This window comes from Salvia hispanica, chromosome 4 (genome assembly GCF_029641045.1).
Source record: "Salvia hispanica isolate PSC_SH4W2 chromosome 4, Shi_PSC_v1, whole genome shotgun sequence".
Classification (NCBI taxonomy): Eukaryota; Viridiplantae; Streptophyta; class Magnoliopsida; order Lamiales; family Lamiaceae; genus Salvia; species Salvia hispanica.
Genome location: NC_142695.1, coordinates 37,936,417 through 38,006,735, shown reverse-complemented (window position 1 = coordinate 38,006,735; position 70,319 = coordinate 37,936,417). Strand labels below are relative to the sequence as shown.

At 36.8% G+C, this 70,319-nt stretch overlaps 8 protein-coding genes and 1 long non-coding RNA gene across 11 annotated transcripts in view; 8 read left to right on the top strand and 1 right to left on the bottom strand.

Annotated features, from left to right (window-relative positions):
* Positions 1-8,293, top strand: part of ABCG32 (pleiotropic drug resistance 4) — a 10,535-nt gene extending 2,242 nt beyond the window's left edge. The window contains exons 2-24 of the mRNA XM_048095895.2: positions 647-767; positions 850-938; positions 1,016-1,100; positions 1,199-1,358; positions 1,427-1,503; positions 2,184-2,237; positions 2,741-2,831; positions 2,913-3,214; positions 3,302-3,583; positions 3,748-4,064; positions 4,154-4,314; positions 4,404-4,507; positions 4,705-4,858; positions 4,975-5,097; positions 5,220-5,311; positions 5,395-5,727; positions 5,799-6,089; positions 6,218-6,301; positions 6,388-6,521; positions 6,604-6,831; positions 7,050-7,221; positions 7,306-7,560; positions 7,690-8,293. Coding sequence (XP_047951852.1) covers positions 647-767; positions 850-938; positions 1,016-1,100; positions 1,199-1,358; positions 1,427-1,503; positions 2,184-2,237; positions 2,741-2,831; positions 2,913-3,214; positions 3,302-3,583; positions 3,748-4,064; positions 4,154-4,314; positions 4,404-4,507; positions 4,705-4,858; positions 4,975-5,097; positions 5,220-5,311; positions 5,395-5,727; positions 5,799-6,089; positions 6,218-6,301; positions 6,388-6,521; positions 6,604-6,831; positions 7,050-7,221; positions 7,306-7,560; positions 7,690-7,962 — 3,982 coding nt within the window. The 3' untranslated portion in view covers positions 7,963-8,293. The remainder of the gene's footprint in view (positions 1-646; positions 768-849; positions 939-1,015; positions 1,101-1,198; positions 1,359-1,426; positions 1,504-2,183; positions 2,238-2,740; positions 2,832-2,912; positions 3,215-3,301; positions 3,584-3,747; positions 4,065-4,153; positions 4,315-4,403; positions 4,508-4,704; positions 4,859-4,974; positions 5,098-5,219; positions 5,312-5,394; positions 5,728-5,798; positions 6,090-6,217; positions 6,302-6,387; positions 6,522-6,603; positions 6,832-7,049; positions 7,222-7,305; positions 7,561-7,689) is intronic.
* A 222-nt stretch (positions 8,294-8,515) lies between these two features.
* Positions 8,516-12,165, top strand: LOC125197187 (ATP-dependent caseinolytic (Clp) protease/crotonase family protein). Its single transcript, XM_048095897.2, is given in 12 exon segments — positions 8,516-8,609; positions 8,762-8,863; positions 8,947-9,011; positions 9,790-9,912; positions 10,002-10,095; positions 10,295-10,424; positions 10,740-10,906; positions 11,029-11,042; positions 11,044-11,157; positions 11,303-11,404; positions 11,911-11,956; positions 11,959-12,165. Coding segments are annotated over 12 exon segments (1,092 nt in total). The 3' UTR covers positions 12,000-12,165.
* A 9,662-nt stretch (positions 12,166-21,827) lies between these two features.
* On the bottom strand, positions 21,828-22,280 carry LOC148928589 (uncharacterized). Its single transcript, XR_016128689.1, has 2 exons — positions 22,142-22,280; positions 21,828-21,991 (listed from the first exon to the last, which is right to left on the bottom strand). It is a non-coding gene; the product is annotated as an uncharacterized LOC148928589 (long non-coding RNA).
* On the top strand, positions 22,016-23,848 carry LOC125191606 (glucan endo-1,3-beta-glucosidase 8-like). The gene is made up of 2 exons (XM_048088999.1): positions 22,016-22,374; positions 22,661-23,848. Exons 1-2 carry the CDS (start codon positions 22,016-22,018, stop codon positions 23,787-23,789), a joined length of 1,488 nt encoding a protein of 495 aa, XP_047944956.1. The 3' UTR covers positions 23,790-23,848.
* Positions 23,849-27,339: 3,491 nt separating this feature from the next.
* Positions 27,340-28,291, top strand: LOC125191625 (RNA-binding protein csdA-like). The gene is made up of 3 exons (XM_048089020.2): positions 27,340-27,719; positions 27,948-28,018; positions 28,114-28,291. The coding sequence occupies exons 1-2, from the start codon at positions 27,424-27,426 to the stop codon at positions 28,015-28,017; spliced, it is 366 nt and encodes a 121-aa protein (XP_047944977.1). The 5' UTR covers positions 27,340-27,423; the 3' UTR covers position 28,018; positions 28,114-28,291.
* Positions 28,292-40,678: 12,387 nt separating this feature from the next.
* Positions 40,679-47,517, top strand: LOC125196428 (uncharacterized). 3 transcript variants are annotated; one of them, XM_048094941.2, is made up of 13 exons: positions 40,679-40,901; positions 41,138-41,281; positions 43,336-43,397; positions 43,523-43,610; positions 43,704-43,765; positions 43,860-43,956; positions 44,122-44,535; positions 44,864-45,355; positions 45,440-45,697; positions 46,295-46,375; positions 46,617-46,761; positions 46,856-46,901; positions 47,005-47,517. In XM_048094941.2, the coding sequence occupies exons 2-13, from the start codon at positions 41,186-41,188 to the stop codon at positions 47,129-47,131; spliced, it is 1,968 nt and encodes a 655-aa protein (XP_047950898.1). In that variant the 5' UTR covers positions 40,679-40,901; positions 41,138-41,185; the 3' UTR covers positions 47,132-47,517. The 3 variants fall into 3 exon arrangements, with proteins under 3 accessions (XP_047950898.1, XP_088913649.1, XP_047950899.1); XM_089057523.1 differs by lacking the exons at positions 40,679-40,901; positions 41,138-41,281 and adding an exon at positions 42,041-42,226; XM_048094942.1 differs by lacking the exons at positions 40,679-40,901; positions 41,138-41,281; positions 43,336-43,397 and having other exon boundaries at positions 43,532-43,610; positions 44,151-44,535.
* Positions 47,518-49,823: 2,306 nt separating this feature from the next.
* Positions 49,824-54,005, top strand: SULTR3;5 (sulfate transporter 3;5). The gene is made up of 12 exons (XM_048096072.2): positions 49,824-50,963; positions 51,258-51,459; positions 51,553-51,724; positions 51,922-51,987; positions 52,079-52,189; positions 52,299-52,415; positions 52,490-52,616; positions 52,696-52,982; positions 53,069-53,259; positions 53,339-53,418; positions 53,501-53,577; positions 53,655-54,005. The coding sequence occupies exons 1-12, from the start codon at positions 50,648-50,650 to the stop codon at positions 53,817-53,819; spliced, it is 1,911 nt and encodes a 636-aa protein (XP_047952029.1). The 5' UTR covers positions 49,824-50,647; the 3' UTR covers positions 53,820-54,005.
* Positions 54,006-60,474: 6,469 nt separating this feature from the next.
* On the top strand, positions 60,475-65,583 carry HCF101 (ATP binding protein). Its single transcript, XM_048094512.2, has 15 exons — positions 60,475-60,621; positions 60,690-60,797; positions 61,201-61,343; positions 61,430-61,480; positions 61,673-61,828; positions 62,206-62,349; positions 62,426-62,568; positions 63,066-63,135; positions 63,241-63,336; positions 63,506-63,595; positions 63,801-63,854; positions 64,361-64,484; positions 64,628-64,752; positions 64,972-65,094; positions 65,274-65,583. The coding sequence occupies exons 1-15, from the start codon at positions 60,564-60,566 to the stop codon at positions 65,337-65,339; spliced, it is 1,551 nt and encodes a 516-aa protein (XP_047950469.1). The 5' UTR covers positions 60,475-60,563; the 3' UTR covers positions 65,340-65,583.
* A 1,630-nt stretch (positions 65,584-67,213) lies between these two features.
* LOC125196503 (Alcohol dehydrogenase transcription factor Myb/SANT-like family protein) overlaps positions 67,214-70,319 on the top strand; it is a 3,700-nt gene continuing 594 nt past the window's right edge. Inside the window, exon 1 of the mRNA XM_048095036.2 lies at positions 67,214-68,252. Within this exon, the coding sequence (XP_047950993.1) occupies positions 67,331-68,248 (918 nt within the window). The 5' untranslated portion in view covers positions 67,214-67,330 and the 3' untranslated portion in view covers positions 68,249-68,252. The remainder of the gene's footprint in view (positions 68,253-70,319) is intronic.

Here is a 70,319-nt window from a genome sequence, read left to right as displayed (position 1 = left end):
TCTTCTGTGATGGAACTAGAAATAGTCTTGGGTTTTCTAAACTGCAAGGAGAAACTAGGAGGGGAGCTGATGGTGAGTGAGACAGAGAGAATAAATTGATAAAGCCTACTCGATCACATTCTTTTGTTTTGGTTAAGTCATACCCCTGCCTTTCACTTTAGGTTTTAAATTTTGTTTGCCAATTTGACTGTATGCATTTCATGTATTCTATAACAGTTTATATTGTTAACATGTCATGGAAGATGTATCTGATAGCCTTAAGTATGAAACCAATCTATACATGAAAGAAAGGTTAGGGGTGTGACCGGTAGAAATAAAATAATATGGTATTAGATGCCTAATTGCTGCCACACATGTACTTACGCACAAGTCGTTTAATCTCTATATTTGTTTCATTATTTACCCTTCTTCTTTCTTTATTCGGTTTGTATCTGGAAGCAACCACTATAAATTTCTAAGAATTGGCTTTCTTCAAATCTGTAGGAGAAGTATATCTGAAAAACATCTGAGGCTACAGTTATGCTAGTTCTTGTATAACTAAAGTTCAATGACTCCATATCCTCAACCTTATAACCTGTTTTGTCCAAACATAAGCATGCAATTATTGAGTTTATGTATGTCTAATTCCCATTGCATGTTATTGCAGAGTTGACCTGGACTTCCCAAAGGTTGAAGTTAGATTTCACCATTTGACAGTTGAATCATCTGTTCACATTGGTAGTAGAGCTTTGCCTACAATTTCAAATTTTGTCATCAACATGGCTGAGGTACAGACTGTCTTGACTTACTAAGCCTGATTGATTCCGTGATAGTATCTGACTTTTGTTTTTATATTCTCAAATATCTCAGGCTTTACTAAGGCAGCTAAAAATATATTCCGGTGCCAGAATGAAGCTGACAATTTTAGATGACATTAGTGGAATAATTCGACCAGGAAGGCTAGTATTTAGTTTCTCCACATTACTCTACACAGTGCTGTTTGTTCCTATATCTTATTCTGTGCTTGTTCGTGTAGATTAACGTTATTATTAGGTCCACCAAGCTCTGGAAAGAGTACTCTGCTCTTAGCATTAGCTGGACAACTCAAATCTGATCTCAAGGTACTAAAGTTTCTTAAGAATGTACTTAAAAAATGGAAATACATGCATTTGACCGAATGCTACTAAAAAGGTTTAACATGCTGAAGCTTTCATATTAGGTGTCAGGTAAAGTAACCTATAACGGGCATGGCCTTAATGAGTTTGTGCCTCAAAGGACATCTGCTTATGTCAGTCAGCAAGATTGGCATGCTGCAGAGATGACAGTAAGAGAAACACTTGACTTTTCAGCACGTTGTCAGGGTGTTGGTTCTAAATATGGTAAGAGTGATATTGGTCCTTTAACATAGTACATACGTTTCCTGGACTGACCCGTCAACTTGTACCAGATATGCTTATGGAACTTACAAGAAGGGAGAAGCTCTCTGGAACTAAACCCGATGAAGATCTTGACATTTTCATGAAGGTGCATGAATCTTGAGAGACTTTTAAGTCTACGTAATGTAAATTCTTGATTCTTTCAGGTTTCCTAAATCTAAAAAAGTATTGCTCCAAAAATTACTCAAAAATCTGTCTTTTCAAGGTGAATAAACCTGATTGGATGTCAGCCTTCTTGATCTAGATAGACACATTAATTACGTCATATAATATCAAAACAGTCTGTAAGCTCACTGCTGTCCCGCACACAAAGATGTAATATTATCATGTAACAGATTTCAGTTTTCATTTATTATCCCTCCATACCACTGGGACCTATCGATAGTATCAGTTGATTTCATTTGCTCTTCTGAAATTAAAAACCCAATGCATGTACACTTGCAGTTCTTGAACATAGCTCCATTATGTTCTCAGGTCAGAACCACATTTGATGTATTCAGGAATTCGAAAGACAGATAATACATAATATTCCTCTTCACATCACACGCCCTGCAATAGGTCTGAGCATAAAATAAGAATGATTTTTCATCTTGTTTCTAACTCTCAACATGGTTAGAAATATAGATTCTGTAATCTGATTTTTCTTAAAAATATACTCTTTATTTGGAAGACACCTTGATATATAAGAATTACACTGAAACAGCGCAATATATTCCCGACTTTTCTGGATATCTAACTGTCTTTACTGTTTATGGTTTTGTTCAACAGGCATTATCTTTGGTGGGGAAGGATACAAACATTTCAGTGGAGTATATTTTGAAGGTATTTTCTGATACTATATTTCTACGACATGATCTTGCTGGATCTAGGACAATCTCATAATATTATTTTGAAACAATCTTATGATAGTAGTATTATTTGCCTATGAAGCTACCTGCATTGGCTGTATGATGATCTTGGAAGCAGTATGTTAAAAAATTCTGATTACATTTGAGAATTATCCGGACGCTGTACACCTAACAATGACTCAACTGAACAAGGATCACTAATAGTACTACTTAAAATTCTATCAAGGCGAAGCTGTCAAGCTTTGATCTTACATATGTATTGAAATTGTAGTTTAAATTATTGTGTGCAATATTCTAACATACAGTAAATGAATCTCATACTGAATCGTAATTCCGAGAGTTTAACTGTCTCTTGAGAATGTTTGATTCAATCTAAGAGTTTGTGTACTACTATAACTTTTCATGCGATAAGCAATAATAGCTGATTAGTTTGACACCAGAGTCTTTTTGACCAGTTGAGCCATTGTATTCTTAAAGATTTTAGGATTGGACATTTGTGCTGATACCCTTGTTGGAGATGAAATGATTAAAGGGATCTCTGGTGGTCAGAAAAAGCGCCTGACAACAGGTACATGTGCTAAAATTGTGATTTTGGTTCAAAGCACGTAAATTATGTACTTGTAAGTTCACTTAGCTGATATATTGCCAGGGGAAATATTAGTGGGTCCATCAAGAGTGCTATTCATGGATGAAATATCAAATGGTCTTGATAGTTCAACAACTTACCAAATCATCAAGTATCTTAGGCATTCAACTCATGCACTTGAAGGAACTACTATGATTTCTCTGCTTCAACCAGCTCCTGAGACATATGAGTTATTTGATGATGTTATTCTCTTGTCCGAGGGGAAAATAGTATACCAAGGACCTCGTACAGCCGTTCTTCAATTCTTTGCATACATGGGTTTCCATTGTCCGGAGCGGAAAAATGTGGCAGACTTCCTTCAAGAAGTATGATGAAGACATCATTTGAATTGTTCTCTATAATTTCAAAATTGTGTATTTTGCTCAAGTTGTTTTTAATTTATGCTTTTATAGGTTGTTTCGAGGAAGGATCAAGAGCAGTATTGGGCTTTACCTGATCAGCCTTACAGATATATATCTGTTGTGAAATTTTCTGAAGCTTTTAACTCATATAACCTTGGGAAGAATTTATCTGATGAGATGGATATCCCATATGATAAGCGGTACAGCCACCCTGCAGCCTTATCAACTTCGAGATATGGGATAAAAAAGATGGATCTTCTGAGAACCAACTTTCACTGGCAGTTGCTGCTTATGAAACGCAATATGTTCATCTATGTTTTCAAATTTATACAGGTAATATCATCATGAAACACCAACCTTATGAATTATGAACTAAGATGATTAACAAGGTTATTGAATTCATCAAAAATTATAATGTACTTTGCTAGCTACACCAACATAACTAAAGTTATTTAAGACTTACACACTGATGAGAACATGGAACGGCTTCTTTACAGCTTCTTTTGGTTGCTCTGATTACCATGAGCGTCTTTTGCCGGACTACAATGAGCCATGATACAATAGATGATGGAGGACTTTATTTGGGAGAATTGTATTTTTCAATGGTGATAATTCTTTTCAATGGCTTCACTGAGGTTTCCATGTTGGTAGCCAAGCTTCCGATTATTTACAAGCACAGGGACTTGCACTTATACCCTTGTTGGGCGTATACAATGCCTGCATGGCTCCTGAGCATTCCAACATCACTCATAGAATCTGGTTTCTGGGTGGCAGTAACATACTTTGTGGTTGGTTTTGATCCAAACATTACCAGGTGAATCCATTTTTAAAGATTTTTTCCAGATAAAGATGATTGATGTCTGAAGACTTTGAACTTTGAAGTAAGTAATATTGACATTGCAGATTCCTGCGCCAATTTCTACTTTACTTCTTTCTCCATCAAATGTCTCTGTCTCTTTTCCGTTTGATGGGTTCCTTGGGCCGTAGCATGATTGTGGCAAATACTTTTGGATCCTTTGCTATGTTGATAGTGATGGCTCTTGGGGGCTACATCATATCAAGAGGTAAATTGATCTCCTATGGCTTAGTGGATAATGTTGCTTAGTATTCATTTGAAAATTAATAGATTCAGTCTCAATTGTGTCTTTGACAGATAGGATCCCTAAATGGTGGATCTGGGGATATTGGGTTTCTCCATTGATGTATGCTCAAGAGGCTGCTAGTGTGAATGAATTCCTAGGTCATTCCTGGGATAAGGTACATATTATATAAATGTACCTTGAGCTTTCTGATAATTCTGGTGATGCTTATTAACCCATAAAAATGTATAGACCCTTATGTTAGACTTATCTTTGGTTCGTTACTGTCAGAAATCAACCGTACTTTGTAGCACTTATAAGGAAGTCAGCTATGCATCAAACAAAATACTGAGCTTGAACTTCTTGTCTTTGTAGAGAACTGGGGATAATTCAACAATAGGCCTTGCACTGCTAAAATCCCGCAGTTTGTTCCCAGAAAGTTACTGGTATTGGATTGGGATAGGCGCTTTGACAGGCTACACCATCTTATTCAATTCCCTTTTCACCTTTTTTCTCTCAAAGCTAAATCGTAAGTCTAACATCCTTACAAAATTTCCCATTTCTGCTGTTAAGAAATATTTTACTGTATCACAGGCTACTAACTTAATCCCTTTCTATTCTGTCAAAACTTCAAATATCCTTAAGCTCTGGGGAAACGTCAAGCTGTTGTATCTAAGGAAGAGCTTGATGACAGGGAGAAGATGCGGAAAGGAGAACCTGTTGTTATCCAGCTCAGAGACTTCTTACAGTACTCAGGGTCTTTTGCCAGTAAGAAAACATGGTTTTTGCCTTAGTATGATGGATGCAGACGCAATTTTGTTCATGTTCTCCTGCATGTAGTAGACTCAGTTATTCTGGTTGTACTAACGTTCACTTAACTGTATCCTCAGAGAAGAGCTTTAAATCGAAAGGCATGGTGCTCCCGTTTGAGCCACTTTCAATGGCGTTCAGCAATATTAGTTACTATGTGGATGTACCCATAGTGAGTCCACCCTTCATTGATTTTTAATTACCATTTTTTGAATGAGTGTTTCATCATTTAACATTATGTACTGATGATTTCAGGAACTGAAACAGGAGGGCATATCAGAAGAAAAGTTGCAATTATTGAATAACATTACAGGTGCATTCAGGCCGGGTGTGCTAACTGCACTGGTTGGGGTTAGTGGTGCTGGAAAAACCACCCTTATGGATGTATTAGCAGGTAGGAAGACAGGTGGAATTATAGAAGGAAACATCAGTATATCCGGGTATCCAAAGAAGCAAGATACATTTGCTAGAATATCAGGGTACTGTGAGCAAAATGATATTCATTCTCCCTGCTTAACCATTCATGAATCACTTTTGTTCTCTGCTTGGCTGCGGTTGCCATCTGATATTGACTTGGAAACCCAAAAGGTATAGTACCTTGGTTACTGCTAATCATATATTCTCAACATCAGACAACTCATGGATATGCACATTCCCAGGCATTTGTTGATGAGGTTATGCAGCTTGTGGAGCTCATTCCTCTGAAAGGAGCCTTGGTAGGTCTACCAGGGGTTGATGGATTATCAACTGAGCAACGAAAACGCCTTACTATTGCCATTGAACTTGTAGCCAACCCATCTATAGTGTTTATGGATGAACCCACATCTGGGTTAGATGCACGAGCTGCAGCAATTGTCATGAGGACTGTCAGGAATATCGTTAATACGGGAAGAACAATAGTTTGTACGATTCATCAACCCAGCATCGACATATTTGAATCCTTTGATGAGGTTCTTCCTATCTTAAATCTTTCGATATCCACACCAGTATTAGAGCATATATATTTGGTTTTAATTGGTCATCTTTCTCTAAGATGTTGATTGTTGCTAATAATCTAGTGACTCACTTTATGCTGCAGCTTTTGTTAATGAAGCGAGGAGGAGAGCTCATTTATGCTGGTCCACTTGGTTCGAAGTCTGCCAAACTGATTGAGTATTTTGAGGTTTGACTTTTGCGATTTGCTATTTGTATCTGGCAATGCTGTCATCGACTTAATCTTTGTGGATTTCCTGTACATATGTTGTATAGGCAATTGATGGAGTCCCGAAGATCAAGCCTGGATATAATCCATCTACATGGATGTTAGAGGTTACATCAACAGTAGAGGAAACCCGGCTGGGAGTTGATTTTGCTGAACTTTATAGAAAATCGGACCTATATCAGTATGTATCTGGGATACAGTTTTGCCAAGAGTGCTTCATGTTTGTGGCAATCATATAACTGTGTACCTCTTGCTTGTTTCAGGTTTAATAAACGTTTGGTTGAGAGATTAAGCAAGCCAACAGTTGACTCGAAAGATCTTGATTTTCCAACAAAGTATTGCCGGTCACATTTTGATCAATTTGCGGCTTGCCTCTGGAAGCAACACCTCTCTTACTGGCGAAACCCACAATACACTGCAGTTCGGTTCTTCTACACAGTCATAATATCACTGATGCTGGGAACTATTTGTTGGGACTTCGGTTCTAAAAGGTTTACCTTTGACACTTAGTAATTATTATAATTATTTAGAAGGTGACACTAGCTAGGTACCTCTAAAATTTGAATGCCATTCTCAGAAATTGATGAACTGTTATTTATCCAGGATTCTTAATTGGTTTATGTTGAAAATGAGTGTAATCTAGCTTTCTAGTTTCTTTCTTATACATCCACCATATTCTAACAGATTCATTCTTTATAATGCATTATAGGGAAACACAGCAGGACATTTTCAATGCTATGGGGTCGATGTATGCTGCAGTGCTGTTCATTGGAATTACAAACGCCACTGCTGTCCAACCAGTTGTTTCTGTTGAAAGATTTGTTTCATATAGAGAGAGAGCAGCAGGAACATATTCAGCTTTGCCATTTGCATTCGCTCAGGTATTTTGCTTCTGTTACTTCTCCGAAACATCTCACTTTCCTTGATTTTAAGCCAGTCCATAAATGCCGGCTTCTCCTCTGCAGGTTGCCATCGAGTTTCCCTATGTACTGTCTCAGGCACTAATTTACAGCACCATTTTTTACTCAATGGCCTCATTCGAGTGGACAACCACAAAGTTTGTGTGGTACATCTTTTTTATGTACTTCACCATGTTGTATTTCACCTTCTACGGCATGATGACTACTGCGGTGACACCCAACCACAATGTGGCCGCCATCATCGCTGCCCCTTTCTACATGCTGTGGAATCTCTTCAGCGGATTCATGATTCCTCACAAGGTAACAGAGCCAAATTCTTTTGCTCTTTCTGCCCTGATTATTTGCAGCTCGGTTATCATTACTTACATGAACGATGATCCCACACGATAAATATGAAATTCACAACTCTGGTACATGACACTACTGCAGAGAATTCCAGTGTGGTGGAGATGGTATTATTGGGCAAACCCTGTGGCTTGGAGTCTATACGGGCTCGTTGCTTCCCAGTTCTCTGATATTGAAGCACCAGTGAAACTCTCTGATGGAGTCGGAACGATGCCAACAAGGGCATTGCTCAAGCATGTATTCGGGTTCAGACATGATTACATCGGCATTGCAGGAACCATGGTGGCCGGTTTCTGCCTGCTATTTGGCGTTATTTTCGCCTTTGCCATCAAATCCTTCAACTTCCAGAGGAGGTGATTTGCAGGAGGAGGAGTTGGTTGATCATGTCATTACATATTAAAGAAATGTAAATTTTGTTACAAGATGGTGCTGTATCATTGATTTGCATGCATCTCCAATAAAGTTTTACATCAAACAATAGATTTGTTAAAGGTTGAGGATATACTTAGTGTGTGTTGGAGTAGCATCTAATAAACATAGTAGAATAGAGAGGTGCTAGACTCATAATTCGAGTGCAGACTTTTTTGTATAATCAACATCGCTTAGTTGTTACTATTATTGTATTTTTGTATTAATTAACTATATATATTTTGGTCCTAGATAAGAGGCTTAATTTCAGCCTTGGAAATATTGTTTTTGAGTTTAGTTGGAATATATATCTTGGAAGAGCCCTAAATAATCCTAAGCAAGTCTGATTTATTCATATCCCTCCAAATTGTAACTTACTTTATTTAAATAAAAGAGAGAAGGAATAAAATGGCAAAGTATCCTGCCATCCATGCCTCATTGATTGATATCTTCTGCAAAATCCTACAATTTCCACGATTCAACCGTGCGAACCTTTGCAGTTATGGCCGATGAGTTTGTCAGGGGAAATGTGCTCCAAAACGGCGTCACACTCATCACTCTCGATCGCCCCAAAGCTCTTAATGCCATGAACTTAGGTTTCACCTCATTATTAAACTTGTATTTTCTGATTTTAGAGTAGCATTATTTTTGTCTACTGATTTAATTTGTTAAACTCGACTGCACTTCATTTGTGAGATGTTAATGGTTGCTAAATGCTATTTGTGGTGTTAATTTGAATTCTATGCAGATATGGACGTCAAATATAAGAGTTACCTTGATGAATGGGAATCGGATCCGAGAGTGAAGTGTGTCTTGGTTGAAAGCAGTTCATCTCGCGCTTTCTCAGCAGGTCATAGTCATAGAGCTGTTGCTCATCAATATTTACATCCGTATTGGAATGTTTTTGAGGGTAAACATTCATGATCAATGCAGGAATGGATATTAAGGGTGTTGCTGCTGAAATTCAAAAGGACAAATCAACTCCTCTTGTCCAAAAGGTTTCTCTATTGTCATGAACTGCCTGTCGCGAGAGTGAATTTTATGGTTTTGTTGTGTGCAATCCACATGGAAATTAGCTTTCTTGGAACCTCTCCTTTCCCCTGTTGGCTGGAATCTGGATTTGGCAGCTGAGACTTATAGTTAACTACTTCGTTTGCAGGTGGTGTTGTGAAGGAGATTACAACGAAAATCAAGGTCTTGTAGCATCCAAAAGTGGAAAATTGATAAATAATAACCATAGGAACATGTGTATCAAATTATTTTGCATGTTATGAAGGCATATTCTGATTCTTGATAAGTGCTCCATCTGAGTGACTTGCAATGGATTGCGTGCTACTTGTAATACTTATCAAGCACTATGAAATTAGATGTGGTGTTTCAGTGAGGTGATAATTTATCGTCAACTTAGTTGTTTGTATGCAGGTTTCACGTGTATGCCACACATGCAGACACTTACAACTTTGTATTCGAAAGTATTTATTTATCAAGCAGTTGATTTTGTTAATGAATTTATGAAAATGAGATGAAGTTTCCATTTAGAGTCAATGAACTTTTATGATCTGGAATAAGTTCCGTGCCCTGTCTTAAATTTCTTTGATTGGTGTGCACTTACTAATGCACATAATGCAAAGATTGTATTCAGTCCAATATGGATAAACTCTTGCGTCTAGGGATGTGTTTTGGTAGAAGCATTTTGTTGAGTTTCATAAATCTATTAAATTATTTTCCTTGTAATGTCCTCAAAAAAGTCACTCATCATTTTGAACTGGTTGTTAGGTCTTTACTGCGGAATATTCCCTGATATGCAAAATATTTGAGTACAAAAAGCCTTATGATGGTATTACAATGGGATTTGGCATTGGACTATCTGGTCATGGTCGATACAGGTTCGTAACTGAGGTAATTGATTTTCTAGCACATCCTAGCTGATGCCACTGCATATTAGATGAAGATCTAAAGTATCTATTGTTGTGTATCATTTGTTTCAGAAAACAGTCCTTGCTATGCCAGAAAATGGTATTGGCCTATTTCCAGATGTTGGTTTCGCGTATATAGCAGCAAAAAGTCCTGGAAGAGCAGTAGGTCAGTCCTTTGGTTACTTATGGGAATCCCACCCTAAACTCCTTTCTGTTATACTTAATGATAAAACTTTTATTTTTAGGGAACACAGATTCATATATAAATTTCCTAAGACAATCCATATTGAATTTGAATTGGGGATTGTTCATTTCATGATCTATCCTTTTAACCATTATGTTTCTTATCCCTTTCCGATTTTCAGGGGCCTATCTTGGATTGACTGGAAATAGAGTATCAACGCCAGCTGATGCTCTATATGTTGGTCTCGGAACTCATTATGTGCCTTCTGGGAGCTTGGCTGCACTAAAGGACGATCTCCTGGCAACCACTTTGTATGTTTGTCTCAATAAGATAAACACTGTTACACTGAAAGTTGCTTATAATATTAACTTCTAAACATGTGATTAGAATTTATACTAAAGTGTTCCTGCCTTCAGGGTCTAGTCAAATTTAGGAACCTTCTAGATCATTTAACACTATTGAGATGCAAAGGTTTGAAAATATTGCCATGTTTCTTAGTATTTGATATCTATGTGGTTTTGCATCTTTTTTTTCCTTTTGTTTTTTCATCTAGAGGACAGATTGACTACTTTGTTTTAGTGCCCTTCATTAAATAAGTTCTCTAATTCGTCTATTACACAATGTAGTTCTGAGGACCCTGATCAGGACATCAGGATACTGTTGGGAAAATATAGCCAAAACCCGGAGTCGGAACCTCGTCTGAAGTTGCTTTTACCCTGGATAATTTCAACCTTATCTGTGAAGGAGGTTATCAAGGAGCTGGAAAATCACCAGCTAAGTGGTGATTCACTGGGTAACCTCCAATCCCTATGTTCTTTTCTCATCTTTGAATGCATTTTATTTTTCCCCTCAAATATTTTATTTTCTTTTTGGGAAATAGTTTAATGTGCATTTTCATTCTTCTTTTTGCTACAGTGTCAGAGTGGGCAAAAGGATGCCTTGCAAGGGCTCAAGAAAGGAGGCCCCTTTTCTGTTTGCCTTACAGATGAGCATTTTTCAAGAGTTTCGTCTGCTCAAGGCAACACTAATGACGAGTTATCTAAGGTAGTGGCCTTACTTTTCTTATCCCCCCGTCAGCCCTCTTTTGTAGGGAGAAAAGAAATGCTTTGTTTGCTTACTCAGACATTGATCTACATATTTATTTAACATATTTCCTCATTGCTTTTGTCTTGCAACTGTCTCTTTCCAGCTGACTGGTGTTATGAAAACTGAATATGGAATTGCAATAAGGTCGTCTCTTCGAAATGATTTCTCAGAAGGCGTGCGCGCTATCCTAGTGGACAAAGATCAGGTGAATGATGCATGTTTTCTTTAATATCCTTTGCACCTGGTTAATAAGTAGAAACTCTCTTCTGATTGGTGTAATCGCTACAAACTCCCGGGGATTTCAATTATACCTATCTTCAGTAGTCAGCATACAAGTCATCTTACATATCCAACTATCTGCCTCCTTTGCCTAATCCTATGCTTGGATATTGACACGCCTCTATATCTGAATGATTGTCCTTAATCTGTAACCAGAACTGACCTCATTCCCATCTCAAGAGAATATCTACACAGATTAGCATAAGAATCATGGGACATTGAGAATATCTACTTAATGTGCAGTGATTTATTGTTCAGTTACTTGCAAACTTCACTTCCTTGTATCATTGATCAATTAAAAGTTGTAGTAAGCACACTAGTTCAACATATCTGGCATTATGTTTATTATTGCGAACCAAAATGAAGCGTTTAACTATCGAGTGAGTCTTGTTCCAACGTTTAAGTCCATCTCTGATGTCTGTCTTTTATCAGAATCCCAAGTGGAATCCGCCAAGCCTAGACGAAGTGAATCCTGCTGAAGTGAAAGCTTGGGGCCAGAAATCGAGGAATTGAATGTGTGAGTGGTGACTGCAATATTTTCCCAGGTGTGCTACTACAGATGCTCTGCAATTGTGTAATCATGGAACAAGATGAGAGTTTGATTTATCAGTTATCAGTGGATAAACAGTGCTTAGGTAAATGTTTTTTAAGTAATTCTTACACTCTATGCTGTTTAGCTCTATATGTAACTGAAATAAGCTCTCGGAATGTTTGAATAAAAAAATTGTGTTATGATCTAGATACCTTTAGATGGAGTTATTAACCATTATCTCATTTGCTTAAAACTTGATCAGTGTTATGATTTGATCAAACATTTGTTTGTACAAAAAAAGTAGCATGATCACCAATTAATTTTATCCACCTAAAAATTTTAAACATACAAAAACAATCTATATATGCTTAATAGAGGGTAAATGCACTTAACATTTATTTTAAAAATGGTAAAATTGATATATTTATTTTTTAAAGCTTCGAAACTTAATAGAACCCTTGGTGTTTGTCTTCACTTATAAATAAGATGTGATACACTGTATCAGATAGAAATATAATTGCATCCATAAATTTTGAGTGTCACCAAACCTGAATTTGAAAGACTTTTTTTCAGTAGGAGTTACTAAGAAGAAAAATTAATTATGAAATAGAAAGTAGAGAATTGACCGAATTAAGGTTAACTTTTCACTCTGATTTAATCGAGCTAATTTATTAGGCGGAATTCCAATTTGTTGAGAGAATTTTAACCTAATTAAGCTAATATTCACATGCCACAAGTCACAACACAACTTGAATACTACGACTCCCTATATTCATTTTAAGTTAATTTTAATAAAAAAAAAAGTTAATGAATTTTAACCGGATATTGGCGTGTTCTGATTGAAATATATGGATACACTTTACATAAAAATTTGGGATCACTCTTTTATGGAGATAACAAAATCAAGTTTTAAGTAGGGAAAATATATTTTCACATAATCAGAGAAAATATATTCCATTTGTAGATAATGATTTTGAGGCACTAAATCAAGGAAACCTAATGTGATATGAGAAGATTTCTTTCAGTTATGCTAGTAACTAATAATTAAGAATATATATCGAGATAGCCTATTCATGGTAGATCGTATATTTCAGTTTCAATTGATTATTGATTATTAGTTTAGCGAAGAAATTATTTCTTAATAATTTATTCACTTCCACCAAATTAGGACTAGTGCAAAAAGATATTAATAAAATTCATTCTAGAACAATTATCTCAAGTTGAAAGAGACGAATCGGACTTGTATACTTGTACCGGTCAAATTTTGTTGAATTATACTTTCACAATTTTTAATAATTAATTTGGGTCAAGTTTTCCAAGACTCGTTATATTAATTTATTTCTTTAGGGAAAAGCTTATTTTCGTTTTATTTTATTGTGATATCCTATTCATTAAAATCTTGGTAACATAATTATAAAATATAAAAAAATAAAATGGGTTTTAAGAGAAAAATCATAAATATAGTAGGCCTGGATTGACTATCCCGCCGCCATGTATAGAAGACGTGCTTTCCTCCCGACTTAGTTTAAATAATTTTATTCAACTCAAACGCGGCATCCAATTTAGAATCTTCCACTAACGTTCCATATATATACCCCTTTCCCACTCCTATTTTCTAATTAAACAATTTCTCCGAAAATTATATTCTCTCTCCCTTGTCGTCAGATCCCCAAATCTCTTCTCGATTTTTTGCTCGTAATCCGACTTCGATCGCCATGAGGAATTTCGTCGGCCTTCCGATCATTGCCTTTATACTGTTGGCGATTTTCCAATTCGCCGCCGGACAGGGGGGCGCTCCTTCACCTGCGCCGGCGCCTTCCAGCGACGGTGAGTTGTGTGTTTGTTTTGATTTCTATTTGTTGAGGTTTTTAAATGGAAGATTTGCTGATATTTTTGAATTTGGTAATGCAGGCACTGCGATTGATCAAGGAATTGCTTACATCCTCATGCTTGTTGCGCTCGCGATTACTTATTTAATCCACTGAGTCGAATTATTTTTTTCTATTCTTTTTTTTAGCAGTAGTATTTTTTTAGAGATTTATTTTTGTGGTTTAGTGATATTTAATATTTATTCAATTCTTCCTGCGTTTTCGCCAATTATTACAGCCATTAAATTGCTGGAGTTCCATATCTGTAGCTTACTTGTAGAGAATTTGAATGCGAATGGTATTCTCTTTTAGAATTTATGATTTGAATTATTTTATTTGATATTTATGAATGACTGAAAAAAATTCCATTTAACTTTTCTAAAAGAGAAAAGGAAAGAAAAAAGAATGATCGGTAATAACAGTAAATGTCATAATTGTCTCATTATTAATTTTTGAATAAAAGCCAAAATTGGTATAAAAATATATACTCATTTATGATTTTGATTATAATTTTTATCATTTGAATTTTTTCATCCGAAACATTTTGAATTGGATCACAATTGGTCCTGGACTAACTGTTTGTTAGTTTTTAATAGTCAACGTGTTTAATCCCATTTTGATCAAATTAGACTGTTAATTAAGATTTTTTACACTCTAATTATTTTCTTAATTATTTTAATAAATATTCATTTAAAATATGAAATAAATAATTATTTATTAATAATTATTTATTTCATATTTTAAATGAATATTTATTAAAATAATTAAGAAAATAATTAGGGAGTAAAAATCTATTTATTTTTCATAATTGTTTATTATTCAATCATCAATACTAGTGTTTATTTTACTACTTAGTTAATATACTTTTTACATAAATGGTGATTTTAGTAATTTAAATAGAACGTAATTAGAGCGAAAATGTGCTATTATTTTCATGCATATAATTTTAGTTAGTAAATGTGTTCAAAAGAATAAAAAAAATGTTCAAACAAATGAATGTAAAAATAAAAGTTAAGAAAAAATCCAAATCCGTAAATGTCAGCACTTGTATACAAATCGAGTACGAATCAAATAATTACCAAAAGGTTAGAAACAGAAACGCTCACCACTTTTTCACCCTTTACTTGCATGCAGTTCTTCTTGGTTTTGATTTCAATAAAATGAGTGAGGAAATTGGGTTTGAGAAATTTATAGACTGAGAAAATAGCGTTTCACTTTCACACATTCAAAGTTTCAAGCTAATCTTCAAATCTGTTTCTGCTTTTGATTTTCTGTGTTTTGTGGTGAAGGGCGGTATGCGTGTTATAAACTGTTTAAATGATTTCGCGTTAGCTTGAGTTGAGTCAGAATTGTGCGAGTTTGGGTTGAATCGTTGCTAGTTAGTGCGAGTTTTTTGGTGTACCAACTCAATTTAATTAATGTATCGAGCAAGTCCAGGTAATTATATTTGATGAATTGATGATATGTTATATTTTTAACATAAATATACACTAAATTAGGGATATAATAATCAAAACAAAATCTCTAAAACAAGCTTCTTTAATAGATGTAGATTTTACAATTTTATACTATCGTCCACTCTTATAATATATGCACTTGATTTTGATAGCCATAGTGCTAACAAGTAGTATGACATAGTATTATCCATAAACACTCTTATAATATATGCACTTGATTTTAATACCCATAGTGCTAACAAGTCCAGTAGTGTGACATAGTATTATTCAATCATTAATACTAGTGTTTATTTTACTTAGTTAATACTTTTTACATAAATGGTGATTTTAGTAATTTAAATAGAGCGTAAATAGAGCGTAATTAGAGCGAAAATATGCAATTACTTTCATGCATATAATTTTAGTTAGTAAATGTGTTCAAAAGAATAAAAAAATGTTCAAACAAATGAATGTAAAAACAAAAGTAAAGAAAAAATCCAAATTCGTAAATGTCAGCACTTATATACAAATCAGGTACGAATCTAATAGTTACCAAAATGTTTTGTATTTGGGTATTCACTTTTTCGCATTTTCAGATTGAGTTTGACTTCTTTGTTTGGAATTTCGGGTGAAGGACAGTATAGTGTATTAAATTGGGTAAATGATTCGAGTTGGTATGGATTGAGTCATGATTGTGTGAATTTTTCTTAATATGTTTCTGCTTTTGATTTTATGTGTTCTAGGGTGAAAGGAGGTATGTGTGTTATAACTTGTTGAAATGATCTGCGTCAACTTTAGTTGAGTATGAATCGTGCGAGTTTTAGTTGAATCGTTGCGAGGTCGTGCGAGTTATTTGGGGTGTCGACTCAACTTATTTACACTCATTGATTCTAGTAAGAGCCAATGATTAATAATGAGCGAAAAGAGGCTTGTAAAATCCCAACTCAATTTGTATACAAGTTCATACTTCAGAGCATGCATCAATCTGTTTCTTGTGTTGTTTGATTTTCTATTTAATGTATTTTCTATATTGGGATATGGGTGATGGAGAGTATTATTGCAATAAGTGGAGTAGTATTAATGATTTGATTCGAGTCGAGCTGAGTTGAGTTTGACTTAAGCGAGGTTGAGTTTGAATCAGACCATTAAATAGAGTAAATATTTGATTCGAGTAGTGCTGAGTTGAGTTTGACTTAAGCGAGGTTGAGTTTGAGTAAATGATTCGAGTTGAGTTTAACTCGTGCGAGGTTGAGTTTGAACTGTGTTGTTAAATAGTGTAAATGATTCGAGTTGAGTTGAGCTGTGTTAAAATAGTGCGAGTTTGTGCGCGTGGTTTTGATAGAGTCAACTCAGATTATTTAGTAGGCAATAATTAATGCGGGCCAATGCATAGGTGAAAAAGATTCGAATACAAACTCGTCGAGTCACGCATGAGTTGTAATCAACGAGTTTTATGATGTGGCTCACAAAATCCGGCTAGATCCATAAATTATGAAATCCTAGATATAATCGTGAAATGTTTCATGTATACATTTCATAATTTTCTTATAAATATGAAATCAAAATAGACAATAAAGTAATCGGAAGACCTGAAAATAAAGGTATCGTTTCACAAAAAATTCCCCAAACAAGATACTCTGCAAGATGAATTGTTGCTTTGGTCTTCAATCCACTAAAACTGAATTTATGAAAAGTTAAAAAAATCTAATTCAATACAAAAAATAAATACTCAAGCAAATTTATAACAATCATATATAAAAATAGTGTTTTATTTAAGATATGAAATCACAAAAAGAAAAAAAAAATACAAATCTTTCACAACTCATTCTACCACAAAGAAACGCCAAAAAAATCAGAAAGACTCAAAACTCCATGAATAAACAATAGGTCCACAATAAATTGAAGAAAAACTACTCAAAACTGCATGAATCAAATGTAAAAAGGAAACATCAAAGAAAAAAAAAGGTTAGAAACAGAAACGCTCACCACTTTTTCACCCTTTACTTGCATGCAGTTCTTCTTGGTTTTGATTTTAATGAAATGAGTGAGGAAATTGGGTTTGAGAAATTTATAGACTGAGAAAATAGCAATTCACTTTCACACCTTCAAAGTTTCAAGCTAATCTTCAAATCTGTTTCTGCTTTTGATTTTCTGTGTTTTGTGGTGAAGGGCAGTATGTGTGTTATAAACTGTTTAAATGATTCGCGTTGGCTTGAGCTGAGTCAGAATCATGCGAGTTTGGGTTGAATCGTTGCGAGTTAGTGCGAGTTTTTTGGTGTACCAACTCAATTTAATTAATTTATCGAGCAAGTCCAGGTAATTATATTTGATGAATTGATGAGATGTTATATTTTTAACATAAATATACACTAAATTAGGGATATAATAATATAAAAAAAAATCTCTAAAACAAGCTTCTTTAATAGATGTATCTATGATTTTACAATTTTATACTATCGTCCACTCTTATAATATATGCACCTGATTTTGATACACATAGTGCTAACAAGTAGTATGACATAGTATTATCCATAAAACGCAAAAGTGTATAATGGAAAGTTAAGACACTTAGGTGTTAGACATAGCATGATTCGTGAACTTATTATGGATGATGTGATATCTGTGGAGTTTGTGAGAACTCATGATAACTTAGCCGATCATTTAACCAAAGGGTTAAGTAGAGATCTTGTGCACAAATTGGCTATAGGGATGAGATTAAAGTCCACTACAAATCTCTGATATTAAAATACTCAATTCCCATTTAGTATGACACTAGATGCAGAATTCAATGTGGAAGACTTAATATTTGGAGATTGGAACACATTTGAAAATCGTCCCAAGGTATGTGTTCGGACCTACAAGTTAAGGAGGTTGAATGTATATATTCTTAATAGTTCTTTTGAAAAATTGCAAATGTAGGTGCAAGAATAAAGAAGCTACCTATATAAGCATGAAGTTTAGCCGCTTCAAGAAGCTGAGACTTGGTTTCGATATGTTTATGAAGGATAAGGACATAGGCTAGTAAAATATAGTGTCAAGATAGAACATATTCGTATGTAAACTTTTGTGTACATTATCTTCATGTATTCAATGTGAGTTCCCAGGGTTCAATCCTTAGAGACACCCGGGTTATTCGAATATTTGGAATGTGTAATGTACTAAGGTGGAATTCAATCGTTACGATATTTCATTTATGCAAAAGTTTGAATGTTAGAGATGACTTGTTATAGTTAATCAAGGATTGCACTAAAATAGGGGAGGATTGTTGGATATTTTAGTGTAATTGGATTAACTTGATTGATCAGTATTATTATAATGTTACATCATTCAAGTATGGAGGTGCGGAGTGAACGCTGATTTGAATTCATTATGATGTCAGGGGCGAAGCCCCTTAACAGATGAACGGGGTCCGGGGGCAGCGCCCCCGGGTGGCGGGGTCCAACGAAATTGCTTTATAAGAAATTCATCCGAAAATGTAATTTGTGAAAATCAAAGGAATAATTTGCAATTTCGAAAACTTTGAAAATCAGTTAAATTCGGTTAAGAACTTAACAGATGCAACTTTTCAAAATTAACAGATGCAACCCTTCAGCTTGATTAAGAATTGATCAATTCTTTGGTTCGAATTTATCTCGAAAATACATATGATATTTCTGATTTCTCTGAATTTTATCCGATCAAATAGTTTGGTTGAACCACCGAAATTGATTTGATCTGAAAGTGATTTATCACGACTTTCAGATAGATTATCTTTTTTGTTTTCTGATCTGTATATTGAATCTCCCTAACAGGTTGGGTTTGAATCAGACCATTAAATAGAGTAAATGATTTGATTCGAGTCGTGCTGAGTTGAGTTTGACTTAAGCGAGGTTGAGTTTGAGTAAATGATTTGAGTTGAGTTTAACTCGTGCGAGGTTGAGTTTGAACTGTGTTGTTAAATAGTGTAAATGATTCGAGTTGAGTTGAGTTGTGTTAAAATAGTGCGAGCTTGTGCGCGTGGTTTTGATAGAGTCAACCCAGCTTATTTAGTAGACAATAATTAATGCGGGCCAATGCATAGGTGAAAAAGATTCGAATACAAACTCGTCGAGTCGAACTTGAGTTGTAATCAATGAGTTTTATTATGTCGCTCACAAAATCCAGCTAAATCTAGAAATTATGAAATTCTAGATATAATCATAAAATGATTCATGTATACATATTATATAAATATGAAATCAAAATAGATGATAAAGTAACCGGAAGACCTTAAAATAAAGGTATCGTTTTAAAAAAATTCCCTAAACAAGATACTATATCTTTATCTGCAAGATGGAAAACTTGTTGCTTTGGTCTTCAATCCATTAAGGGCGTGTTTGATAAGTTAGTAATACCAAGATAGAGAATTATATATGGACATTTCTAATTGTTTGATATCATATTTAAGCTTAACTCAAAGCCCAATATAAGACAAGGGCCCTAACTAATCTTACCAAAATTATCATTAACTATGTTTATGTATCCCACCAATTTGTCAAGTTAAGCCATGTTGTTTAATATACTCCCTCCGTTCCCTCATAGTTGAGGCGGAACTTTTCGGCACGGAGTTTAAGAAATGAAAGTTGAGTGTGTTAAATAAATAGATAAAAAAGTAAGAAAGAGAAAAAGGTAGAGAGAATAAAGTAAAAAGTGAATAAAGTAGAGAGAATAAAGTAAGAGAGAGTAAAGTAAGAGAGAGGAAAAAGTTAATATATATGGAAATGACTCAATTATGAGGGAACTTCCCGAAATAGAAAAATGACTCAACTATGAAGGAACGGAAGGAGTACAATTTTAGACAATTTCTTTTCTATCAAACAATAACGAAAAAAAATCATATCTTTGCATATCTTGACGTGAAGCCCGTATTTTTTTATCTTGTTTTACATATCTTCTTATATCCCATCTTTTTTATCAAACGAGTCCTAAGAGTGAATTTATGGGTTTGAGGAAATGGAGTCATTTAATTTTGCAAAAATGAAAATAAAGGCGAGAGCTATGCTAGTTCTCGTATCACTAAAGTCTAAAGATCAATGATTCAAAATAAATATTCATTTAAAATATGAAATAAATAATAGATTAAATAAATAAATATTTATTTCACATTTTAAATGAATATTTATTAAAATAATTAAGGAAATAATTAGAGAGTAAAAAATCATAATTAATAGTCTAATTTGATCAAAATTGGGATTAAACTTGTTGACCGTTAAGAACTAACGGAACAGTTAGTCCAACACCAATTGTGATGCGATTTGAAATGTTCAGGATGCAAAAATTCAAAAAATAAAGTTTATGATCGAAATCGTAAAATGAGCATATGTTCAGGACCAATTTTGGCCTTTACTCTTAATTTTTTAGATTCAAATGGCCCAAGCCTAATAGCACATAATTAGTTCCAAGCCCAACAACCAATTCATTATCTTCCTTTACAACTCCATGGCTTGGCCTTAGCTGGAGATGTCAAAGATTCTGATGTTCGTGGATTGCAGAGCACGCCACCTGGACGGGACGGAGACGAGTCGAGGCCGAGGCAGAGCATGTACATGTAGGAATAGTGTATGTTGGAGTAGTGTAGCAATAGCAGCAAGTTAAATTTAATCAAAATAAAGAAAGTAATTTCTCCATGGACCATGATTACAGACCGAGGATCCCCAACACCAAAATTAACATGTCAAATTATAACAAGTTAATGTGCGAAGATAGAGAGAGAGTGCGTAACAACTTGCTCTTCGATGTCAGCGCTCCAATAAACATGCTTTTAAGGGAGGAAAAGTAGGCACCCACAAAAAAAAACACATAAATCTGAGAAAAAAAATTTGAAAGCTGACACATTGTCACATTGATCCGAAAGGAAGATTTGGGGTGGAAAGAGCATTTTTTAAGGGCTTAACAGTTTGGATTTAAATCAATTAAAAACCTATTGCCTAATTAATTAATGCTCATCATCACCCTTTCCAAAAGTCTCTTCTTTTCGGCTGTACAAAATCATCACACCAAGCATACTTAAATGACAAATCAACACCCTTAATGTGTCAGCTTAGTACGTATCAATTGGTGCTTTCATTCTAAAACTCGCTTTCTTTCTAAACTCATGCATATCCCTCGTGCCCCTCGATTCTCCGGTGTTAGTCATAAGATGGACTATAGATATTCAACAATATCTTGATTATCTATTCGACTACTCATGGTAGGTATATTGTTTGACCCCGACATCGAATGCTTCCACGAAGTTCAAATCCAAATTGTTCATGACAAGTTAGTATAGCTTTTGTACGAATGCTCTGTTAACGGAGACCACAACTTCTAGAATAATGGATGCTATTAGCGTAACAGTATTTGATTTTTGTTAGAAGGAGACACTAGAAATGTAATGTAACGTTAAATAATCCACAGGTGATATCAAAATCTTAAATCTAGAGATGGAGAGAGAGTGACATGACTTAATCGTGGCCTAGTCAAATTGAGCATCAGAGATTATACCTTTGCATGGGATTGTCATGTTCAACTTTACACTCCATTATCATCATTATTCAATTCAATTCACACACATTTCTCTGTGGCTCTCCTTGCAATTGCATGCATAACTGAATAACAGAATTAAGAAATTCAAGAATCATTTCTCCCATTTTATTTCAACACAATCCTCTCAAAACAGCCTGCAAAGAAAAAAAGGCATCAAGATGGAGAAAATCACAGAGTTAAAACATCATCAAAATGTGGTAATTTTGTTGTGTGTGATGATGATAGCATCATCACCAAGCAGTAGCACTAGTGTAGGCGTAAATTGGGGCACAATGGCAACACACCTATTGTCTCCTCCGAGCGTCGTTGATATGCTGAAAGCCAATGGTTTCAACAAGGTGAAGCTCTTCGACGCCGACGACACCATCTTGGACGCATTATCCGGCACCCCCATCGAGGTCATGCTCGCCGTCCCCAACAACATGCTTGCCGAGATGAGCTCCGACACCACCGCCGCCGCCTCCTGGGTCGACGCCAACGTCACCGCCTACGCCCATCCCGGCGGCGTCAACATCAAGTAGATAAAAATTCAAGCATAGCATTAAATATTCCCTCAGTCCCATAGTAGATGTCAAACTTCTTTTTTTTCACACATTTTGGAAAAATGATAATAGTAGATAATTAAAGTGGAGAAAGGTTAAGTAAGAGAGAGAATAATGTTCAGAAGAGTCTTCTCAATATAATTTTCTCTTACTTTATTTTTTCTCTAACTATTTATTATTTTCCAAAACGAGTGAAAAAAAGAAGTGTGACGCGAAGAGAGTATCATTAATTAAATGAACTTAATTGATCTCGTGATCAAGGTACGTAGCTGTTGGAAACGAGCCTTTCCTGAAGACCTACAACGGGACCTACTTGCACCAGACGCTTCCGGCGTTGAAGAACATCCAGGAAGCGATCAACAACGCCGGCCTCGGATCGAACATCAAGGCCACGGTTCCCTTCAACGCCGACATCTACAACTCCCCTGACTCCAACCCGGTCCCATCCGCAGGCGACTTCCGCCCTGAGATACGCGATCTAACGGTCCAGATCATCCAGTACCTCTACTCCAACAACGCCCCGTTCGTCGTCAACATCTACCCGTTCCTCAGCCTCTACGCCAACGTCTACTTCCCCCTCGACTTCGCCTTCTTCGACGGCTCCAACAAGCCGCTCCGGGACGGAAACAGCATCTACACTAACGTGTTTGATGCGAATCTGGATACCCTGCTCTGGTCGCTGAGCAGAGCAGGGTACCCAGATATGAAAATCATGGTAGGTGAAGTGGGATGGCCCACTGATGGCGACAGGCATGCAAATGTACAGAGTGCTAAGAGGTTCAATCAGGGACTAATCGAGCACGTGATGAGTGGACAGGGCACGCCTCTGCGAAAAGGCCGAATAGATGTGTATCTATTCAGCCTGATCGACGAGGATGCCAAGAGCATCGACCCGGGAAGCTTCGAGCGACACTGGGGGATATTCGAGTTTGACGGTGAGCCTAAATACGAGCTCGATCTCTCGGGCTCGCAGCAGAACAGGGGGCTCGTGGCCGTGCAGGGGGTGGGTTATATGATGAGGCGGTGGTGCGTGTTGGACCCACGCGCCAAGGATGTGGAGTGGGATTTGGCGAAGAATGTGGACTACGCCTGCAGCCTGTCTGATTGCACGGCGTTGGGCTACGGCTCGTCGTGCAATCACTTGAGCGTACAGGGGAATGCGTCGTACGCGTTCAACATGTACTACCAGCTGAAGGATCAGAATGAGTGGGATTGTGATTTCTCGGGGCTGGCGATGATCACGGAGGAGGACCCCTCGGATAGCAGATGCAGGTTTCCTGTGATGATTGGCTATGGAAATCGTCCTGTGCTGATGCTGCGGAGGGAATTGGTTAACATTTTGCTTGTGGCTGCTGAAGGCTGTGTTGTGTTTCTGCTTCTTGTGTCTTAGCTTCTTGGACTTGGGATTGATCTTACTTAGTGAAATTAACGTTGGAAACAGAGTTTCTATCATACTACTAAGTGGGGTGTGTTTTTGTAATGAACATAGTCAGTTAATCACCATCTTTCGAGAAGAATGCACTTTGTATATAGCTTTGTGTTGTTCAAAAATCAAAGTAAATTCTGCCAGAAAAATGAAAAAGAAAACATAGGGGAGGCGAATACGAAAATAAAGAAAAATGCAATTCCAAATTTTAGTTTGATAGTTTGGTGATTGTGTTTACATCACAAAAATCTTTTTAAACTACATACTATAATAAAGTACTCCATTTATGAGCATAAATCTTTTTAATCTTCATCTTCTTGAATGCAATTTCATTTGTAATTATAAACTGAAATTTCGCTATAAATTACCGACTTCAATAACTTGCATCTCTTGCTGATTTGGAAATTGGAATGATATAAAAATTACCATCATGGCACTTACGGGCAGCTCAATATAATCTATGAGCATATATATATTACACGAATAAAAAAACTGTGGCTATTTTCCACGTCGCTCAGCCTTAGGATGTGGATTCCTTCATGTAATTATTGAGGAGAATGAAAAATATCCTCTTTTTCAGGAATAAAGGGACCGGTATATATTTAATAAATTATTTCCCTCATATTTTTATTTTGGTCATATTTATTTGTGTATGGTCTCAAAATTTGGTGATCACGATTCTATCTTATCGAATCCGAGGCAAGGCAACATGTCATTATGTGAAGTCACGCCACGTCAGGTTGCTACAAAAAAAACAAAAAAAACAAATAGGTAATGTCTCAATCGAATACATTAAATAGTTTTGAACTCTTCAAAATATTTTTAGCCAATTCACTATTTTATAAGTAAATGTTGACCATGATTCTCTGATGATTCTTATTTAGTGAATGCCACATGCCTCTAAATATATTAAGAAAAGTAGTACTGTACTATGTTATATCACTGCCAAAAAAAAACGGTTAAAGATATTTTTAATGCTATTAAGAATGGTAATTTGTGCATATAACAATTATTACTAGATTATAATGCAATACTACTACTACTACTATAACTATATATCTACAGTAATTGATTAAATTTTCACTTCAGCTAAAGAGTTACTAATATGTAGTAAAAATCTAAGGTGCTATACCTCATGGTTATTGCGTGCGTATTTTTATAAGCATAAGCTTACAAAGAATTTTGAAGCAAGAACTTCCTAATGCTAGTAGTATTTTATACATTAAAAAAAAGTTACTCGGAAATCGCCTTCCGGGAATTGTTATTTATAAAAAAGTACATTTATGTGAGGCTCAAAACAAATTAAAGTAGAGCGGCCAAACAGAATATTTGATCCAACGAGACACATTTAATCTCAAGTAGCTTTTTAATCACCAGAGTCAAATTAAGTGACCTGATTCGTCTCCAAAACAATAGATTAATCTAATAATTGAGTAATATATATTCCTCTTGATCTATTTGATTCTCTCATGTCCCATAATAATGTCAGCTTTTTGGTGTAAAAAAATAACTAGGAATCTTACATGTATGAAAATTTATAGCCCTTCACTCAATTATATCAGAGCCAAAAGTTGTGCAGAATATACCCTATCTATTTTTGAGGCAAATAGATAAACTTTGTTCATGTTTGCGTTGCACAAAAACATTTGTTTGTAATTAAATTGGAATTTGGACTCCTTATTTTAGTGACAAAATGAGTATCTACATTTTTTGCTTTTTGATTTTTTAGTTACTGATCAATGAATTCAAGACATGCATGCATTATTCAATAGTATGCAAACAAAAATGGTCAAAGAAAGGTTTTACATAATCATTAAATTGCATTATAATCTTATAATTACTCTTATTTGTATGCAAACAAAAATGCTCAAAGAAGATGGATCTACTTCTAATTAATTAATTATAATATGTTATCAAATGAGAAGTCTAATCTTTTTTTATTAAATTGATTTATTATTTAGGAACTTGAAAAAAAAATGTGTCGATTGAGATATATGTCGTTTATATCGGGGTGGCTATTGAATTATTTAGAAAAGAAGGAATATAAAACGGTGCGAGGATGAATTGGAATTTGACAATGTATGTGCATTATGAGGAATAGATTCCCATTTTTATCTGTTTTTTTTTTCTTTATACTTATTTCAAAACTAGCCTGAACCACATTAACCGGAACCATATAAAATCTATATGCATATTTCCATCTTTTGGAAAATGCTACTGAAAAAAGAATACTCACATTTTCTCGTATATACAAATGATAATTGATATATCATAATTAAGTAGTACTACTAGTATAGTTAAAATCTAGTATGTAATTTAAGATAGAAAATGGAGTATAAAATTGGTTTAATTAGGTGTCGGAACACAAGAATCAAGCTAGTATCACTAGCAAGATTGAGGATCGGCGTCGACCCCCCGCATATATATTTATACCTTTCATTTGATTGAGACTATTAATTAATTTGTATACATAAATATATATGGCGTGAAATGAAATAGATATATGGAACCAACCACCCCACAAATAACATCTACCCCTCATAATACCTAGCTACTCCCGCAAATGGGCATAGAATACAGAATAATATTTCCAGCTCTTTTTCAGTAATAATGCATATCGAATCAACCAAAAAGTTCCATTATTGGTCTGGTCATCACTTGTTTTTTTTCAACTCACCATTTTCCATAGTACTGATTTACATGCCTACATTACAAAATCAATAACATGCAACTTGGAAAAATTATTGGTGGGAGCTAATTTTCTGAATTTTGATGAACCAAACTAGGGCTTTTCCACATTAATATCGTCAAGTGTTAGAAATATTCACATATAAGTTGTTACATATTGAAAATGTATCGATTTATATACATATTGAATTATTTCTTGTATCACCAATTATGTTTAAGATAAAACTTTATTAGGGTTTAGTAGATCTCTATTTCATCATATGATTCAATGAATGAGACAAGTTTCAACGTGTTAGTATGCCTTGAATCCGTATAGTTTGCCACTAGCCGAACGGGGTCTCGTTGCCCGGTCAGCGAGTCAGGGGGTCTGGGGGCGTGGAGGGCCCTCGGCCCGACGCTATGACATGTTTTTGTTTTAGGCCTTAGTTTTCTATTGGGCCTAGCCCGTCGTCTGTGTGCCTATTTATATAGAAGTAGGGCGCATAACTCTGTAATCTGAAAACACTCTGAATAATATCCGTTCTCCGTTTCTGTCCGTGGACGTAGCCAATGCAACATTCGTGAACCACGTAAATCTGTGTCTTCTTTACGTTTCTGTTTGTCTCGATTACACAATTGCTCTATTATGTCACAACACAACTTTGAAGCCCTCGTAAAAATCTAACATGTGGACATGTAGCGCCACCTAGCCATGCCACCTTGAGAAGCACGCTTTCTCCATAGAAAAGAAAAGATAAGGAAAAATGTGTGACCAACTCTAAGTTTGGGGTCCCACATCACTAGTATATAAAGCCCAAGACATCCATTCTCCAAAATCACCAATCACCACCACCTACATTCCAGTTCCAATTAAGCCCAACAACACAACACACACTAATTATATACTCCTACTATTTTGTAGATATAGAGAATGAACGGAGGAGATTGGATGTGCAATGCGTGCCAGCACATCAACTTCAAGAAACGGGAGGCGTGCCATCGCTGCGCCTGCCCCAAGTACTCCACGCCGGCGGAGGTGGAGGCCTATGCGGCGGCGCAGAGAACCCAAGTGATGGCGGGAGACTGGTATTGCGGCGCCATGAACTGCGGCGCTCACAACTACGCCAGCCGAAGCACCTGCTACCACTGCGGTGGCGCCAAGAGCTACTGCGGCTACGCATACGACGCCGTTCCCGGCTGGAAAACCGGGGACTGGATTTGCAACCGGTATCCATCTCTTCCTTCTTTTCCTTTCATTCTTATATTTTAAAAAAATTTGAGAATTTTAATATTCTTTCAATATTAACATAATCTCAGATTTGTGGAAAATTATGGTTAGATAAAATGTTCATATATCTAAACATTGTTGTTTAATTAATACACTTAGTCAATCATATGTTTAATTTTAGCTACGTCAATAAATTCAGACAAGTAACATGTCGGAATTTTACGCAGACTAGAATGTGCCATGCACAACTACGCTAGCAGGACCGAATGCTATAAATGCAAGACACCAAGAGAGTGAGGTCGGCTCAATCTCTATCTCACTTACTCTACGCATACATTGATATAAATCAATGCGTGTGTGAACTTGATTTCTTGTGTTTTTACACTTATGCAGGAATTGAGAGATTATACTAGGAGGGAGTTCAAGTGTTTTACACGCGCTCTTATCTATTTTTTTTCCTTCTGTACTTTTTTTTTTTTTTTTTTTCTTTTAGGATTTTGTTTTACTCCTTTTTCAGATTTGATTTTATTTGAAATGAATGAGCATCCATCTCAACCGGTTTGATGACTTACTCCAAATCCATTTGCATTCTTCGCTCATTACTTTTAAAATGTGTTGAGGCAAGAAAGAAAGAGGTTTTTCCCTCAAGATCACAAGAAAAAAATACTAACAGTGATATAGTATATTAAGTGGCGTTGTGATGAGATGTTAATAATTATGGTAGCATGGATAAGAACCTGATGCTGAGGGATAGATGGATCAATTCCTACCTTTTTTGAGCAATCAATCAACAACACTACTTCATATCCAAAGAGATAAGACCATACTTGGTCAATGCCACCAAATTATTAATGCAGTTTTGTAACTTCCATTTGGTGAAATAATTAATCTGATTAATAATGAAGTACGTACATAAATAATTGCAAATATATATGTATGTGAAAGAAAGTAGTTTTGGTTAGTAAATTTGTAATCAAGTGTTTTTCTAATTTGTTTCATTTAGTACAACACAGTATATATGTTGGAGCGTTGAAAATAATAATAATAGTTCATATAATTTATTGATTGTCTAGTTTATTTTGCTTTATAGCCATTTATGTAACGATAATATGTGTAACAAAATGCACGAAACCAGATTATAATAAACTTCAATTCAGATTTTAGAATAACATGAATTAATAAATATATAAAAAAATTTATCAATGGAGCTACATGAAAAGTTTATAGAAATTTAAGTCGAATGCGAATTTGCAATGGCTGTCTTCGAGCTCTACAAAAGTTTTACTACATAGCTAGTACTCTTGGTAAATTGGATGTAACGATTATTTCAAACAGTTATAAGCCGCAAATTTCTCTATAGAGGCATATGAGATAATAAGAATGCTTCAAATGAGCATCCAAAACATGAGTTTAATAAGCATTTTACTTACTATAATTAATGTGCTTTTGAACACTATCCACAATCTTTGAGGGCTAAATACATTAAACTTGCATTATTCTCCACATGTTTTTCTCTTATCCTTCTCTAAAAATCCCTTCTTATCTATAATTTCAGGTAAATTGAGTTATGAATAAACGAAAATTTCATTAAAACAACAAAAATTTACATGATTGAAATAACACAAAAAACATAACTTAACAATAAAATAATTAAAATAGAATAATAACATAATTAAAAAAAAAAACTAGAACTAAGACTTATTGTGATAGACCTTCAATTTTATTCTTATTACAGATTATAGATGTAATAAGAATAAAAATTAAAATTTTAAAAAATGTTGTTGAAATGCTTCTTACGGGGTTGGAAGTTTTTTTTTTTTTTTTTTTTATTTTATTTTTTATAATGTGAATTTTCATATTATTGAAGTGGTTAAAATGTGACAAATTCTAATTGGGCAACGGGTCGGAATGGCGTACACTAATACACATCAACATAAGGTCACGATGTGGTCAACAATCATGAAACCGTGCTTCTACATTTGAGCTCACTGGTACGTGCTCAAATTGTTTGATTATTTTGTGTCCAGACTTACCTATTACTATACTTTTTGGATAAATGTAGTTTAAAATTGTTGGAATCTATGTCCGGTCAATGGACTTTGACCAATTATAATTTCAACGAGACATTTAAATTTGTAAAATTAAATGATATAGTGTCGATCTGCGTTCGGAGTAGATGACCGTGGTATATTTATTTTCTCAAATCCGATTCCCCGTGAGTGAGAAATAATTGTTTAAAGTTGTGCAAAAATTGCAAACTTAATGAGCTATGAGAGGAGATTAGGGAATAATTAAGAGAGTTAATTATCCCACATTGAAAGTTTCAACCTTATTAAACTAGTATATAATAAGAAGGATTATTACATGTAATAATTATAGTGGACTAAGATGGGCTGTAAGAGCCCACACGCGCGCACACGCGCGCGCCGCCCGCCCCGCCGCGTGCCTCGAGCCCGTGCCCTTGGATCTTGGATCTTGGCAATTGGTCTTTGGGCCTGGTCGTGGGCTTGGTGCTTGGGCCTAGTTGCGGGCTTGCCCGAGTCTAGTGGGTCTAGTTCTTTTTAGACCACCACCGTTTCCACGTCAGCGAGCCAAGCGGGATGCCACCTCGTCAGTATGACGCGGTAAGCCAACGTGGCTGACACGATGATGCCAACTCCCGGGCTCTGTCCATCTTCATCAACAACCCCTTGGGTGCATACTACTCAATGCCACCTTCTTCAGTGACCACTGCTCTATCCATCTTCAATGCCACCTTCGGATCCTTTAATGGATCGAGTGTTGGGGCCTTCGGGTCTCACACGAATGCGGGGACCTTCGAGTCTCACGCGACTGCTGGGGCCTTCGGGTCTCATGCGAGTGTTGGAACCTTCGGGTTCAACACGGGCTTTGGTTCCTTCGGGACCAATGCGACCATGGCGGGCTCTACGCTCAACATGAATGGTGGGGGCTCTATGCCCAACCATGTTGTTGGCTCCTTCGGGGGCAACGGAATTGGTTCCTTCCAAGGAGCAAGTGCGGCACCTTTGGCACCAAGAATGATGCCACCCGCCGAAAAACCACCTAAGTTTGGAGGAGCTGACTTCAAGAGGTGGTACCAAAAGATGTTGTTCTACTTGACAACATTGGGCATCGCCAACTTCCTCACGGAGAACGAGCCGCCCGCGCCAAGTGATCAAGAGACAAGTGTTGAGGTCATGGCGGACTATGAAGCATGGCGCAAAGGAGATTATCTTTGTAAAAATTTTATTCTAAGTGCATTAGATGATAGTTTGTACAATGTATACTCCCTTGTAACCACATCAAAAGAGATGTGGGAAAGCCTAGAAAAGAAGTATAGTGTAGACAATGCTGCCGGTACGGAACATGTTGTAGTATCCAAGTTCATGGACTACAAAATGGTCGACTCTAGACCGGTCATGGAACAAGTTCAAGAGTTCCAAATGATCATCCACGGACTCGTGGCTGAAGGGATGAATTTGCCCGACAACTTTGTGCGGTGCATACTCATTGAGAAGCTTCCTCCTAATTGGAAGGACTTCAAGCACTATCTCAAGCACAAGCGAAAAAAGATGAGTCTTGAAGACTTGATCGTGAAGCTGCGCATTGAAGCGGATGTGCGCAAGATCGACCAAAAGGCTAAGGGCTTTAGCCCACTTGACGCCAAAGCCAACTTGTTGGAGTGGGGCAGAACCTCCAACAAACGCCCCCGCCCAAATCAGAAAGACAAAGGGAAGGGAAAGCAGCCTGCAAAGAAATTTGAAAGCGAGTGCTACAAGTGTGACAAAGTTGGCCACTTTGCCAAAGACTGCCGCAGCAAGAAGAAGAAGCCGGCAGCCCACGTCGTTGAGAAAGAGTTCAAGGACTGGAATGAAGATGACCTCGTTGCCGTGGTCACTGAAGAAGTCAACATTGTTGACAACAAGGGCGGCTGGTACATCGACACCGGCGCTACTGCTCATGTTTGCTCTGATAGGAGCAAGTCTGCCTCCTACACCGCTGTTGAAGGGAGAAAGATCAACATGGGGAATCAAGCATCGTCCGAGATCCTCGGCATTGGCAATGTGATACTCATGATGACATCTGGAGTCACGATCACTTTGAAGGATGTGCTACATGTCCCGGCCATCCGCAAGAACCTAGTGTCAGGATCAATACTAGTTAATAAGGGGTTTAAACTTGTATTCGAGTCTGATAGGTTTGTTTTGTACAAGTTTGGAAGTCCCTCGGAAAAGGTTATGTAACCGACGGACTTTTCAAGCTTAGTGTGGCTACGCGCCTTGTTCCAAAGCCTTTGGCTAACAATAATAATAAAGCATCTACTTCCTCTTATTTGACCGAGTCTTCAAATTTGTGGCATTGTAGATTGGGACATGTAAATTCAAAAGCCGTAAAAAGATTAGTAAATTTAGATTTACTAAAGGCAATTGAAGTAGATACCCAAGACAAATGTGAAATATGTCTTGAGGCAAAAATGACTAAGTTACCGTTTCACTCAGTTGAACGAAAAACAAAACCCCTTGAATTAATTCACACGGATGTATGTGATTTAAAGATGGTGCAAACTAGAGGTGGTAAAAAGTACTTTATCACTTTTATAGATGATTGCACAAGATATTGCTATATTTATCTTTTAAGAAGTAAAGATGAAGCAATCGAAGCGTTCAAAAATTATAAGAACGAAGTTGAGAATCAAATTGGTTGTAAAATCAAAGCGATTCGAAGTGATAGAGGAGGCGAGTATGTAGCCCCGTTTGAGGAGTTATGCAACGCAAGTGGTATAATTCATCAAACAACTGCTCCATACTCACCACAATCTAATGGTGTAGCGTAACGCAAAAATCGAACTCTAAAAGAGATGATGAATGCGTTACTACTAAGTTCAGGATTACCCCAGAACATGTGGGGGGAGGCTATTTTGACAGCCAACTATATCCTAAACAAAATTCCACTCAAAGGAAAAGACATCACTCCTTATGAATTGTGGAAAGGTAGGAAACCATCCTACAAATACCTCAAAGTGTGGGGGTGTTTGGCCAAGGTGATGGTTCCCCCGCCCAAAGAAGTTGCAATTGGCCCTAAAACAGTCGATTGTATCTTCATTGGATATGCACTTAACAGCAGTGCATATAGATTTGTTGTTCACAAGTATGAAATAACGACTATTACAGTAGGAACAACAATCGAGTCAAGGAATGCCGTATTTCTCGAAAATACATTTCCTTGCAAGGACAAAGAAGAAGTCCCAGTCAATTCCGAGACAAGAATTGAAGATGAGGCCACTAGTTCTAAAACAGTGAATGAAGCCACTAGTTCTAAATCCGCGGATGAAGAGCCTAAATCGCGCAAGCGAGTGAGGCATGATCCAAGTGATGCAGTACTAAGACGTGATAGTAGGGTCAGAACACCAAAAACATTTGGTCCTGACTACATTGCTTTTATGTTGGATGAAGAGCCAACGTCAATAAAAGTAGCCTTCGATGGCCCAGACGGGTTACATTGGAGAGAAGCTATTCAAAGCGAAATTGATTCAATTTTGCTAAACCACACTTGGGAGTTGGTCGATTTTCCCGAAGGTGCGAAACCTTTATGGTGCAAATGGGTGCTTAAAAGAAAATTTAAGGCCGATGGAACAGTGGATAAGTACAAAGCCCGATTAGTAGTAAAGGGTTTTAAACAAAAGGAAGGACATGACTTCTTCGATACCTATTCACCTGTAACGAGGATTACATCTATCCGAGTGCTTCTCGCGATTGCTGCATTGCACAATCTTGAGATTCATCAAATGGATGTTAAGACTGCGTTTCTAAATGGTGAACTAGAGGATGAAATCTATATGGAACAACCCGAAGGGTTTGTAGTGTCCGGACAAGAGAAGAAGGTATGCAAACTGGTTAAGTCCCTCTATGGATTAAAACAAGCGCCGTTGCAATGGCACTTGAAGTTTGATAATGTGATATTATCAAATGGGTTTAAAATCAACGAGTGTGACAAATGTGTCTATATTAAGAGCACTAATAATGGGTACGTTATAGTGTGTCTCTACGTTGATGACATGTTAATCATGGGGAGTACCACTCAAGTGATCAACGAGACAAAAGCCATGTTAAAGAGAAACTTTGACATGAAAGACATGGGTCTAGCCGATGTAATTCTTGGAATGAAAATTCTAAGAACATCCGATGGAATCATCTTAACCCAATCTCATTATGTTGAGAAGATATTGAAGAAATTCAATGCCTATGATGGCGCGCCGGTTAAGACTCCAATTGAACTCAATGTTCACTTGAGCAAAAACAAGGGCGAACTCGTTGCACAAGAAGAATATGCACGGGTCATTGGGTGCATTATGTACTTAACTAATTGCACTCGACCGGACATTGCTTGTGCCGTGAACAAGTTGAGTCGCTACACGAGTAATCCAAGCAAAGAGCATTGGAGAGCTCTTGTAAGGGTTTTGAGATATCTAAAACATACTCAAAATCATGGGCTACACTTTTCGAGATACCCCCCGGTACTTGAAGGGTACTGTGATGCGAATTGGATATCCGACAATAAGGACTCACTTTCAACAAGTGGATACGTCTTTACTATTGGGGGTGGCGCTGTCTCATGGAAATCCACGAAACAGACATGTATAGCCCGTTCCACTATGGAATCAGAATTCATAGCTTTAGATAAAGCTGGGGAAGAAGCCGAATGGCTTAAGAACTTCCTTGAGGATATTCCAGGTTGGTGTAAGCCGGTGCCTCCAGTGTTGATTCACTGTGATAGCCAAGCCGCTATCGGGAGGGCGAACAATGGCTTCTAGAACGGCAAGTCTCGACATATTAGACGACGACATAACACCGTGAGACATTTGATCACAACAGGCGTGATTACAATTGACTACGTGAAGTCAATAGATAATCTAGCGGATCCGCTAACCAAAGGGTTAAATCGTGATCAAATGAATAAGTTGCTAGAGGGAATGGGTTTGAAATCCACAAACTAAAGAATTGTCATAGTGGTAACCCAACCATGATGACTGAAGATCCCAAGAACTTGGTTCAATGGGAAAACTAAGCTATGAGAGTTCGTGTGAAACACTCATCTACATCTATTCCCTAAAGAGCAATAGAGTGTTGAAAACTTGCCTTGTGGTGAGGATAAGTCTACGACTTTTAATGATTTCTAAGGATCTCAAGGAGATTGAGTTCTCAAAGAGACCGAGTAGGGCAAGATACTCGAGTAGGAATCACCTATGTAAGTGTGAAGTGTGGCCGCTTCAAATTACACACTTATGAATCCAAAGTGGTGTCCAAGGCCGCAAAGGACACAAAACGTGAGAACGGATGAGGTTGAGGTGTTTAAGTGTTAACACCATTGTCTCGGTGCACGCCGTGGGGGACTAGTTCAAAGCATCGCGCTACTAGGCCACCTGTGTATCCGATGGCGTTGACTATGGAAGGTTCAAAGCTAAAAGCTACATATCCTTATGCTTATATACCTCTCGAGGGTTGAGCTTGTGTCTGCATGCATTTGCATTTGGCTATTTCCACTCATGTGGGGGATTGTTGGAATCTATGCCCGGTCAATGGACTTTGACCAATTATAATTTCAACGAGACATTTAATTTTGTAAAATTAAATGATATAGTGTCGATCTACGTTCGGAGTAGATGACCGTGGTATATTTATTTTCTCAAATCCGATTCCCGGTGAGTGAGAAATAATTGTTTAAAGTTGTGCAAAAATTGCAAACTTAATGAGCTATGAGAGGAGATTAGGGAATAATTAAGAGAGTTAATTATCCCACATTGAAAGTTTCAACCTTATTAAACTAGTATTTAATAAGAAGGATTATTACATGTAATAATTATAGTGGACTAAGATGGGCTGTAAGAGCCCACACGCGCGCACACGCGCGCGCCGCCCGCCCCGCCGCGAGCCGCGAGCCTCGAGCCCGAGCCCGCGCCTGTGCTCGTGCCCGTGCCCTTGCCCTTGCCCTTGCCCTTGCCCTTGCCCTTGGATCTTGGCAATTGGTCTTTGGGTGGTCTTTGGGCTGTTCTTTGGGCCTGGTCGTGGGCTTGGTGCTTGGGCCTAGTTGCGGGCTTGGCCCAAGTCTAGTGGGTCTAGTTCTTTTTAGACCACCACCGTTTCCAGTTTCCACGTCAGCGAGCCAAGTGGGATGCCACCTCGTCAGTATGACGCGGTAAGCCAACGTGGCTGACACGTGAGAGTCCACGTCGTGAACGAATCTAGAAGCTTCTAGACTCAGCCTCTCTAGCTCTGAGCGCGTAACGGCTTGTAACGCCCGAACGTTACAGCTCGTAACCGAAGACCGTTACGGTCTAGCTTTAATGACGGCCATTATGGCCGTTGACCCCCTGCAGTGGACCGAGCCTATAAATAGGCTAGCCATTCCATGCACTCTACACACCAAAAAAACACTAGAAAGCATTCTGCATCATAAGCTCTCTCTCTCTGCATTGTTCTTCTGTCGAAGCTCTGCCCTCTCCTCCATCCAGTTCGCCGGAGCTCTGCTGATAGCGGTGCTGCTTCATCAGAGACGTAGCCGTTTTATCTTTGGGGACGAAACGCCAATCCGAAGAGCACTACCGGGGCGTATCTCGTCTTGCGGAAAGAGGCCTCCTCGACTCGGCTATTTCCTTTTACGGTTCATTAGTTTCGAATTTTCCGTTGTAATTTTCGTTTCAGTTCTTCTTGTATTCCTTCTTGTAATCCCGAAATCTCCAACAAAAATATCATCTCAAATTTCACAGAAGAACTTGAATTCAAATAAATGGGATGGTAAGAGCATCTTCAAATGAAGAAGTAAAGTGTGAGATTTTAGGAGGTTTTGTTTTGTGTGTTAAATGGAGATAGAAAATATAATTTTTATATTTATCTGAGAGAGAACTTTTTCCCAAAAGAGAAATGTGACATCTTTTGTGGGACAAACTAAAAAGGAAAGTGTGACATCTTTTGTGGGACGGAGGGAGTACCATATTTACCTTTTTCATAAAAAAATACTCAAAGGGGAAATGTATTTAAGAATGTATTATACATTTTCCATTTTGAAGAGGTATATTTACCTCTCTATCAATGGAGATGTAAAATCCTATAACTATCATATTTGCATTCTTTTCATGAAAAACCATTCTCCAAAATATTTGCGAATTAATGTATTATATTTTTATGTTTTGTAATGCATTTTGTACGATTATTTTATTTTAAAAAATAATTTACCTTTTTAAATACCTTTTCTCTTATAGTATTACGTTTTGAAAGGATATATTTTACTTTTTGAGAAGGTAAATAAATATATACTTCTTTCATTTACCTTTCTTCCTCGGAGATACTCTAGCTAAAGCAAACAATTAGATTGATTATATTGTGACTAAACTTACCTTAATTTTAATTTTTCTAAACTATGAACGTGGGATAAAATATAGTTTAACATATTCGATCTCAAATTTCACAAAAGATAACCACAAATCATATAATAGTGTTTCTATTTGAATGCATTTCCACATATGTTTCATTGTTTTTCATATGTGATGTAGAATGGATAGCGTTTCCCGGGTAGCATAGAATATACAATTAATTTTTCATCCTCACCCCAATTCGTGATATATTATCATATTTTAAATGATACTCTTTTTTCAAGTAAACTATCAAAATAACAAAATTTTCACGAGCTAAAAAATTTGGAGACTACCAAAAATAGTCCCTGGACTATGTGTTTATCTCACTAGACAACCCTGAACTTTAAAAATATTCCCAGACAACCCTGGACTAAGCGTTTATCTCAAAATTGGTCATTTTTCACTGTTTCATATCGAAACTACCCTTTTAGGGGTTTGGGCAATTTCGGAAGTTCAAAAATTTGACTTTTTCATATGTCAGCACATTAATTGATTGTGCAGACTGTCTCCTCTATTAAATACTCCTCTCATTCTCTTTCTCACCTTCTCTTCTCCATCTCTCTTCCCTTCTTCTTTATCTTCCCCTTCCTTCTGCAAAAGTCGACGCAAAATCTCGACTTCAAATGGAAATTTGCGAAAAAAGGATAAGGTTTATTTTCGGTGGTGTTATCCGAATTGTGTGGATTTTGACTTGGTTGGGCAGATTCGGCGCGAAGGTTTCATTTGGTGGGTTGGAGGAGAGGACGAAGTTGTTTGTTTCATTTGTAGCCATTATCGTGGGTTTGAGCAAGTAGGTTTGATAGATAGATTGCAGTTCGTGAGTTTTGAGGAAATTTGTGATTCGCTTGAATTTTATTTGAAAATAAACCCATTGTCTGTTTTTCATGCTTTTCCATCCGTCACCCTTGTAAGATGTGAGTCGGTGGATTTGATTCCATTAATATCAAGACAGTGCCTTTTTTTTGGATGAATTCTCAAATTTGTAAATTGGTACTTGGTAATAATTTTTAGTAAAATTTCAATATTTTCATATGTATTAGTAGTATATTTCAAAATGAAAACAACAATGGGTTAATGAAAATACCAAGAGTATATAAAATTAAACCGGCCATTTTCAAAAGTCTAAAATGTACATTACTCTGTCAGGGACTACATCTAATATTTCTTTTAAACCCGATATGATATTATTTTTTGGACTACATCTGATATCACTATCAGGGATAGGTATCCAATATGATACTCCCTCCGTCCCACGTTACTTGAGTCACTTCTTTTTCACATTCGTTTTTAAAAAATAATAATAAATAGTTAAAGTGGAGAAAAAATAAAATAAAAAAGAGAATACAATAGTTAAGACTCTTCTCTATATTATTTTCTCTCTTACTTTTCTTTCTCTCCATTTTAACTATTTATTATTATTTTTTCAAAACGAGTGTAAAAAAGAAATGACTCAAGTAACGTGAGACAGAGGGAGTATTATTTTATGTTTATTTCGCCGTATACTAGATATGTTATTATTTCAGTAACTTTTCCTAGTACTCCTTATTTCAACAAGATTCATTTCATACCCATTTCATACCCATCGAAGAAAATCCATTCAGCCATAGATAATTTCATTGTCAAATTTAGAAATAAATTATTCAAATCACAATATTTAAAACAAACTTAAAACTTCAAAAAAATTAATACTCCATACTTAGAACACATAAATCAAAATCAAAGTACATTGATTTGAACACTACAATTCTTCGCCAAGTTCATGCACTACTACGTACAATTCTTCACCAAATTTTTTTCCCACAAACTGCAATCTACTTGTCAAAACCAACTTCATCAAACTCACCATAGTGGCTACAAACGAAACTAACAACGAAAATCCAACAAATAACACCAAAATACAATCTTTCACTTTACTTCTACCTTCAAAACGATTTGGATATACTTCAGAATCAACTTCGTCTTCTCTTCCAACTTCGTGTTCACGCCCACCGTACCCAACCAAGTAATTGCAGCCTTCAAAATCCACACACTTGGGATGACACCACTGAAAATACTTGCAGCATCCAACCTTGCCCTTTTGCTCGCAAACAAAATATAACATTCCATTTGATTCATTTCTTGGGTCGACAATGATTTTGAGAATCACTCTTTGCCGGCACAAACAATTTTCGTACTCAAATCGGAGCCACCTATAACCTGTCCCGCCTCCTCCATCACCCGATTTTGTAACAGACAGCAAAGACATGAAAGCAAAGAATTGAGTCGAGATTTTGCGTTGACTTTTCTAAAGGAAGGAAGGGAAGGAAGGGAAGGAAGAAGGGAAGAGAGATGGAGGAGAGAGAATGAGAGAAGTATTTAATAGATGAGAGAAGTATGAGAGAGAGAGAGAGAAATATAAAAAATCATACAACATGCACAATCAATTAATGTGCTAACATGCTGAAAAAGTCGAATTTTGGAAATGGCGAACTGCCCAAACCCCTAAAAGGGTATTTTCGGTACGAAACAGTGAAAAAAAAAACCATTTTTGAGATAAACGCTTAATCCAGGGTTGTATAAGATATTTTTAAAGTCCGGAATTTATTGACGAGATAAACGCATAGTTCATGAACTATTTTTGTAGTTCACTCTTAATTTTTATCTTCACCCCAATTCGTGATATATTATCATATTTTAAATGATACTCTTTTTCCACGCAAACTATCAAAATAATAAATTTTCATGAGCTAAAAAATATGGAGACTACAAAAAAAAATGATAAAAATTTCCCAGAATTTTCTTACTCCAATTTTTTATTTTATTGATTCTACTAATAAATTTGCACCTAAAAAAACGCATGATCAAGTTTTATAAAGTTTGTTCTAACTACTAATCTTATGTATTAATACGGAGTAGTAATTAGTTAAGATGTCGCATAAGTCATTGAATTCTATTAATACAATCTTGCCAGTTGATTTTATAGTAATTGCTAATTTAATTTGAGACATTAATCTCGCTTATTAAATTAGGGCGACTGCAATAAATAGTAGTACTACCAAATCATACTATTACAATAACCTGAGCACATAGCAGCGAGCATTTTGCACCAGTGCAATAAAACACCAAGTCTGATCAACAGTTTTTAGTTACATGGTTACAATATACACCATGCTTCAAATAATTGATCCATGAAGGAAAATTGAATTATCAATGGACACCAACTTCTTATTCTATTACGATAATTAATACTATAATTGAATATAACTATAAAAGATAGAAATGGAAAATCAAAATAAAAATAACCATAAAAAAAATAGTAAATGATTGGATTAGAATAGGGTGTAGTCATTTTATATGCAACAATATTTCCATATAGTTTTAGCTAGATTATCAAATTAATTTATACTATTAATTTAATTTTGCTATTTCTATATAGGTTAGTTAGATAATCAAAATAATTTATACTACTAGTATTAATTTGATTTTGCAATTATTCTTATCCAATAAATCATTTTCAGAGATGTTAGACCTCTGTTTTCTGTGAGAGTCAATGTCTGGGCTGCCTCTACCAATCAATTCTCATTCATTCACTTCCTCGCATTAAATACTCTCTCTCTCTCTCTCCACGTTCTCTTTTCTACGTGTTTTTCCAACGATTTTCTACAGCAAAAGGGTGCTGTCTTTCTCTCTGCCCTCACTCCTCTCTCCACTCTTTGGTAAAGTTGAGCTGTAAAGGATAGACGCGAGATCGGTTCTCATTCACTAATTTATGAAATTCCGTTTCACCGATCAGGTTTGCTCATTCATCTACTTCTGTCGCTTCGATTGATTATTAAAGTTAATTGAAGTTTACGGCGCTCGGTTTCGCTGCTGTTTAGTGTTTTTTTTTTGGTTGTGTATTGCCGGCAATTCAACTTTCACTAGTTCAATTTACCAGATCTGATCGTCTCAGAGATTGAAGATTCTGTGTTTGGTTATCGATTTTTGTGGTTTTCGGTTCGTGCTGATCGTGTAGTTGCTTTTATACAGTGAACCAATTGGGGGAAAAGGTGTCGAGGTTTATTCTTTGTTATTGAAATGGCGAACCGGAAGGAAGACGCGAAGAATGAGAGAATAATAAGGAATCTTCTGAAGCTTCCTGAGAACCGCCGGTGTATTAACTGCAACAGCTTGGTATTATGCTGGATTCATTGATGATTGCTGCTTTGTTGAATAAATTTCATTAATTTCACTTACTCTGAGTTATTTGGAGCACTTAATATGATGGATCACTTTACTCGGTGCGCATTAGGAATTGGGCAACCATAGAGCTTAATCTCATGCTTCGTGGTATAGGGCTAACTTGCAATAACAAATAGGAGTAATATTCTGGTATCCCCAATAGAATTCTTAACTGCATATGAAGGGAGGGAACTTGGAAGTCTGTATTGTGATATCTTCTAATTTAGCTGATTTCTTTGACTGATTAGCAATGATGTTTGAAGTTCCAAGTTTTGAGCTTTTGATTCTGAACACACAATCCTTGATCTTGGAGTATGTGATGTCAACAGTGATCAATAAAATAGTTTGGTTTTCTCTTTGATTTGGTTTGCTGACTAATGGAAAATATATATTGCTGTCAAAATATTTCAATGCTTGTAAATAAGTGCATCAACAGCCGTGTGCTTAGCAGCTGCATTGAGCATGCACGAAGCTTGTAAACTGCAGCATGCTAACCATGTGGCACCTACATGTATGCGTGCTTAAGCATGCATTTCCTTCGACCAATGGTGGCTGACACGTGGCCACCTTAAAAAAAAAATCTGAAATGATATTTTACTATATATTAAAAAATTAAAATAGCCATTGGCTATATGTTCAAATGGCTATGATCTTCCGGACACTGATTACAACCAATTTTTCTGTACGACTCACATGGTGGCTAATAAAGGAAATCAACGCTGGCTTAAGTAATACATACACCGGGAAAGAGAAGAAGCCAGTTGATGGCTGATGGCGGATTATTTCTGCGATGAAGGCCGGGAGTATTCCACCGCCAGTTCCGTATGGGCTGGGAGTTATTAATGCATATAGCCAACATGTTGGTGCCTTGGCTGCGAGGAAGAGTTTTTCTAACACGTTAGTCATGATCTTGTTGAAGAAATTTGGGCACGCGTCGGCCACCTTGAGGATGCATGAATTTTAATTGAATTATGCATTATTTTCATTTCTGTTTTCTAATCATGTAGGAGTAATTTTTAATTGTTTAATGAAATTATAATTTTTTTTTGTTTTATTCGTAATTCTAAATTCTGTATATAACTAAGAAAAAATGAAAAATAATAAATTCCTTAGCGCATTCCGCGCCGTCATTAGCCCGTACGACATGACCAAGGGATCACGACGGCGGGGGAGAGAAAAAGGAAAAATAATAATTGTGAATAGTTTAAGTGCTTTTGCATGCACTGTAGGTAGTGCACAATAACACGTGAATAGTATAAGTGCTTAAAATTTAAGGGGGTTTCCATGCACACGTGCATGAGCTGTAAATATCATTAGGCAATAGCGTAACTTTCTTTATGCATGATTCGAGTTATATTCTGACACATGACAGTTTTACAGATTATATGGGTTCTATATTTTGCGTGTATTTGTTAATGCATTACTGATAATGAAATATTGACCTACTTGTGGATGTTCAGTTTCGCTCATGGTGGTTAGACTTCAGCCCTCTTTTGTGTTTGGATGCCAGTTATGAAAGTGCTTTATTAATTTCATCAGCAACCTCAGTTACTAGGAGCAGATGCCAAACCTTGTATCTATTAGAATTATAACATAGGCTCAATGTAGGGGGTCTAATTAAATGATGGTGTAATGCATGGTTTTGTAAATGACAAGTTACTCATGCTCCCCTAAGTTTATAGTCCCCATATTTTTTAAATAACTGTTCATGCCCTTGAGAGTAGTGTACTCATGTTCCCCTAAGTATATAGTCTCCACATCATGTTCCAATTTCTGATAATCACTGTTCATATGTTAAGATTAGTGTGACAATGACAGATTGTGTTTTTCATTTATTTGCACATGCTATTAGTTTTGTATTTTTATACTCCCTCCGTTCCATGTTAATAGATGTGGCTAACTGTTTCTTTGCTTCTATTTCATTTATTTGCATATGCCTCTATTTCATGCTGAAATGGCAAGGCTTTTCAAGAGATGTGGCTAACTGTTTCTTTGCTTCCTATCAGGGCCCCCAATATGTATGTACTAGCTTCTTGACATTTGTCTGTACAACCTGCAGCGGGATACAGTAAGTCATTTTGGGTTGCAGTTTTACATATTATATTGCATAACAACCTTCTTTTTGGGATGCAATAAGTAATTTTTTAAGGATCAATGTTTCTCTTCACTTATTAATTTTCAAACTAATTCCAGTCGGGAGTTCACGCACAGAGTGAAGTCAGTATCTATGGCTAAATTTACTCCACAGGAAGTCAGTGCACTTCAAGGAGGTGGAAATGCGGTACTAGAAACTGTTTCTCTTTAAAGCCCACATTTCCTTCATTTGTTTAGGCATGTTTCAGTACTCATGATTGAACCATTATTTTCGCGGTAGATTGGTAGAGAAATTTATTTGAAGGAATGGGATCCTCAGCGTAATTCCCTCCCTGATGGCAGGTAAAACTAAAAAAATATGACGCCATATATTTCTACAGTTGGAAATCTTTTTTTCATGGTTTAAATATTCTGATATACATGTTTTTCATCCCAGCAATATAGTCAGACTACGTGATTTCATCAGGCATGTCTATGTGGACAGAAGATATACTGGTGAGAAGAATGTGGAAAAACCTCCAAGGGCATTTATGGTATATATTATAAACCTTATTCATTACTACAAAGTTTCCATTATTGTGATAGCTGCTTTGTAACTAGTGCATGCTCGTATGAACCATCCTTCCTAAGTTATAGGGTATCATGGAGAATAACAGAGATGGTTCACATTCTTATTATTATTATCTGTCTTTATGTAGGGAGAAACTGATGATTCCAATGGCAACAGGAGGGTAGACAACTATCAAGGTAGTCGGAGTCCTCCTTATGATGATTCCTTCGAGCGTCGCTATAGTGACAGGTCAAGTTCGGGTGGAAGAAGTCCATCATATAATCAAGATAATCAGCGAAGTGGTGATTTTAGAAAAAGTCCTGCCCGAGAAGTAGTCAATGATTGGAGACGAGAGGATAGATTTGGAAATGGCAGAATGTCTGAAGAAGGCTCTAAGCTTGAAATTAGGTCCCCTGATCATCAAAAGGATTCAGACATATCAAGTCCTCCCGTGGTCCGTCCTGTTAGAGATATATTAGGAGATAGCGTATCTCCACTTCGAGTTATTGAACCTCCAAAAGCCACTGGTGGGAAGTCAAATGATGGTCGGCCACCTACACAGGTGAGAAGTATCCCTTCTAAGATGTGTTTTGTTGTGTGCCTCTTCTTCTTGATAACCCTTCTACCCCCAGTGACAACTAAGCAGAGCATATTCATTTTGTCATATTTTCTTGCTCACCAGCTGCTGCAACAAACTTTATTTTTTCATTCGTTAAATTTTCATGGTTTTACATGTTATAGTCATGCAAAATAGCTTCTATTTATAAGCCAGGCATTGAGGGACAGGTCAGGTTTTATTATATGCATACTATAATTGTGTAACTATTCTCTTAAAAACTAAATCCACTAATTCTCACCAAATAATATAAGTGGCAAATATTTTCTTGCAGAGAACTGCATCCTCCAGTAGCTTAGCATCATCAGATGTGACTCCATCTGAGATAAAAGTGGAGGCTTCATTTATTGATTTTGATGCTGTTCCTGAACCACCTCCAACAGTTGCTGTCCAACAACCTAGCAGTAATGACTGGGCAAATTTTGATTCTCTGCCCGATGCCAAAACAATGACTCCAGCTTCGAACTCTGTGGAATCTCTACTTTCTGGGTTATCAGTTCCAGCATCCTCATCTGGTCCCTATCCCCCTCCAGGAACGTCTCCTTTCAGTTCCACCAATATACAGGACACCTTGTTTGGACCATCCTTTGGAAATACTGCTCCACCATCTGTTACTCCCACTGGTGATGCATCTCTTTCATCCTTTGCCTCTGTACCTGCAAATGTTCCCACTGGAGGACAGTGGCCTACCATTAATCCTCAACAACAACCTCTGTTCCCTGGAAGTATTCAACAGCCAGTTTCTGGAGGATCTTCAGTCAACAAGGTATGCCCTGTGCCTGCGATTTTATTTCGTTTCTATATTTTGTCTTCTTCATAGAGTAATCAATCTTGCCCCGGATTCTAACAGTCATGGAATCCACTTATGCAAAATGCCTATGGGCCTCCGCCTGGTGCTTCTATTGCACAAGTGGGTCAAGCTGAAATGGCTTCTGCTCCTGTCCCTGCTATTGGAGCATCTACATCTGATGGAAAACATGTCGGAAGAAATGCACTTCCTGAGGACTTATTTTCGATGAATTACTCTTATAGTCCATCTCCAGTTCCAGGGTGGTATCCAGGCGCCCCCTATGTTGCTAGAGTCCCTATGCATTACTATAATCCCATGGTAAGCGAAATTTCTATTTTAATCCTTTTGCTCATCAATTAATACCTATAACCTATATGATGTTGCTCTGCATTTTTTGTCGAGTCAATTGACTCTTGCCTCAGCATTTTGGGTAACCTCTCAATTTGAAAGGGATAGGTTACAAATAAATCTTAATGATTTAAAATTATAATTAAAATACAAAGGGGGGTTATGAATCCCAAATAAGGACGGCACTTATCAATTAATCACTGGTTTAAACATAATATTGATGTGGACACCCGTAACACCATATGCTCAAGGGTCAAGAATGCTCTTTCAGTTACGAATTGATACCTGTTTGTTAGGAAAAAATGGAATGCTCCAAAGTCCAAACTAATTCGAAATATGCTTCAGGCTTTGTTACGCTCAATGGTTTGATACTCATATTCTGACAGCCTACTTGTAAAATATGAGGCAAGCTTACCTCATAGAATGAGTTTGAATGAACTGTTATTTTTCGAAATGGGAATACTAGCTATCATGATCTTAGGGAGGCAAAGTTCATTAGTCCTATTTTACTCTTTCCCAAATCATTGTTCATTAACCTCATGCAACATTTGATCTTTCTGATTGAAGGTTGTAGCAAATCAGCAGTCAATGCCAACATCAACCAATCCTTTTGATGTTAGCGCACCTTCTCCAGTTCAAGCATCAACAGTAAGTTTACTGCCAGGGCTTCGACTGATTTATTCTCTTTTATCTGTCTTCATTATATTATAAGTCGACAGTTTGTTTATTTGTTTGAAGAAAGTTGCCTGACTCGAGTTTGGTGAATGGTTTATATTTCCTCACTTTCAGTGTTCAAAATATCTGAACAGAAAAAAGAGTATGCTGAGTAAGCTCGGCTTTATTCTCATGCTAATGCTGATTGCAAAGTTGATTTATAATTGTGATGCAGTTTCCTTCTATGGCACCCTTACAAGGTGCTTTACCGAAAACTGCAACCTCGTCTGGGCTATTGCATACTCCGAATTATGGAGCCCCTCCATATGCTCCACAAATACTTGCTCAAACGCCATCATATGCACCGACAAATCCTACAAGTAAACAATCATACAAATTCCTTTTTAAGTTTTTTTTTGGAACAGCATGGTTGCATAAATATTTGCATGTTACTGATGTCTAACCATAAACCAGATTCGTTGATGGGTAATGAAATAGCCGGTGGTAGCACCGCACCAAGGTATTAAAGTTTTAGCTCAAGTTTGCTTCGATCTGAAATTAAGAATGATTTCCTTTCTGTTATAAAACTACTGTACTCATGAAAGCTAATCAAAATATTCTAGGCCACATGGATTTCCTGGGTTCGGCTTTGAGGACCCCACTTTTACTTCTTTTAACCCGAATCCTCAAGCAGCAGCTCATCCTACTTCTGGGAACTTCATTACCCCCAGTGTAAACCCATTTGGCTGAAATAAAGGTAAAACAGTTTTTTTCTATTAAAAAAAGTACAGAGAAAAATAGTACTCCTAAGAAAAAACCAGTTTTGTAAGAGCCCATGTTGTTGCATCCTTTCAACTTATTGTAGATTAAATAGTGAAAGTGAAGTGTGCTGCGTTTAGACTTAAATTTTTGTGATCGGTGTATATCAACATAAATCTATGCTATCGGGGCCGTGTACATTCCGACACAAGTAATGTGTCTGTAGCATAGTGAGTGGTGGCACCTGCGCTCCAGAGATGTGTAATCTATAAGTTTAGTATTTCTAGTGTTGTTATTGTGGTGTAATTTGCATAGTGAAAGAACCATTGATATTCATATTCTTTAGTCAAATAAAACTACATATGGTGGTTTTGTTATATTGTGTTCATATATATGTTAGACCCTCTCTTCATCTCTTAAAATTATGTTGCTAATTTTCCAATTCCTGCACATGTTGTGGTTATGTGATACTAATATTTTTAGAGTTAAAGAATTGATGGACATATGAAGACAATCACGAGAATTAGTAATTAGGGGTTGAACATTAATATTAATGATAGGTGTAAAAACTTGTGTTTTAAACCATGCTATCATGTGATTGAATTGATTGTTGCATGACTGAGAAATGGAGTTCTTTGGTAAGGGTATTGAAAATTCGGTATTTTTTCGTGACTATAACTCCAATATAATGGTATTTTGATATTCCCCCCCCCCCGTCTTATATACATATGCCGGAATCAATTAAACTACTAATCCTCTTTCATCATAAACACTCTTGCAGAGTCTCATTGCATGGTAATATCAATATACCATCCGTTATAGTAATAAAAAAATATATAATCAAAGAATATGAGATTTTTATATATTGAGTGCAGAATATGAGATTTTTATATATTCGGTGCATGTTTGGCAGGCATGTTAAATTAGCGCAAGATAATTAATTAAGATGGGCTTTAAGATAAAGGTAGATTATCTCGCTTTTTTGGGTTGTTAAATATTCAACTCTTTTGAACTAATTTACTTCAGGCCTTAGCGGGCCAAGATGAGCTTTGATTGCCTACTTGAACCTTATTTTATCTACCAATGAACTAAATAATTTATATAATTCATATATCTTGGTCTTACTTAGACTACAAAACAAGCATTGAGATTTGATGAGTTATCAAATATATCACATTAAGCTAATTAAAACCACCCTAGATAGGAGATGATTAATTTCAAATCTCTTCTTAAATTAGATAACATAACCATATTAGTATATAAATACAGTATCAGTTAACAATACAAAATATTTAGTTCCTCACTCCATATCAATTAGCTTATCAGTGAATATCAGTTCTTGACTCAATATCAATTCATAACTTAATATTATGAACTGATATGATTTGTGATGCCAATTATATCAATAAACTATGATTTTCAGAATAACTTTAGACAGTGGCGGATCTAGGGGGGCGGTCGCCCCCTCCATGCGACTATTTTCCCCTTATCGGGACGTAAAATTACCATGTCCGCCCCCTCCGTTTGCCTCTGGCGTCGCCCCGAACAACGTAAAAATAGCCATGTCCACACTAAATCAAGCTAATGCAATATATTCCGCCCCCTCCATTTTCGGATCCTGGATCCGCCACTGACTTTAGATTATAGCAGAAACTAGTACATATTTACTTGAATAAGACTTCGGAATGTCGATCGAGAAGTAGTACTCAGACTAGACTAATAGGATGTTAGATTCAGTTAAACTAAATTTACTCAGGGTCATGACTACAAGATTTTGCTAAGACATTATAATATAGATAGTGATTAATTTATTTTGAGGGAATAATTATAGCGGTTAACAAAATTAAATTAATTATAAAATGTTATAACAAAATATTAGGTGAGCTGTAAGACATCCCCTCTCCCAAAAAAATTATACTATGTATCATACACAATTTACTAGTATACACCCCAACATTGTAGTCTTAGTTATTAAATTTATTATCAAGTTTGCAGAATTACTTAATTTTTTGTTGACCCAATCCTAGGAAAAAGGCGTTGAATGCCCTCTTATCAAGCTGCATCAATGTCTTGAGAATTTCCTCCGAAAAAATTGCAACAGTTAACTAATTTTTTTGCCTTGTTTATCCACTATACATAGTGTTTTCCCCACCATTTTTACTTCACTATTTTCTCAATATTCTCTTTCCTTTCTCATTTCAACATTCTAGTCTCTGGTAGTATTCATACCTTCCTATTGTTTGTGTTGTGTGTTTTTGTTTGTTTGTTTAGTTCATGGGGTTTTTATAACGTGAAAATATTGAATTTTTATGTGATTTCACTGTGTTAACCTATGTTCTACCTTTTGTTAGTGGCTGTACAAAATTTAGGTTAAATTATACTCCATCAAATGTGAGAAACGATTTTTCTTTTCTTAGTGTTGTCGTGATATCCACAATACTCCTATTAGTTGTACTAGTACTATTCTTACAGTTCAAGACCATTTTTAATCAAATTCATTAATTATATGAAGATATAAGAGTAGAGTTATATTACAGCAAAACTCAATCTTATTGCCGAACCACAGAACTACACCCAAAGGTCATATTTAGAGAACATGTAGGTCATTCTTAGTCTGTTTTAGGTCATGATAGTAAGTATGACATAAAATGATCCAAATATGACATCCGTATTTTTCAAATTTGAATTTTATTAGCATGACCTAAAACAAACTAACAATGTCTTAATATGACCTAAAACAAGCTAACCATGACGGATTCAGAAGTTCGGTCTTTAAAATTGGTTCGACATTGATTACAACTCTGAGTAATTGTGAACAAGTAGGATTTCATGTTTATTGTGATTAAGAGAGTTATCTACTTATATTACTTAAAAAATCTCTGATTTGCAATTGTCTGTGAAATGAGATACCCTAATTCAAAATAAATGAGCATGTACCAATAAAGTTTAGAAATTTATTCATTGAAATCAATCATGTAGTATTGTGTATTAAAAGGATAAAGACAATCAACATAACATGATATGACATGTGTCACGAATTTTATGTGTGTGTTAGTGAATGTAGTCTCATTATTGAAGAAGCCCATTTTAACCTAATCTCATCATGTGACATGTCTATTAGTTACTATGTATGTATATGCCACCACAGAAGTTTGTTTACTTTTTACAAATTTAAATAATATACTTACTTATTTTAATTTAGACAGTCTTTATCTTTCTTCTTTTCTATGTAATCTCTTAGTAACATTTATACATATTTCCCATTTGTTGTTTTGAAACATCTCTCTTTCAACTGAAAGAAAGAACCCTCATATCTTTCCTTCTTTTATATATACTCACATGTACTAGCCTAACCGTAAACTTACACACAAATATCCAATAAAAAAAAGAAACGTTTTAAATGATGTCCAAAAACAAGAATCCTGTTCCTACACAAGATATGTGTAGTAGATTACAAGATGAATTTTTGATCAGGTGGATTCATTAGTAAAGAAAGAGAGAGTTAATATGGGCGCGGACGAGGAGTATCCTCGGAGCGTGAATTTCGGGCCAGCACGAAGCTTTGGCATCGTGCTGAAGTCAAAGATGAAGGAAACCTTCTTCCCGGACGACCCTTTCCGCCAGTTCAAGAGCGAGCGGTCGGCCAGGCGCCGTGCCCTCAAGGGCCTCCAATATTTCATCCCTATTTTGGAATGGCTGCCAAATTACAACCTCAGCTTGTTTAAATACGATCTCCTCGCCGGCATCACCATCGCCAGCCTCGCCATTCCTCAGGGGATCAGCTACGCCAACCTCGCCCAAATCCCCCCCATTATCGGCCTTTGTAAGCTTCTTTGCTCCGTCCCCTATTACGTGTCTCAGTTTTTAATTTGGTCCATCTTTTATTGTTTGTCCTAATTCATTTTACTAGTACTATTTTTTTTTTTAGTGGACTCCATATTACAGTAACTAATCAATGCACTTTCCTTATGATTCTTAAAACTTGTGACAGATCAAAATGAGACACATATAAGGAGAAGATGGAGTACTTATTTTTAGATGACAATTAGGTTATTTTTAGATAGTAAGTATAGTAACAATAGTAGGTCATAACACGAAGGTCATTTTTAATTGACAGATTCGAGTTTTGTCCCGCCGCTCTTGTACGCTGTATTTGGGAACTCGAAGCACCTGGCCGTGGGAACGGTGGCGGCCTGCTCGTTGCTTATTGCTGAAAATATCGAAAAAAAAGCCGATCCTTCCACTGACCTTTACGTCAGCTTAGTCTTCACCGCCACTCTCTTTGCCGGTTTGTTTCAAACAATTCTCGGGCTCTTGAGGTCTTCTTTTTATTATTGTTATTCTTCTTCCTTTCTACTATTTCATTAATCGTCAATTCATTTTGATCAATCAATTCAAATGAACCTATGCAGACTAGGCATACTGGTTGATTTCCTGTCGCATTCCACAATCACGGGATTCATGGGAGGAACGGCCGTGCTTATTATATTTCAGCAGATGAAGGGTTTGCTTGGCTTAAAGCACTTCACCACGCACACCGGTGTTCCCCATGTTATACGTGCAATTATCGATAATAGGACTGAGGTCATTTTCATCCTTCTTTAAAAATAAAAACTATTTTCATTTTTGCCCATCCCTTAAAATTAGTAACTTTCTATTCTAGAAAAACTTATTTTGGGATGAGAACTGTACCAATACTACTTTAATCACTTTTTCTTTCTATCTGATACTAGTGAAATTGTTTAACTGACATGTTTTAAATTTTGTTGAACTGATTGTAGTTCAACTGGAAATGTGCACTCATTGGTATAACATTCCTCGTCTTTCTCCAACTCACTAGATATGTTGTAAGTATTATTCATGTCAGGTTTTTACAGTGATAAATGTCAATCAAACAAAAATTACATAATACTAATATATAAAATGTTGAATTAACAGAAAAAGCTCAAGTCCAACCTATTTTGGGTGTCGGCGATCGGCCCAATGGTGGTGGTTGTTTCCGGTGGCATTCTTGCTTACTCTGTTGGTCCCAAATTGGGTCTTTCCACGGTAACTTTCAATTATCAACTAAACATTTGATTTTGACCTAATCAAATTAATTAATAAGAGTAGTAGTACTAAAAATCTAAAATGTAGTAGGAGTGTGTGATTGCTGCAGGTGGGGCCTCTGAAGAAAGGAATAAACGCATTTTCGGTGAATCGTCTAATATTCAGTTCCAAGTATGTTTTTGCGCCACTGAAAGCTGGAATAATCACTGGAATGATTGCTCTCACGGTATGTTTTGTAATCATGCAAAGAAAGGGGAATGTATAAATATAACATTATTTAATTGAGGTATAAAATTACAGGAAGGAATAGCAATTGGAAGAAGTTTTGCAATGTCAACAAACGACCACATTGATGGTAACAAGGAGATGATAGCTTATGGTGTGATGAACATAGTTGGATCCATGACATCATGCTATTTAACTACCGGTAATTAATTTGTTCTCTAATTGTTTTTTTTTTAAAATTTATTAGTATAAATTGATGAATTATGCATATGCAATATTAGGCCCGTTCTCAAAAACGGCGGTGAATTTCAACTCGGGTTGCAAGACACCGATGGCGAACGTGGTACAGTCAGTGTGCATGCTAATGGTGCTTCTTTTCCTGGCCCCGCTCTTCAGCTACACGCCTCACGTGGCGTTGTCCGCCATCATCATCTCCGCGATGCTAGGCCTCATCAAGTACAAGAAGGCCTATCACCTCTTCCAGACCGATAAATTCGACTTCGTCATCTGCATTTCCGCTTTCTTCGGCGTTTCCTTCATTAGCATGGACATGGGACTCGTCATTTCAGTAATCCTTCTTCAATTCTACTATGTCCAAACATTTCAATTATGCTTAACTAATTTTTTACTAACTCAATCGGTCGCCCTGCTTAGGTGGGACTAGCCTTGGTCCGCGCAATGTTGTACATGGCCAGGCCCGCTACTTGCAAGCTAGGGAATATACCTAATTCGAATTTGTACCGCGACGTGGAGCAGTATCCTGGGACTATTAGCCATTCAGGAGTATTGATTTTGCAACTTGGCTCACCCATTTATTTTGCAAACTCAAATTATATAAAAGAGAGGTTGTTACTTAACGAAATAAATCATGTTTCTGGATTTGATTGGATTTGATTTGATTTGATGAACATGTATATGTTGCAGGATCTTGAGATGGGTTCGGGATGAGAATGATTCGAAAAGCACTACACAAGACATCGAATATGTGTTGCTCGACCTAGGAGGTCAAGACTAACTACATACATGACTCTAAATACAAGATGAACTTGCATATACATATGTATCTAAAGTTTAATTGTGCGATAGGTGTGACGGCAATTGATCATACTGGAGTGGAAGCTGTACTTGAAGTTAGGAAAACCTTAGAAAACAAAGGGATCAAGGTAATTAACTAATTAGGAGTAATTATTATGCAATGGATTTGGAGAAAAAAATAATGCACATGATGTGTGGTTTGCAGATAATATTAGTGAACCCAAGAATTGATGTGATGGATAAGTTGATACTAATGGGAACAGTGGATAAGATTGGGAGGGAAGCAGTGTACTTATCGACAGAGGATGCACTTAATGCATGCAAATTCACGCAACGTCGATCTCATGACCTTATGGATGTGGCTTTGTAGTAGTAATGTTTCATCTACACACCAATATATAACACCAGTTATTTACTTTCGTTTCCGTTCATTTGTAGAAATTGTTTGGCTACAAAAGTTGTGCAATATCCTAGCTAATGTTTGGCTTGATGGTTATGAAATAAAATTTCTGTGTTTCTTGGTGATGAAATAAAATTTGTGGGTTTCTTACTTTAATTTACTACGCTCTCTTCTTGGTTTCTTGAATAATGGATAGGGATAACAATTCAGTTTCGTGTTTAGCATTGTGGTGTATGTGATACGAAGCAGCCCAACTGCTCCAGCCCAGGCCCAACGCCACCGCCCCAACCCAGCCCCAACATTGTCGCTCAGCCCGTAATCCACAAAGGCCCTAATTAGCAAAGCTTTATCGGCAAGGCAGTTAGATTATTAGCATCTCCACTACATGCATTTACTCCACTATTTCCACTCCTCCACTTCTTGCATCATCTCACATCTCAATGCACGTTTCCCATTTAGTTATTTTTGCTCTCTATAAATAGTGTAAGCCCTTTATGGCATTCTCATGAAGTAAGAAAAAAGCATATTTCCCTTTTATTTATATTGTTAAGTTCTTTAAATTTTCGTAGTCTTCTTCGTTGGAGTTAGAATCCACTCAAAGAGATTCAAGACCATAACAGTATGTCCCATACACTACCTCGGCTCACTTACCTTTTGTATTTGTGTGACCCAAAGTGTATCAGCTTATCTCATGCCCAGAGACTTCCTAGATTGTCGCTACCTGTCACTCCACTCGGATCGTTTGTCTTGACCGTTGATTTTCGAGACAGTTACTGAAAGAGTCATTTTAATGACTCCCCTCTCACATTCTCTCAATTCACTCTCACACTTAATGTTTTCTATGTCTCTCTATATGAGAAACTCTCTCTCTCTGATTCTTTGTGTGATCATTTTCTCCGGTAGGTTCTTTCTTTTCCTGCATGAGTTTCAACTCTAGTCGAGGTTACCCCCGGTTCCCTGACAACTGAATCAGAACTCTACGGCTCTGGTTTGCAAGTCAGAAGAGATTCTTACATTCCCGTGTGGAATTGGAGTTTGGGTGAGTGTTTTGAGAATTCTTTCGTGTGATTATGTAAGTGTGTTGTAGTGACGGTAGTCTTGGCAGTGTGTTAGAAGGTATAGGATTTTTGTGTGGGATTTCGTTGGTGTTATGATCCATCAAAGTTAAGATGAGACGATTGTGATGCCATAAAGGGATATATTAATCAAGACATTTTCGGAAATATTTAAAACTCATCCAAATATTTAATTACTTTCAAAATATAATAATTGTACTAGACTAATTCGTCATAAACATTCTATGTTCATTCAGAAGGATTTAGAGGCTTAGAATAATATTTTTAAATACCTAAATAAGTCTCCTTTATAATCCAATAAAATTCATTCAAAAATTCGTAATGGTTCGGGAGATATCATCATTTTCCCACGTACTAAAAAATTGGACAATTTTTGTCAATGTTTTCTACATAATTATTATAAATAGTAAATGTACTTATTAATTCGTTAGAAAATTCAGAGTACATCCAGACATATTATAGTTAATTCTAAAATTATTTAATCAAGTTTTCTTATAGCTTAAGTACTTTGAATAATTCGGATAAGATATACGGAAACAATGCAAATTAGGAAAATTATGGCTGTTTATAGTTGTTTGTATCAACAATTTATTGATATATATAGTACATGAACTCCAAAATTCTCCACAATATTCAGGGCACTACTAGACTCATCAAAGTTGTTTTAAAAATTGTTAAACCAGAATTTTCACTGTTCTATACATGCCAAAAAATTCAAAACCAACTGAAAAACAGGGGATTTAATCCGTACCAAACTTTTATACCATAATTTCTATTCCACTTATGTTTAATCATCACAATAACCATATATCTTATCTAGCCTGAAGATTATTTAATCATAAAAACCATAAATCCTAAGAAATATTTTCAATCTCATGTAATCGTTATGCTAGAGTTCAATATGTACTAATTAATTGACCAAAACATGCTTAAACCTACTCGTTAATCGGAGCGGATCTCCTCCTGCTCCACTTCTCAGGGCATCCACAATGGGACGCCCTAAGCGACGCCCTATGCACTGCCACGTCAGCATTTTATCCTCCTCTCCTATTCCATCTGCAGTGGGGCAGACTATAGCCCGCCCTAAGCGACGCCCTAAGCATTTTACTTCTATTTTGTATTTATATTTTTAGGTTTGCAAATGTAAATAAAAATAAACATATAAAAACAACAAAATTAAAGGGAAATACTAAATTTACTTAATTAAAAAAAAGTTACAAATTAAGAAATAAAAAAAAAGCACTAAATACAAAGAAAAGGAGGCTAGTTAGAGTAGTCTCAATTTGCGGTTGAGGTCATCGATCATCCGCTGGATGCCTTCGATTTGACCGGGTTGGTCGCCTGTATGAGGGCTGTAACATCCCTAACCCGAAACATTCATTATTTTGCATAATTAAATCTTTTATCATTATTGCATATTATATTATCAATTGTATTATAGAGATGGAAATAAAAGATGATGTTTGATTTATATTGGGGAATTAATATAGTTCAGTATGTAAATATATATTAACTAATGACACATAAATATATAGTTAGTTATCTATTTAAGTTAGGTTAATTATATGTATTATACGTATAGTTTAGTTGATTAAGTAATTATAAAAATGTGTGCCTAATGTGTGTGTGCATGCATGGGATACATATATATAAGTAGACTACTGTGTGCATGCAATATATACATATGTCATATGTAGTTAATCTTATAATTGTATCGCACACGCTAATACACACTATCCTATATTATAAAAGAAATAAGGAAAGGGATAATGTTGTATTAATTTAATATTGCATACTATACTTCTACGTGTCAAACTATAAGATTGCATGCAACACATTTATACGAGTCATGCAACTAATAATAATAACTTAACAAAGTGGATAGGTTTTGATGATATAACATATACGTGGCCATATTTGAACTATTATGCTTAAAAATCTAGGAAAAGTTGCTTATATAAATTTAGTTCTTTTATCAAGGGGAAGGGGAAGGGGAAGGGGGAGGGGAAGCAAAAACCGACCCATGTATTAAAATATATACCCACAAATATTGTGTTATGAGGGGAAATTTATTTGGAAAACGAAAAGGAGGAAAGAGGTTCGGAGAGTAAGATTAAGAATAATGCATTTGGAGGGAAGGTGGAGAAAAAAAAACAAGGAAAGAAATGGTCAGAGGGTCGTAGATGATTATCTTCACAATGAGGTGCGTATAAATCACACTTTTAATTTTACATGCGTTATATGATTAATTGCTATGTGTTAAATTGAAGTGAATAATTGGACTATACGATGTGATACTGATATGATGTGTGTTTAATTGTGATGATGGGGATGTATGCTTGGTGCAATAAATATATTAATAGTATATTAAATTGAAATTATTGAATGGAATATAATATGGATATGTGATTGGTGCAATAGATATGTTTTGCATATGGTATTGGAATTAATTGAATCATTTGATTAAAGAGGATATGTGATAGTCATGTCTTGGATCTGAAATCATAGTGGACATATTGGGACCTTCGGGTCAATCATATTGGGACCTTCGGGTCAAATCATATTGGGACCTACGGGTCAATTCACAGTGGGACCTGCGGGTCAAATCATAGTGGGATATTGGAAATCCCGGACAGATACCAGTCTTGAACTATCACAGAATAATAAACTGAACAGAGTGGCATATGCATATCTATATGGAATCATTTTTTTTATTTTGTTGATTATTTGTTATATATATTGGTTAAAGAATATAATTGATTGTTTGGGTTGTGGAATTAAAGGTAAGATTTATATACACTAAGTTGTGGCTCATATAAACCACTAATATTTTTTCAGGAATAAAATATCAGTGACGTTTTTTTATTGACGTGGGTCATAGGAACTCAACATGTTATCAGGGTCGGCGGCTGACGCATTTTGGCAACCTTCTCCTCCTCCTCATTTTTTTTGCATACAGATAAATATATAGTATATAGAGTGGTGAGAGGGTCCCACTATGGTTTAGAATGTTTTGAAATATGTACTTGATAAAGGTTGAGTTTTGAAATTATTTATAGTAAGTGCATAAGTCATAAGGGTTAGGGTGTGACAAGGGCGGTGTGCGCGTCCAAAAACGTCCTGTAGTCGGATGAGGCCGCCAAATCCGCGTAGGCATGGGCCGCAGTCGAAGTCGCGGACGGCGTCGAACTCGGGGTCGGCAACGGGGCCTGGTCAGGCGGCGCGGCGGAGGAGGATGTGGCCTTGCCCTTGCCCTTGGCAGCCTTGACGCCAGGGGGACGCCGGGAGGACATCGGTGTGCCGGAACTCTCATCCTCGAACACCACACTGTTGAGGTCCATTGGAGACGCGCCGCTATCGCTACTTGTATAATCAGCGAGGGTGCGCTTCGACACCCTCCTCCTCGCTGTCGTCGATTGGGGAATCACACCACCAACTAACTTCTGCTTGTCCCTCAAGAGCGCCCAGAACTGGTAGTGCTTGAAATCGCCGTACAATGAAATGTACGACTGCATCGCTTTGTCCCGCACATCCGCGAGACTCTCGCCACTGCCCTGCTCCCTCTCGCACTTCTAGTACTCCCTCGCGAACAAATTTACCTGCTTCTTTATTTGATCCCAGTGCTTACGGAGCTGCTCCCTGTGGCGCTTGTACGCGTATGCCGGCTTGGCCGCGTTGTATTTCTCGGCGATGCGCTCCCAATACGCAGTCACCTTCTGGTTGTTGGCGTACACCGGATCCTCCGAAACATCAATCCAACATCTCGTCAAGACGATGGATTCGGGGTCGGAGTAGTTCGTCCTTCCCGGGTCGAACTCTTCACACACCTCCATTGTAGGCAACTTCTGGGCTCGTGCCTTGGTCCGCTTCTTCTTGGTGGCGGACCCAGACGCGGCGGCGGTGGCGAGGTGCGGCGGGGGTGGAGGGGCGGTGGGGAGAAGGCTCCATGTCGGACAGCCCGTACGAGTCGGTGGTGAATTCGGGATCGTACTCGGCGTTGGTGTCGAATGGCCGGTATTCGTCGAGTTCTGTACCCAGCCGTCGTGCACCACTGAACATCGAACTATTCAGATAATCTCCGAAATTCATTTTGCTTGAAATGTAGAAAATGTAGTGTGAAGTGTGAATTTGAGAGTGAAGTGAGTTAAAAATGAAGTGAAAAGGAATATATAGGTTTTGAAAATTTAATAAAATTAAAAAATAAAACGAAAACGCGTCGCATCGTTCGTTATCCATCGTCCACAGTGGCGGACGATGCGACGGACGATGGGTATCCTCCGCGCATCGTCATCGTCCACCCCATTGCGGATGCCCTCATGCTCCACCTCTCACAATCAAATAAAATAATCCACCATCACTTATTAAATTTGATCGTAGTTATAATATTATTTTATTTGATTGTGAGAGGTGAAGCAGGAGATTCGCTCCGCTAAATAACCACATATGCATCAATTAATCAAAAATTCCAAACACCCTTTCACTCCATCAAAATCTGAACAACATTCTCCAAACCTCATCTCAAAGTTTCATCAATTTTCATGCTATGCGATCGGACGATCGGTACAATGAAAATCGGGAACGTGGCTAGAGCCTTTGACCTCAAATATCAATTTTCCTTGTTTATTAAGCTAGTGGCTAGACGTCACCACGGTTCATGAACCGCCGGTTCCCGGTTCAAAAAAATATGGAACCTGAACCGGCCCGCCTAAGGTCAGGCGGTTCCGGTTCCGGTTCAGTCACGGTTCCAAGCCGGTTCAAAACCGGCGGTTTCTAGACGGTTCCGGGCCGGTTCCGGTTCGGACCGCCGGTTCAATGCCGAATTTTTTTATTTTTTATTTATTTATTTTTTTAATTTTATTCCGGTATAGTACTAATTGTAGAGTTGTAGGTGTAGTTGTAGTCTTGTACTATCGAATAAATAAATAAAACGAGAATGACAATTGACAAATGGAGTAGAAGTCGACATTGGAGTTGGAACGATTGGAATTTTATTGAAACAATCATACAATCATACAAATTTGAACGATATGTGAATGTCGATATTACAAATACAAATGTTGAAAATTGAAATTACAAAAGAATAAAAAGACTTAAATAAAAAAAGTTGAAGTAAAAAACAATAAATTATAAATGTAAATAGATAGTATATATATATATATATACTATTAGTCGGCATGCCTACGCCTGAATGCCTATACCCTAAACCCTGAAAAGCTACTGGAACCGCCGATTTCCGGCGAACCGGCAGTTACGGTTCTTGATTTTTCGCGAACCTGAACCGGCCCGCCTAAACCGCCGACTCCTATCCGGTTCCGAACCGCCACCGCGGTTCCGGTTCACGGTTCCGAACCGCCGGTGACGGTTCCGGGCCGGTTCGGACGGGCTGATTCGGTTTGGTGACGTCTACTAGTGGCTAGTATTTTGTAAAGTTTTAGTATTAGCAATGCCAATTGTAGTGCAAGATTATGTTGTGGATGACATTCCATAAAATTCTAAGAAAAGAGATTACATGACCCCACACTCACACTCACACTCACACTCACACCCCCAGCATGGATGCAAACGTGAGGCCCCAATTCTCTGCTAAAATACCCACCTCTCTTTCTCTTTTTCACACACACACACAGCGGAGGCCAAAATGCAGCTGCTTCAGGCTCCTCTGCCATTCCGCTGCTCCATATCGCAATCAAACGCCAGTGAGTTTGATTGAGCTTCATGCCTGCACTTACTTCTTCATTCTCAAAACTAACTTTAACTTGTGTAGGAGCCGCGAAGTCATTTTCCGAAGCTGCTTCCTTCTTACCTCCTAGGCATTTTAAGCCTGCCGATGCACTATCTACCTCCATTTCACCTAAAGCTGCTTCATCCCAAGGTGAAATTAATTAACTTATCTATGCTTAAAAAAAAAAAGAATTAGCTCATTTTGGCAATCGACGCATGAATTTTGATAGTTTGCTTCTGTTATCTTTGTTGGTAATTGAAAATTTGCCATGTTGTTTCTTTTGCTGTGATCGCCGAAGGCCTTTAACTAACTTGACGAATTTCTCTATAACGAGCAGCGGCCAATTTAATTACAGACTTACAGTGTACCATTACCTATAAGATACATAATTATATGCCTCAGGGTTGATGAATAAGTTGTAAATTGCTTGCGTCCTGATCCTTGATTTGGTTATGAATAAGTGCTTGATCGAACATCATGAGTTTTACACGTTTGTAAAGTTGGAATTCTATCCAGCTCCTTCTCAATTCTTATAACCAAATTACAATTGCAGCGCCTGTTACTCAAGTATCAAGTCAAACAGCCGAGGCGGATGTCCTAAAGGCTTTGTCTCAGATCATTGATCCTGATTTTGGTACTGATATCGTCTCATGTGGGTTTGTGAAGGATCTTGATGTCAACAAAGAATTGGGCAAGGTCTCACAAGAAATTGTATTTGATGAGCTCTTCATTTGCATAATATACTACATCACCTTATCTAATATTAACACTTTTAATCTCAGGTTTCATTTCGGTTAGAGCTCACAACACCAGCGTGTCCAGTGAAAGACATGGTAATTACACTAATAAGAACTCCTAAATCACATTATAACTAGAGATAGAGGTAGTAGTGATATAGACTTCTCACACGGTATTCATAAGAAGCTTCAGAACTAAAGTTTCAGGAATCATCGCACAAGTTCTTTTTCTGCTTTGTGAATGTTGTGTATAAATAAATCTGCTAAATATGGATAATTCATGTGCAGTTTGAGCAGAAAGCCAATGAGGTGGTTGTAGCTCTTCCCTGGGTTGAAAAGGTTGAGGTGACTATGTCCGCTCAACCAGCAAGACCTCTTTTTGGGTCACAACTTCCAGCTGGTCTACAGACAATATCAAATATAGTGGCCGTTTCAAGTTGCAAGGTAGGTGTTTGATAACATGTGACATGTCTCAGTATTTCCCTGAAGTAATTATTCTGCTCTTTTGATGTTGTTTTTTTCTATTAGTACTTGCCTCTGTCTTGTGCATTCATTACAAATTAAAGATTCTGTTCTCCCACCTAATGTACAAAAAGGTTTGAGGAGGGTACATACATTATTTTGGATTTGTTTTTGTTCTGCAAATCATCATTCTGCTATTCACGTATAAGAAAATATTATAGTCATATAGAGCTTCCCCCGGATAGGATCCTTTAGATACAAATTGCCCAATAATTTGCATTGTTAGATTCAATGTTCGGCTATCTCCTTGAAGCTTCATAACAGTTTGATTTTCTAAATAAATACTCCAACAATTCCAGGGAGGTGTGGGAAAATCAACTGTGGCAGTAAACCTTGCATATACTTTGGCTGGTATGGGTGCAAGAGTTGGTATATTTGATGCTGATGTATATGGTCCTAGTTTGCCCACAATGGTATCTCCAGAAAATCGGTTGCTGGAAATGGTAATTCGTCAAACTCTTGCATTGCAATTGCTCTTAGCTGCCTGCATTTCTGCATGACAACTGAATGGCTCTTTAGAACCCAGAGAAGAGAACTATAATTCCAACTGAGTACATGGGAGTCAAGCTCGTTTCTTTTGGATTTGCTGGACAAGGTCGAGCTATTATGCGTGGTCCAATGGTTTCAGGTGTGATTGATCAACTACTGACTACTACTGAATGGTATGTTGTGGTTCCTTGAGGATGGCCTAATCTTTTTATTTCATAAGAATGTATTCGCCAATTATATCCGTTACCATTTGATGCATAAACTTGCTTTTTTCTTCAAATTATCCATCTCTGTTTGTTTCCAATTTTCACTAATTGTACTGCCACTGCCATCACCACCTTGCCAAGATTTCAGTCTAAATAAATTTTCTCTAGTTCATATAATTAATTTTCTATGTCTGTTCCCTTTCTCATTTGTTCACTTTTTCATTTTGGCTGAATATGTACCAAGTAATTTTTATTGCTTAGAAATTTTCACACTATCTTGCTACTCTAGATTCGAACTAAACAGCACCCATGTCTTCAATGCATGTTGCAGTTGTACAGAGAACCTGTCTAGTACATACCAGTCTATATTATGTATCTGGCTCATCCATGTAACTTGTATATGTATCATGTTATCGACATCATTATCAAGATTTCGATTTAAGTTTCATGTTCCTAATGTGTAGGGGTGAACTTGACTACCTAGTCATAGATATGCCGCCTGGAACAGGTGACATTCAACTTACATTATGCCAGGTACAATTATAATTTGGAATGTGAAGTATTATTCTTCTTCTGTTTTGCTTTGCCTGATTGCTAAATTTCCTTGTGAACTAACTGGGGTTGGTCAAACTGTAATAGGTTGTCCCATTGACTGCTGCTGTTATTGTTACCACACCTCAGAAGCTAGCATTCATAGATGTTGCGAAAGGAGTCCGCATGTTTTCTAAGCTAAAGGCTGGTCCCTTCTCTACTATCACAGATTTTCAGTCCCCTTAAACCCATTTTTTTCTTGTAATCTAATCAGTGGAAGATTACATCGTAAAAATAGATTATTTTTCCAGAACTTGCATTGTCTGGGATTTACCCCTTTGGTGCTCTTTGAGAACTGTGACTTATTCTTCAGGTACCATGTGTCGCAGTGGTTGAGAATATGTGTCATTTTGATGCTGATGGAAAAAGATATTATCCTTTTGGCAGAGGTTCAGGTTCTCAGGTTTTTCCCCATGTTTTAATATCTTAAAAAGTTGTTATTTTTTTTAATCCTGTTCGTCTTGAGAAATTATCGAGACTGAAAAAGCTCATGAAAGGGTGGTAGTAAAATATCGAGACTGAAAATGCATGGAATCATTTCACTATATTCCATACAGCTGTGCAGATTCAGAGGGCCAGAGTTGCTAATTAGATATGCTTATTTGCAGGTGGTTCAGGAGTTTGGGATCCCTAATCTGTTTGAGCTTCCTATAAGACCAACTGTGAGTTCATTTTAGGTCATGTTAGCATGTTGATATACATTACGATAGGATCAATGTCTATTAAACATTTGAACTGAAGGAAAAAAAATTCTATACCAAGAAAACATAGATGTGGCAGCATCATCATAGATGCTAACTTACTGAAATATATTCAGATGGGCAGTTCATGTGATATCATTGTAGATTCCTTGCAAAAATCTTCTGGATTGATAGTTCTATTCCTATTAAAATGAACTATTGTTTCATCTTATCTGAAAAATACAAACTCATAATTTACCAAATTCATATTGTATATACTTGAACCAAAAGCTATAGGATTATTTTTTACTGGAAGAACAAGCTGGGGGGAGTAGGAATTTCCAGATTTCACTTAAGCAACAGATCAACTGGTTAATTTGCAATGCTTTTCTTATCACGTCAATTTGATATGATCAACTGTTAAAAAATATCAAGCACATGATATTTAACTGTATTTGTGATATAGTAATAAGGTGCTTGCTTGACAGCTATCTGTTTCGGGGGATAGTGGAGTACCTGAAGTCGTGGCTGATCCCCAAGGTGAAGTAGCAGGAACATTTCAGGATTTAGGTGTCTGCGTAGTGCAGCAGTGTGCCAAAATCCGCCAACAAGGTATCTTGATATTCTTCTTCAATGACAGCTATCTGTCTCGGGGGATGGTTGATACTCTTGACTCTTGAGGCCCGGTCATAAGTCGGATCTAATACAATAATATAATGGGATTGAAGGCACTTCTTATGCTTGTTTCAATGCAGTGTCGACGGCAGTCACTTACGATAAATCTATGAAGGCAATCCGAGTCAAAGTACCTACATCTGATGAAGAATTCTATTTGCACCCGGCAACTGTGAGGCGAAATGATCGATCTGCAGAAAGTGTGGTATGGAAAAAAGTTCTTCATAATGAAACTTTTGGATAACGATTAACAAATAATGAACGAGCAACAAAGTAACTGACTAGAAAGATTTGGGGTTGTTAACATAAATCCGGTAGGTACTCGTTAGATCTTTTAAGTAAAATGATAATGCTCCAGTGAAACCAACTTTTTGAAATAACCTTAGTAGATTATATGAAAAACGTTGGTTTATGGTGCAACCAGGATGAATGGACCGGTGAGCAGAAACTGCAGTATGGAGACATACCAGAGGACGTCGAACCTGAAGAAATCCGGCCAATGGGGAACTATGCAGTATCCATAACATGGCCTGATGGATTTAACCAGGTAACTTATCTGCCAGAAATGAGTTTCACCTTTGTCACAGGGATATGAATGAAGCAAGTTAATCTATTTTTATATCCTCAATCAATCATAAACAACTTTTACTGAAGTAACATGCAATATAAGACATCATATCGCTATTCACCAGAGCCAAAGCTTGAAACTAGTTCGTTATAATGCAGATTGCACCATACGATCAGCTTCAAACGATGGAGCGTTTAGTTGATGTTCCTATACTCCTGGACTAAATAGCATCTCTGAAGACCCACCTCAAATTTGTACCTGCAGAGAGATGCTTCTCAGTCCATTCTCTAAGTTATTTCTAACATGTTGGGCAGCAGTAAAAGTTCATATTTCAATTTATTTTTTATCTGTTTAGTCATAGGCTATAAAACCACTCCAAGTTGTATATACATAGCGCTCAGAATTAAAGATCTTGTGAAAGAAAATACTCATAGCACTAAATTCTTCAACATGTACCTTTATACCCAATTTTGTCACGCTTCTTTGTGGAAGTGAAGTGCTTGGATTAGTATGTCTGGTTTGTATGATAATCTACATGGATCCAAGTTAAATTTTGGCAATTTCTATAAAGTGAAACGTCGAGCAAAACGGACTCTACTCATATACGTGCGGGGCGTGAAGGTTTGATTTTGACTGTCAATAGTTTGGAGTTGGATTCATCATGGTTGATGCTAGATAATTTTAGACAAGCACAATTTTAGACATGACAAGAAAATAGACGAAATTAGAATTCTCGGGTAAATTCTTATCGTGTTAGTGGTTTTATCGACGACACAATAAGTGTGTGATAGTTTCATTTCATATTCGTATAATCTGTTACCTTAATACTCTCTCGTCCCACTCTAAGTGACACATTTTCTTTTTTTGGATGTCACACTCTAAATGACACATTTCTATACATAGAAACACCACTCTCTCTACTTTTTTCCCCTCTTATTTTATTCTTTCTACTTTATACATAAATCAACACTATATAAAATTTCATGCCGAGTTAGAAATGTTCCAGTTAGAGTGGGACGGAGGTATATCGATGACATAAAATGTTGTTTGATTCTTATTTGAAGTGTTGGCCGAGTAAATTATGTATACATGAAATCGACACCGCATGATAAAGTTGATTTCCAACACAACATGATAAATAAACGTTTTACACAAACATGAGATGACTCATACAGACGGTTCAATATGAAATATAGTAGTACTCCGTAACCACTCGACACCATGAAACCACAATTTCACACGAGTGACACGACACAATAGCTACATAAAATCTAGTGCTCTAATAAACCATAGGAGTACAATATTACTCCTTGCTTGACCTCGGACATGATATAATTTCCATGTTAACCAAACATTGATTTTCAAGAAAACAAGATATCGCCCACATATATTGTTGGGCAAATTGTCAGAAAAACTATAAAGTTAAGACAAATTCTAGTAAATCTAATTTTTTTTTAAAATAATACTAGTAAATTTTTATCAAAACTTTAATGTTTTTCTAACCATCCAATTTATTTGTATTTGGAGAAAATCGTATATTTTGTGGAAGCTGAATTCTTGCAAATGCATATACTCAGAAAAACAATTGATATTAGTGTAAAAGGGAGTATAAAATAAAGCTAAAGTATTTTTTACTTCCAAATAAAACGTACTCCCGTCATCTTACAAGAATGTGCACTCTTTCCTTTTTTTTGTCCGTCCTACAAGAATATGCACTTTCTAATTTTGAAAAATCTTTTCTCTTTAACGAGGTGTGACTCATTCCTCACTAATAATACTTTAATTACTTTTTCTCTCTGCATCTCTCTTATTTTACTAATTTTACATTAAAATTCGTACTAAACATTATTTGGAAATGGAGGGAGCAATATTTTTTCCTAAATCTTAATTAATTGGACAATGAGAAAAAAGTTAACGATTTACTACTGATTGATGGAGAGCCAACTATAAAATTGATTAACCATATTTTTAGATTTATGTGATATTTTACCATATTTTTAGATTTATGTGACACCTGAAAATATTGGAAAATAAAAAATTGATAATGGATTTATGCGAAAATTACTCCTATAATATTTGAATTCGAAACAAATTAAGCAAAGATTTTGGAGTATTCATAGAATTTCAGAATTGGAGAATTCCATTTTGTTCCCTTTCCGCAAACCAAAACAGTGCCCCAAAAATCCCTTGAATCTCAAATCAGAACCCTACGCCGATGAAAAACCCCAATTTCTACGCTTACAGAAGCCCCGCCGTCGATTACGACGACGACGATGACAACGATTTCGACGACAATGAAGACAGCCCCGACAAGTCCTTCGCCCAAAACGGCAATTTCTACAATTTCGACAACTCCAAGCGCCACCCCAAGAAGCGGAAGCTCGAATCCTTCGTCTCCAACTACGAATTCGCCCCGCACAGCGAGTCCTGGACCGAAGACGAGATCTTCGGCCTGCTCGAGGTCTGGGGGGAGCGCTACGTAGAGCTCGGCAGGCGCAGCCTTCGCGCCGAGGACTGGGTCGACGTGGTGGAGAAGGTCACCGAGATGAGTGGGCGCGAGAGGACGGAGGGGGAGTGCCGGAGCCAGTTGGATATGCTGAAGAACAAGTACAAGAAGGAGATGGTGAAGGTGGAGAGCGGGGGTTCCAGCAAGTGGGTGTTTTTTAAGAAGATGGATGCGTTGCTGAGCCTCAGGGCCCGAGGCTACGGCGGGTTGGGGTGTGGTTTGGACTCCGGGGAGTATGTGTTTATGAATCCGAGGGTGTATTTGGACATGTCGAATGTGTTGGATGAGATGAGGGATAGCCCGGGGCAGTCGGATGAGGATACCGATGAGGATGGGGGCGAGGATGGGGAGGAGGATTTGAGTGGGGATGATATGGTGGATGGGGAGTCTGCTAGAATGTTGGCCAATTCGATTCAGAAGTTTGGTGAGGTGTATGAGAAGATTGAGGAGAGTAAGAGGATGCAGATGGTGGAGTTGGAGACATTGAAGCAGGATTTCCAGAGGGATTTGGAGTTGCAGAAGAAGCAGATTGTTGAGCGTGCGCAGGCGGAGATTGCTAAAATACGTGAAATGGATGATGACGAGGATGAGAACACTGATACTTCTGCTGAGAATTTCAGAGATTGATATGGTAATTTTTCAGCTGAACCTCAACATATGAGTGTTTATGGAAGCTTAATGCTCTATCAGTTTACTCGTGAAATTTTCTCTGTTTGTGGTGGCCTTTGAGTTTATAGTATTGTTTATTTATTGATGAATGAAGATATTAAGATGAAAACTATCCAAAATATTATTGAATGGCAATGCTCTTAATGCTCTCTCAATTTACTCGTGAATATTTGTCAGTTTGTGGTGGCCCTAATGAAGATATTGAGATGAAAACTATCCATAATATTATTGAATGGCAATGCTCTTTAAATTTCCTCGAGACTTAGAAAATTGCATAATCTGTAAGTTTTTCATCTTAATATTGATGTTTGTTCTTGGGTTCACATTTTTTGTTTTATATTAGTTCGTGCAATTATCCATTGTTTGAAAATTGAAATTCGCTGGTGACGCTAAATGGAATGAACTGTCTTTGTTAATCTTTCTCGTATTTCCTAATGTTGTATTTGTCAAACTTTGATCTTAATATTCTCTGGGACTGTCTGTTAACTTACCTTTTAGCTTAGTTTATTGGAAATAATCATTATACTGTGCTATGGAATTTAAAACTAATGAGAAAGGGAAAAGGAAGATATACCTTATGTAGGATGAGATGATGTTCAATTTTTGTTCATAGCTATAGGAATACTGTTTACCTTACATATAGATTGCTGAGAGAATGCATAGAGGGCTGCTTCATAGCTGGTTTTATATGAATTGTTATGAGTTATCAGTTATAACTTACAGCAACTAGTTCTCTTCATAAAGAGTTGATAAAAAGATTTTATAGAATGAGTCGATGAAAGTGCTCTTTCACAATTCCAATATCACTGACTCTCTCTATGGTAATCAGAGTGTTGCCAGAGTGAAAAAAATTAATGAAAATAATGCTTTGCAAAGTATTGTACTAGTTCCTTTATATTTTTGTAACTTCCTTTAATTGCTTTTTCAGTAACTTTTTCATTTCCCTTAATAAATGGAGGAATGCATTAGCAGATTAATGCATCTGATGAAGTGTTAAATCAGCAAACATTTTAGTTTTCTGATTCAGTATTTTTATATCTGTTTTCAGAAGTTAAGCAGCGTGTTCACAGCACTTTTTTTTTTTCAATCAAAGGCACCCAGTGTGGGTGGGGGGTTTAGGCAGACCCCCAACCCGTGAATAAAATCAAAATATAACATTCCAAAACATGATCCTAGCCCAAAAGTGACTAGGATCCAAAGAAAGAACATGAAAACACAAACTGAAGGCCCCACAAGTCGGGATCCTCCATGCTATCAAAACTAAGCTAGAATCTAAATGAACAAGTGGTAGAGAAAAATGCAAAATACAGCACCTTTCTTTTAGTGCTGTGCAGCGTGGCGCCTTTAGCTTTACTTTTACTTTTTTTTTTCCCCCCAATTATTTGTAACCCGTTGTTATTTTATTTCCTTTTACAAATATCACCCTCCATTTTCCTTAGATTTGATAAAACATTCATTTTATCCTGTAAATGTGGACTCTAAGCTCTGCCGAGGTGTGACTGGACTGCAAAAAATCCATGACATTGAACAAATGCAGTACTTCAGTCATTGGATTGGAAGTGTGTAAGTGTTTGAATTCCAACAACCACTAATGTTTCGTTAACTAAGAGAGATGGTTTTCAGTATCCAGTTTTGTATGGTGGAAGAACTATGGCTGGTTAAGAATGTGAAGCTGCCCTGCCGTATTGCAAGCTGTTGGTAGTTGCTCAAATAGTGTCATAGTGACGTTTCCATGTATAGCATCAGGCTAGATTTGTATGATCCTTCATTAAGTGATTAAAATGATAATTGTCCAGTGCTTGAGTTGCCAAAATAGAGTTTTCTACATTCGCTGCCAACATCCTGACATTTGTAAATTTATAAACATTGAATACACCCTGTGCCCAACTTTCCTTATGACAGTGAGAGTGAGCATGCAAGTACGGAGAGTCTTTAGTAGATTTCAATGGATCAGCTGTTTCAGCTCAGCTCAATAGATTGAGTGTGTTAGAACCACTATGATTAGTTTTTCTTCTTTGATGCATCAAGT

What these genes read in the sequence shown, in the direction of transcription:
- LOC125196428 (XM_048094941.2), top strand. Translation starts at nt 41,186, where the DNA reads ATGGCGAACCGGAAGGAAGACGCGAAGAATGAGAGAATAATAAGGAAT. An exon ending in ACAACCTGCAGCGGGATACA is followed by an intron (nt 43,398 to 43,522) that starts GTAAGTCATTTT and finishes AACTAATTCCAG; the next exon opens with TCGGGAGTTCACGCACAGAG. An exon ending in AATTCCCTCCCTGATGGCAG is followed by an intron (nt 43,766 to 43,859) that starts GTAAAACTAAAA and finishes TTTTCATCCCAG; the next exon opens with CAATATAGTCAGACTACGTG.
- LOC125191606 (XM_048088999.1), top strand. Translation starts at nt 22,016, where the DNA reads ATGGAGAAAATCACAGAGTTAAAACATCATCAAAATGTGGTAATTTTG. An exon ending in CCCGGCGGCGTCAACATCAA is followed by an intron (nt 22,375 to 22,660) that starts GTAGATAAAAAT and finishes CTCGTGATCAAG; the next exon opens with GTACGTAGCTGTTGGAAACG.
- HCF101 (XM_048094512.2), top strand. Translation starts at nt 60,564, where the DNA reads ATGCAGCTGCTTCAGGCTCCTCTGCCATTCCGCTGCTCCATATCGCAA. An exon ending in GCATGTTTTCTAAGCTAAAG is followed by an intron (nt 63,337 to 63,505) that starts GCTGGTCCCTTC and finishes CTTATTCTTCAG; the next exon opens with GTACCATGTGTCGCAGTGGT. An exon ending in TGCCAAAATCCGCCAACAAG is followed by an intron (nt 64,485 to 64,627) that starts GTATCTTGATAT and finishes GTTTCAATGCAG; the next exon opens with TGTCGACGGCAGTCACTTAC.
- LOC125191625 (XM_048089020.2), top strand. Translation starts at nt 27,424, where the DNA reads ATGAACGGAGGAGATTGGATGTGCAATGCGTGCCAGCACATCAACTTC. An exon ending in GGGGACTGGATTTGCAACCG is followed by an intron (nt 27,720 to 27,947) that starts GTATCCATCTCT and finishes AATTTTACGCAG; the next exon opens with ACTAGAATGTGCCATGCACA.